Here is a 72,089-nt window from a genome sequence, read left to right as displayed (position 1 = left end):
TTGCTTTTCTGTTTTCAAAAATAATATTTTGAGTTTTCAATTTGTATTTATATTTTTAATGATTTTTAAATAAGATTAATTAATTTTTAAAATTTTAAATTTTAGATTCACTTAATCTTAATATACTTAAAAAAGTAAAAAAATTATACAAAAACCTTTTAAAAATTCATTGAATACAAAAAAAAATACAAAAAATATATTATTTTTTGTATTTGGTAAATTGTTTTATTTTTTTTTTCACAAATATTATACTTTTTAAATATATTTAGATTAGATGTATCTAAAAAATATAAAATTTGCGTAAAATATTTCAAAAAAATCACTAATAACAAAAAAAAAAAATACGAGAAAAAAAAACTGAATTTTTTGAAAAAAGTAGACTCAATTTTCTAAAACTAAACATTATTTTACTTGTTGGGTTTACAAATATGTGTTTTTAATGTTCTGGAGGATTCTGTTTGAATCCAAAATATATCTCAATACACCCTAATCAATTATTCCTATTCCTATTCAAAACTCTGTATCTTCTTCCTCAAGAGATCAAAGTTATTTCTTTTTCTTTCTCCCTCCAAAACTCCAATCCATCCTACCAAAACTCACCATCATCATCATCAACTTCATTGTTTTTTTTTTTTATATTATTTTGAAACCCTTAAACCTAGAAGAAAATTTGAACAAAATCAAATAATGGATTAGAGTAATAATCAAAATAATTTTTTGAAACAACCCATAAAAAATGAGGTAAATATTTGTGAGAGCCGAATATCGGTAGATGTAGAGAAGCCGAATACACGCTTAGAAGCTCAGGATATATATTATGTTCGGCTCCGTCCTGTACGATACCGAAGCCGAATAGGCTAATCGGCCATAGAACCAGTTGAACAAAAAGCCGAGTGTGAATTGGCATACGACAGAAGGGGCCAAATGAACAATCACGCGATGGATTAAGAATGGGCCCGACCTTGGGGCCCAAAAGCGAATATAAATAGAGGAACATCAACCAAAGAAAGGTATGTGAGAACAACCCCAAGAAACTTAAGACGCAAGTAAACAAGAGACCTATTCTAACTTGTCTGTCGGAGTGCTAATTCCGGCACCCCCGACCAGAGTGTTAATCCATTTTTTCAGGTGGCGATCAGAGGATCAGGGACGTCCTTCAGGATCCAAGAGTATTTCCAAACCTACTCCTCCACAATTGGCGCCGTCTGTGAGAATACTCAAGCTTATTCATGGCAAGCGTCACAGAAGATCCTCCGATAGTCGCTGACGAAACTACACCAAGAGACGACCTCACTCCAAGAAACATGCTGGGACCAGAGAATATCACCGCACGACGTGCCTTGAACTTTGATTCAGTAGCTCAGACCTCACCCTCAACTTCAATGCATGAGACAATGCAGACAATTATGGATCAGGCAAAGCAAAATGAACAGCGGCTTGAGAACATGATGGCTGAGAATGAGCGCCTATGCCAGGATTTGGCCTTGGAGGTAGCGAAATCCCAACAAGCCACATGTCAAGACTGGGGTCAACCTTCGGGAAAGAAGGATAGTCGCCGACGTCGACTTCAGAAACGCAATGATGGTAGTGATTCAGACTCACCATCCCTGGAGCTCAGAAAGAAAGGGCTCGTTGATGTGTCCAGCTCATCTAAAAGAAGTTCATATGTACGGCATAAACGAGGGAGAAACGATGACTCAGATGAGGAAGATAAACATGACCCATTCGTGCGACGAATTGCCAGAGCTGTGCTACCTAAAAAATTCAAGTCACTGTCGTTCACCCTCTACGACAGAAAGTCAGACCCCACTGATCACATTCGTCATTACAAGCAAGCGATGACGCTTTATGCTGACGACGAAGCCCTCATGTGTCGAATGTTTCCAAGTAGTCTGGGACCACTGGCCGTGAAGTGGTACTATAAACTGGAGCCAGCATCGATTAAGAGCTTCCACCAACTCCAAAAGTCATTCAGGGCAAGATTCATCACTAATGAGGTCTAGCCGAAGCAAGCCGATTCTCTTTGGGCCATGCAAATTAAACCGGAAGAAACTCTTCGTGAATACTCTGCCCGCTATTGGGGGTGCTTTAATTTGGTAGATGATGCTTGCAATGATTCCATGGTCATCACTACCTTTAAGATGGGATTGCATCCTGATAGCCCCCTTCGTAGTTCATTAACCATGCGTCCCCCCAAAACCGTTTGGGCATTAATTAAGAAGGTCGAAGAATACTGCAAAGTGGAAGACGATGCCCTTCGAGTCAAACCCAGACGTAAAGCCATTGAGATGGCCACATCGGGAACTATTCAGCCGATTAGCGCAGTGCCATTAAGAAGCCCGAGCGGCGGAATCGGCCTAAACGAGACAAAAGGTGTGACTCATGCCGATCAAATGACCAATGTTCACATCGAGCTAATGAACAGTACCAAGTGGATAACAGGCGCACAAGGCGTTCAGGCAAGAAATACACGGAGTGGACAGAGCCGATCAATAAGATTCTGTCAAAAGTACAACACCTTTCGTTCTTCAAGTGGCTGACCAAGATGACGGGACCTCCCGATGCGAGAAGACAGAATAAACGGTATAAGAATCATAAAGACCATGATCATGACACCGATAGTTGTTATGCATTGAAAGATCACCTTGAAGAATTGGTACAAGACGGCCGTCTCACGCAACATGTCCGAAAGAAAAATTTAACAAACACAGTAGCTCTGCGACCGAAGTCACCTCCTCTTGGTGTAATTCATATGATATACAGCATGCCGACGTCACTCGAGGTGCATACAATCCAGTTGCCATTTAGACCCTATAGCTCAATGACGCCAGCAAAACGGCCCCACAACATTGGAAGGATCAATTTCGATGACAATGATTTAATTGGAGTGACGCACCCCCACATTGATCCCCTCGTCATCAAGTTATGCGTAAACAGATTCATCATTGAGCATGTTCTCATTGACCAGGGTAGCACTTCGGAAATAATGTATTACAAAACTTTCGTTAAACTTCGTTTTACCGACTCGGATCTGTCTCCGGCTGATTACCTGTTATTCGGCATCAATGCTAACCCGGAGTATCCTTTGGGCAAAATCACACTACTAGTACGGGCCAGCACCAGATCAGTAGACGTAGAATTTCTGGTTATCAAGCTTCCTTCGCCGTATAATCTCATCATGGGTAGAACTTGGTTACATACGATGCAAGCCGTGCCAAGGACCTACCACCAACTACTTCGTTTTCCTACTGAATACGGTATCTAACAAATTTGCGGCTCTCAGAAATTGGCGCGGGCATGCTATCTTCTAGCTGCAAAGAGACCAAGAGAATTGGAAGTGCATTCGATTGAGGTACCGGATAGGGAGAGCCTCGAAGACATTAGGAGGATTCCAAGTGAAAAGCCAACCGAAGCCCTGCATCGGGTCGAAATTGACAGAAGTCCTGCCAAGTTCTTCATGATCGGCGCTTCCTTGGATAAAGTTGAAAAACAGGAGTTGGTATCCTTCTTACTCGGCAATATTGATGTTTTTGCATGGTCCCTATACGAGATGCCAGGAGTGGATCCATCCTTGGCCCAACATCGCTTAAACGTTGATCCGAAATGCAAGCCAATTATTCAAAGAAGTTGGCGGTCAGCTGCGGAGCATACTTTGGCCATTGTTGAAGAAGTAGATCGGTTACTTAACGCAGGGGCGGTTTGCAAAGTAACCTATCCTACATGGTTATCCAATACTGTGGTCGTAAAGAAGAATAATGGCTCTTGGCGTCTCTGTGTGGATTTCACGGACTTGAACAAAGCTTGTCCCAAGAACTATTTTCCCCTGCCCAGAATAAACCAACTTGTAGATGCAACGGCACATCATCAGCGCATGAGCTTCTTGGATGCCTACAGGGGCTATCATCAAATTGTCATGCATCCGGAGGATTAAGAAAAAACTGCATTCCTCACCCTAAGAGGAACCTATTGCTGCAAGGTCATGCCTTTTAGGTTGAAGAATGCAGGGGCAACTTATCAAAGATCAGTGACTGCCATGTTCAAGGAACAACTTGGCCGTACCATGGAAGTATACATTGATGATATGGTGGTCAAATCCAAGGAAAAACACTTCTATCTAGCCGATTTGTCAGAAATATTTAGCATCCTTCAAAAGTACAAGATGAAATTGAGCGTTTCTAAGTATGCATTCGGCATCGGATCCGACAAATTTATTAGCTACATCGTTAACCACCGTGGAATTGAGGCCAATCCGAGGCAAATCATGGAAATTCTAGAGCTTGGATCCCCTCGGACAGTCAAAGAGGTTCAGAAGCTAATGGGAATGGCCGTCGCCTCAACAGGTTTATTAGCCGTTCCACGGATCGCTGCCGACAATTCTTTCATACACTTCGGCAAGACAGAGCATTTGATTGGACCCCCGAGTGCTAGGCCGCTTTGGACAGCTTAAAATCTTATCTCCGATCAATACCACTCTTGGCCACACCTACGGCAGGCGATCCACTCATTTTGTATCTGGCAGTATCTGACCAGGCGGCGGCGCCGTATTGTTAAGGGAAGAACTTAGGGAGCAGTGACCAGTTTACTATGTGAGCAAAGCTATGGCCGACACCGAAACACATTACCTTCCATTAGAAAAGCTTATCCTTGCTCTCATCATGCCTGCAAGAAAACTGATGCACTACTTTTAGGGGTATACCATTGGGGTACTAACCGAGTATCCCCTCCCGTCAGCGCTCCGCAACGCGGAAGCGTTGGGGCGCATTTCGAAATGGGCTCTTGAACTCGGCTAGTATGATATCCAATTTCTACCCAGAACTTCCATCAAAGGGCAAGTGCTTGCCGACTTTGTAGCCGAATTCACAGGATCCCTCGCTAACTTTAAGTCTGATCAAGTGCAAACTAAACCCAACTGGAGAATGTATGTTGGCGACCTTTGGCAAATGTATTACGACGGGTCATCCAACCAGCGTGGTAGTGGGGCTGGCGTAGTAATCATGACCCCCAAAGGGGCAATAATCAAGTAGGCCATCAAACTGGGCTTCGACGCATCGAACAATGAGGCCGAATACGAAGCACTGTTAATCGGCTTACAAAATGCACTTCACCTCGGTACGCGGCGTCTGCTTGTTTTTTGTGACTCAAAGCTAGTAATCAACCAATTAAAGGGAAATATACAGTCAAAAATGACCGCATGGCAGCCTATATGAAAATGGCAAATTCTTTGCTCGCGAAATTTGATCACCACGAACTGAATCAAATAACCCAGGATAGAACACGCATGCGAACGCCCTAGCTTGCTTGGCCTTTGCCATCAACTCAGAAATTAAGCAGATAATCGAAGTAGGGTTTGTCCCAGAGTCGAGCATTACCTCTTCAGAATCAATTCAAGTTAACATTATCGAACCAGGTCCAAGTTGGATGGACCCTATCACCGCATTCCTATCTTCAGAGCAGTTCCCGACAGATAAGAAAGAAGCACAGAAATTGCGAAACAAAGCTCTCCGATACTATTTGGATTCGCAGGGAAAGCTCTACAAAAAACCACTCTCTGGGCTGTACTTAGAATGTGTTCACCAGAATAAAGTCGAGGAACTTCTGTCTGAAATACATGAAGGCAGTTGTGATCCCCATTCGGGCGGACGATCTTTGGCCCATCGAGCCGTAACACAGGGGTATTATTGGCCGACCATGTGAACCAATGCCGAGTGTTATGTCAAGAAATATGAGCAATGCCAGAAGTTTTCCCCCTAACTCATTTGTCTGTAAGGAGTTAAACTCAATCACTAGTCCTTGGCTGTTTGCTCAGTGGGGGCTTGGTATCGTTGGACCGTTACCACCGGAACCAGGCAATAGGCGATTCCTAATTGTTGCGACGGATAATTTCACAAAATAGGTCGAAGCGGAGGCACTAACACATATTCGAGATTCCGACGTTAAGCATTTTGTATGGAAAAACATCATAACGAGATTCGGCATACCCCGAGAACTTGTTTCAAACAACGGTACCCAATTTGACTGTGGCGTGTATCGAGAGTTGTGCAACACTTATGGTATCCGGCCCTACTTTTCCTCACCGGCTTACCCCCAAAGCAATGGTCAAGCGAAGGCCACCAACAAGATTATTATGGATGGCATCAAGAAAAGGCTGGAGAAAGCTAAAGGCAGATGGGTCGAAGAGTTACCCAGTGTACTGTGGGCTCATCGCACTACTCCAAGGCGATCCACAAGGGAAACTCCGTTTGCTCTGTGCTTCAGAACCCAGGCAATCATCCCCCTGGAGATCAGCCTTCCAATCTTGAAATCGAAGGTTTTTGACATAGGCCGAAATGACATGATGTTGGCCTTGGACTTGACTCTGATTGAAGAACGCTGAGACCGTGCCCTTGTTTCCATGGCACGGTACCAGTAACAACTTGTTAAATCGTATAATCAACGTGTTAAGCTATGCCGTTATACACCAGGAGAGTTGGTCCTCAAGAAAGTGCTTCCTGCTGCTAGGAATCCTGCTAACGGAAAATTGGGTCCTAACTGGGACGGCCCCTACCATATTGACTTAATTGCAGGGACAGGGGTATATCGGCTCAAAGACATGGATGAAAGAAGCTTGTCGCGTCCGTGGAATTCCATACACTTGCGCAAATTTTATCATTAAGTAAACTTGTACAGCGCGACAGCTTGTTTTGATTTTACGCCGTGTACATCTTATTCTTTTTTTTAATAATACAATGTTCTCTCTCTTGCCCACTGAGTTATGGTTGTATCAAAAGACTTTGAATTCAGAGCACCCTTCATTGAAATCACGATTGGCCAACACAAAAAAGCCTCCGAATTCGGAGCGCCCTTCGTAGCAATCACAATTGGCCAACACAAAAAAGCCTCCGAATTCGGAGCGCCCTTCGTGGCAATCGCGATTGGCCAACACAAAAAAGCCTCCGAATTTGGAGCGCCCTTCGTGGAAATCACGATTGGCCAACACAAAAAAGTCTCCGAATTTGGAGCACCCTTCGTGAATGACACGTTTGGGCCGAATAAGCCTCCGAATTCGAAGCGCCCTTCATGGCAATCACGATTGACCACCACAAAAAAACCTCCCAATTCGGAGCGCCCATCATGAATGACACGTTTGGGTCGGATAAGCCTTCGAATTCAAAGCGCCTTTCGTGGCAATCACGATTAGCCAACACAAAAAAGCCTCCAAATTTAGAGCACCCGTCGTGAATGACATGTTTGGGCCAAATAAGCCTCTGAATTCGAAGCGCCCTTCGTGGCAATCGCGATTGGCCAACACAAAAAAGCCTCTAAATTCGGAAACGCCCTCCGTGAATGACACGTTTGGACCGAATAAGCCTCCGAATTCGGAGTGCTCCTCGTGGCAATTGTGATTGGCTAACACAAAAAAGCCTCTGAATTCGGAGTGCTCCTCGTGGCAATTGCGATTGGCTAACACAAAAAAGCCTCTGAATTCGGAACGCCCTTCATGAATGACACGTTTGGGCTGAATAAGCCTCCGAATTCGGAGTGCCCTTCGTGGAAATCCCGATTAGCCAACACAAAAAAGCCTCTGAATTCGGAGCGCTCTTCGTGAATGACACGTTTGGGCCGGATAAGGCTCCGAATTCGGAGCGCCCTTCGTGGCAATCAAGATTGGCCAACACAAAAAAGCCTCCGAATTCGGAGCGCCCTTCGTGAATGACATGTTTGGGCCAGATAAGCCTTTGAATTCGGAGTGCCCTTCGTGGCAATCACGATTGGCCAACACAAAAAAACCTCTAAATTCGAAGCGTCCATCGTGAATGACACATTTGGGCTGAATAAGCCTCCGAATTCGGAGCGCCCTTCGTGGCAATTGCGATTGGCCAACACAAAAAAGCCTCTGAATTCGGAGCGCCTTTCGTGGAAATCACGATTGACTAACATAAAAAGCCTCTGAATTCGGAAACCCATCCGCAAATAACACGTTTGAGCCAAATAATCCTCCGAATTCGGAGCTCCTTTCGTGGATATTGTGATTGATGTAAAGTAATAGACATAACTTAATCTACAAGCATTGACCGAAATAACATATAGACATTCAGAATAATATGCTTTATTCAATAGATCATGAGTACATGCTTTGCATAAAAAATGAACAATGTACATCAAAAATTATTTGGCTTCGCCCTCATCATTAGTCTTTTTGGCATCGAAAGCCTCGAACGGAAAAGTATAACTCTGATATAAGGGTGATGTCGGATCAACGCCCGTGGCCTGAAGAGCCTTGATCCATCCATGCTTAAATATGCGATTTTCACATCGGCAGACTTCATCAGCTAGTTTTTCCTTCGTCTTCTCTATTCCAATTTTTTGGCTGTCATGGAAACCTTTTTCATAGGACCTAGCCTTCGCAGATTCTATTGTGAACATACTGGCCGTCTCTTGGTCTGCAATCGCGTGATCCAGAATTCGACGATTTACTCGCTCTGTGACAATCGGATTCACTTGACTCGCCGAATGAGTCTTAGAGGTGTTAGTTTTCTTCAGCTCATTTTCGGCCTTCTTCGCGCGGGCTTGCAAGCTCTGAATGCGACCATCCTTTTGTTCTATCTCTCTTTGCGCAGCACGAAGACACATGCCGATTTCATAGGAGGTATACAAACCCTTTACTGCTCCATGAACGCCCTCCTGAAAAACTTCATAATCAGCCCGGCCTACCATGGACTGCTGAACTTCTGGCGAAAAAATCTGTCAAGCGAACTCGACTGCTACATTTGGGTCGCGGATGAGGGAATCCACTTCCGTCATCAGTTTGTTCCCAATAAAAATCGAAAAACTCAACGGGCGCGATGTCGCACTGGTTTTGCCTCTCGAGTGAGGGGAGTTACCTCGTTGCTATTTTTCCTTTCTGGGTGACCTACTTCAGTGACGTGGGGAATGGCCCTTCTCACGCTCCCTCGACGTCCTACTCCCCTTGCACGTAGGCTCGCCACCTCGATTCATCTCTGCGTCCAGTTCTGTTAGTGTCCTACCTTCCCTTCTGCTGTTGAAGAATAGTCTTCTTGCCATCCACAGTCGTCCACGCTGCTTTTTTTTTCCTCTCCAAATTTGTTGGATTTGAACACAACAATGGCACCTCCGCGCACGCACCCTCACCCCATTTATTGATTACGGGGGATAGCACTCTTGAGGTGATCTCATCAATGCTCGCATTCAAGGCCTTGAGCCAATTAGTTCATGTGCCCCAGCCATTCCATAAACCATCGATATTCAGCGGTAAGGGCAGATTCGTTAATCTTAGCGGCTAAAGATTCATTAATCTAATCGGCCAAATTTCAAGGCCTTGCGCCGATAAGTTCATGTGCCCTAGCCATTCCATGAACCACCGATGTTCGGCGTTCCAGTTCATTCCTTAACTGGGGTAAGGGTAGATTCGTTAATCTAATCAGCCAAATTTCAAGGCCTTGCGCCGATAAGTTCATGTGCTTCAGCTAATTCATGAACCACCGATATTCGGCGTTCCAATTCATTCCTTAACTGGGGCAAGGGCAGATTCGTTAATCTTAGCAGCTAAAGATTCATTAATCTAATCGACCAAATTTCAAGGCCTTGCACCGATAAGTTCATGTGCTCCAGCCATTCCATGAACCATCGATATTTGGCATTCCAGTTCATTCCATAATTGAGGCAAGGGCAAATTCGTTAATCTAATCGGCCAAATTTCAAGGCCTTGCGCCGATAAGTTCACGTGCCTCAGTCAATTCAAGAACCATCGATGTTCGGCGTTCCAATTTATTCCTTAACTGGAGCAAGGGCAGATTTGTTAATCTTAGCGGCTAAAGATTCGTTAATCTAATCGGCCAAATTTCAAGGCCTTGCACTGATAAGTTCATATGCCCCAGCCATTCCATGAACCACCGATATTCGGCGTTCCAGTTCATTCCTTAACTGGGGTAAGGGCAGATTCATTAATCTAATCGGCCAAATTTCAAGGCCTTGCACCGATAAGTTCATGTGCCTCAGCCAATTCATGAACCACCGATATTCGGCGTTCCAGTTCATTAACTGGGGCAAGGGCATATTCGTTAATCTAATCGGCCAAATTTCAAGGCCTTGCGCCAATAATTTCATGTGCCTCAGCCAATTCATGAACCACCGATATTCGGCATTCCAGTTCATTCATTAACTGGGGCAAGGGCATATTTATTGATTTATTCGGCTGAATTGAAAAGATTCACAGCTATCTAATCGGCAGCTAGTTAATTGGATGCTTAATTTACTTAGATTGTTAACTAGCACATTCAACAGATAGAAAAGCAAAAGAAATTTTCATTAATAAATTGAGTACGGATAGTAGTCATTTTACACATGAAAATTACCCTATATTTAACCTCTAACCAAAGTAAATAAACAAAAATCTACAAAAACTATGCATAGAAGATGCCTAACAAAAATCAAAATGTCACCCTTGTCAATCTTCAGGATCAGACTCCAGCGGCTCGACGTCCACTTGTATGGAATCGGCTGCGCCAATGTCACATTAGCGGTAGTGAGGGCTTTGAGCTAGTCGTGTTTGAAGTCCCAATTCTCAAATTTGGGTATTTCCTCCACTTAGTTCTCCAAGGTGGCGTCCTTCCCAGCTTGGAACGCTTTGGAAATCTCGGAGTCAACTATTTCCTTTGCCTTCTTCGACTCTTCCAAATCGGCTTCCAGTTTGGCAATCACCTCATTGGCTAACTTGAGTGCGTCTTCGCTCGCGTTTGTTCTATCTTCGGCGGCCAACCTGAGCTGGTCAGAACTCTTCGCCTTTTCTGCCTTAGCGTCGGCTTTTGCATGCTCCTCCGCCGTTCTCGCCGCCTCGGACTCGATCCTTTGAGAGGCCTCCACGGCCTTGCTCTTTTCATTTTCAATTTTGATTTTCAGAAAGTCGATCTGTTCAATAGCATCATGTTGACGGCGGCCGATCTCGATTATCCTACCCGCCGTCTGCAAAACAAGGAATTAGAGTTTAAAAAATAATTATAATAATAAATAATAAAAATAAAAAATATATAGGTGGAAGACTGCAGATAAGGCTCAAGTCACATACCAATATGGCCGATTGAGCGGCCAATGCTATTGACAGCAAATCTGGCTCTTCTCGAAAAGTCGCTCTGTCAACCGGCAGGGAAATTGAGGAAGCCATGCTCAAGGCCATAGCCGGATCTTTCAGAGCCGACGCATTGGATGCAATCAGCACGTTCTTTATCCTTGGCTGGACGATGAACGGCATAACCGAGTCCGACTCCTCCAAGTGCGGCCGTTTATCAGCAAGTATTTCCTCAGGGTCGGCGTCGTGCTCGGCGGGACGCTTTTTTCCCCTCTACTCGGCCTCTTGATCCAATTGTTTGATTATTTACTCCGTCTCGGCCGTTTCAACCTGCTCCATCTAGGTATCCGGCGGAGAAAACTCAACCACGAGAACAGGGGGAGGTTTAGATCGGTTGGTCTCGGCCCTCCTCCGGGCAGCCATCCGTTCAGCATTTTTCCTCTTGGCCAACTGTGTGAGCGACTCCCCAGCCATGTTCTCAGGGTACACGCCGGGAAGGTCCCCTAAGTCGGTAAAAATATCTTCAAATGAGACATCCTCTCGGCCTGAAGTGGATGGAGGGTTGGATTAATTAAGGCCGGCTTCTTCAAAAGCCAAGTTCAGAGCCTCATCAACTTCTTTGGCTTCCAAAATGGACTGATTCGACTCTTCGGTGACTTATTTGGCTACTTGTTCTTCTGCCTGCTCCAAATCAGAAGCTTCCAAACCAATTTGCCTGAGGTTTTTGAAGTTGGGGAAGATAAGAGTCGTGAGCTGCTGTTCGCCCCTTGGAATCGAAATGTTGTCTTCGGCCGAAAAGGTTGTGTAAGTTGGCTCATATCTGAGAAGTATATGGGCTGCCCTCCCTTACTTCTGGAGGTTTAGACGGCCAAAGAACTGGAGCGCAGTTTTGATTTCCACAAGCACAACGTCGTCGGCCGAAACCAGAACTTTCTTCAAATCGTTGCCTACATAAATAAAACAATTAAGCGCATGGAAGGAAAGTCGAGTAAATATATAGAAAATATATGTAAGAAACTATACGGCCACCTGGTTCACCCTTTCGTCTGGGCACAGGATCTAGGCGATCTTCGCCCTCGCCAAATTCCTAGTTGCCTCGGACAACGACCATGACATCGTCAACTCGCTTGCCAGAGCTGGCAAGCATAGTCACCAAATGATGGTTGGTGTCCTTAGCCTTGAGAAAGTAGCGCCCCTGCTAGCCAGAAGATTTGGCCAAGGCATAGCAATGCCGAATGGCAATGATACCAAGATTGATCCTAAGGCGTCGGTTCAACTCTATAATTCCCACTATGATTCGATAAAAATTTACATTAGGTTGGGAAGGGATTAGACCCCAGTGGCGAAGGAGGACCCTTAAAAATGGGAGAAGCAGGAAATGGATTCCGTCCTCAGTAATTGATAAGAAATGAAAGATCATTGTACTCTCATCAGTCCTCTCCATATCAAGTGTGCTCTCTGCCACAAGTGACAGGTGGACGTCGTCAGGAATGGCAAAATGACATCGAAAACCAGAAACTCGATCCTCAGAAAGAAGGGCTTTCAAATGTTTGGCCATCCTAGCCAATTTAGGGAGTGTGCTAAATTAAAAACAAACAAGGAAATGGGATTCGAAATGGGGGAGAAAAGAACTTACAAGAAGCGGAGAAGACAATGAGAAACATGAGGAAGTTGTAGAGGTCGCGAGGTATAGGTGTTATACTGAAAGGCAAATCAAAAACTTTGAGTATTCAAAAAACATACATTCGAAGGGACAAAGTTTTAAATCGCATTAAATGAAGGAAGCGTACGAAGGGGCGGGAAATTGTAATACTTACATTGGAATGAGGTTAACAGCCGAATTTTTGTTTTGACTTTTCAAGTTCGAAACCAAACACGTCGACTAACTGGTGTTAGTAAGATGTTTGGGGGGCAATTGTGGGAGCCGAATATCGGTAGATGCAGAGAAGCCGAATATACACTTAGAAGCTTAGGATATATATTATATTCGGCTCTGTCCTGTACGATCCCGAAGCCAAATAGACTAATCAGCTATAGAAACAGTTGAACAAAAAGCCGAGTGTGAATTGGCATACGACAGAAGGGGCCGAATGAACAATCATGCGATGGATTAAGAGTGGGCCAGACCCTGGGGCTCAAAAGCGAATATAAATAGAGGAACATCAACCAAAGAAAGGTATATGAGAACAAACCCAAGAAACTTAAGACTCAAGTAAACAAGAAACCTATACTAACTTGTCCATTGGAGTGCTAATTCCTGCACCCCGACCAGAGTGTTAATCCTTTTTTCAAGTGGCGATCAGAGGATCAAGGACGTTTTTCAGGATCCTAGAGTATTTCCAAACCTACTCTCCACAGTATTCATATAAAGGGGTTTCACAATTTTTGTAGAGTACCATCAATTATTTTCTATATCATTTTTTTCACAAAAATTAAAGGGCCCAATAATTAAATTAATAATAACATATTATTAGAGTTGTTCTTATTTTGTCATTTAAATAGTGCAATATTTGAGAACTACTCTTTCTTGTTAGTGCCGGAGGCTTATATGCTTAAAAGTTTGGTTTTTTTTCTCTCCTGTATTTGAGAATTATTTTCTATATTGAAAAGATTTGAAATAATTTAATTTTTTAAATTTGTTTATTATTTATTATTTGGGTTTACCTTGAGGGTAATTTAGAAAAAATAATAGGATATAATGAGAGTAAAATAAAATTTTAAATTATTAAATAGGATGTACTTAAAAATTGAAAGTACTTAACGATTTTTTTGGGTGTAAATAGAATCTCCTAATGTTCCGAATGGATTACAGGATGAGCTTAGTGAGGTTTTGCATGTGGGCTCTGTGGTGGTATCTGGTAAGTCTTGATTAAGGCAGTTGCCCAAGCAATTCCAACTTATTTCATGTCTTGTTTTCAAATCCCGGAAATGTTGTGTGAAAAATTAGACTCCATGATCAGTCGTTATTGATAGGGACAAACAGAGGATAAAAGGAAGATACATTGGGAAAGGTGAGAGGTGCTTTGTGTTCTGAAATAGATGGGTAGTTTTGGATTTCGACAGTTATTGGCATTTAACAAAGCCATGTTAGCTAAGCAATGGTAGTGGTTGATAAGTTCCTGATTCTTTATTGGCCTGCCTCATTCGAGGTAAGTATTATCCTCATTCGAACTTCTTGTCAGCTTCGATTGGAACCAATCCGTCATTTACTTGGCGTAGTATCTTCAATGCAAAATCGCTGCTCAATGCTAGCCTTCGATGGCGCATAAGAGATGAGCGTAGTGTTTGAATTTTGGGTGATACGTGGGTGCCTCACCTATATTCTTTTGAGCGGATTACTCCTCAAATTGAAATGGAAAACACCCTCATTGATTCGGATCGTTATTGGAATTTGGCACGATACGAGGAATTGTAGTTACTGATTTATGTGGAAATAATTCGACAGGTCCCTTTATGCCCGAATCTGCCACTTGACACGATTGTTTGGCATTACACCCGAAATGGCCTCTTTTTGGTCCGTTCAGCTTATCATTTGTAGGTGGATCTCATGTGATTGAATGTTCAATCTGGGTCTTCGGATGGGGAGGCAAGAGCAACACAGTTTTAGGAAGGCTCTTTTGCACCTTCGTGTTCTGAATAAAATCAAAGTCTTTGCTTGGAAGTCTTGTTTGAATATCATTCCAACCTAAGGTGATGTTGCAATATCGCCATGTTCCGGTTGCTGAAAATTGTGGGCTTTGTGTATCTCGACTTGAAACTTTGCTCCATTGTGTGTATGATTGTGTAATTGCTAAGTAGGTGTGGGATTTGAGCCTGTTGCGTTTAGAAGTTCAATCTTATGATTGTTCAAAATTTTGACAATAGGTTTCAGTTGATGAGCAACTTTACTGGGGATTATTGTGTACCCGTAACCAAGCTGTATTCAATGGTGTTTGGCGGGTGCCAACGGATATTGTTCGATGGGTGTGTGATCTTTCGTATGATTTTAATCAAGCAAATAGTCGGGTTGCTGGTTTGCTGAATGCTAAACCATCTGTTCGCTGATCCGTTCAGCCACATAGGATTTATAAGGTGAATTTTGATGGTGCGGTGTTTGAACGACTGAAGGCAATTGGGGTTGGAGTGATCATTTGTTGTTGGAAAAAATAATTTTATGATAACTTTAATACAAAATTAAAGTAGGTCTTAACTATTGATTGAGATGGGAACAAATGAATTTGTTATAACAAGATCTTTACACCACAAAAAGAATGACCAAACTCATTGATAATTGAATGAGAAATTATCTCATAAAATTAGCTTCATGAATGAGGTATTGGGAATGGTGTATAACCACATATCCCAAGATTGTAGAGGAAAACATTGATGGGTATTTAAATCCCAAGTTTTTGATAAGGACATGAGCCCTTTGAGGCATCCAAATTTTGCGAATGAAATAAGTTATGGATACTTTAAGGATGGGTTTGGGCCAGAACTATAGTCCAAGTTGGTTATGCAAAAATTGCCACGCGCGCGCCGCCCACCTACCTGGACCAAACCGGTCCGAGTCTGTGGTCCGTGGATCTTGGGACTCGGGCTTGAGACTTAAGGCTTGGAGTAGGTTTGGACTGGGCCGGATTTGTGACCCATCAACCTAATCTTTTTTTGACTAAGTCTGTTTGGTGGCTACAAAAATACACACATGTATATATAGAGTGTGTAACTTATAAGATAAAATTCTATTAGTCCACCTTCACTTGCTTATACTAGATAGGCTATGCAAAACTCTAAACCACAATATGAAGGGGTAAGTAGGAAGTTAAACTGTAATATATCTTTCAGGAAGTGTAGATCGCGAGTTTAAATCTCATGACCTGTTTGACCCTTTAGGACCACCCTAGGGGCCTATGTTCGATGATTATCCAATATATATGACATGAGAGATTACATATATCCAAAAATTAGTTTAGGCAAAGTTCCAGATACACTTGTTTCCTCCACAAAAATAAAAAATAAAAAAAAATAATAATAATAAATTAAAACCATAATATTAATAGGCCTTATCATGATTAACGACTAACCCTCACCCTTTTACCTATATTTGTTGCTAACCTTCATCGCTGGGAGGCTCCTCTTTTCTTTCCATTTGTGTATAAAAAGAGACCATGTTCTTTGATTTTGAACACAGAATTTCTTTGTTCTCATATTATAGTCAGTTTGTCCATAATATATTCTTCATGTGTGAGAGTGTTGTCATTGTTGGTTCGCTGGAGCTAACTAGAAAGTGTTTCTAAGTTAGCGGGTTCTAACTGTCATATCCTGGAAGACAGACGCCGACATACCTCAAACACGGTGAGGCGGCGAATCTATTTCAAAGAGACTGTGGTATCACACAGGTTTCAGTTTGCTTTCTATACTATTTTATTTTAGTATATATTTTTTGTTTATCAAAATTGCAATCTCCAACGTAATTGAGTTACATGATTTCTTGTTCTATAATTCGAATTTAATTAAATATGATTTTGTTTATGTTTGTTTGAATTACGGTATACATTTTGTACAACATTCGCGACCACAATGGTGTTATGATTACAGCATTATCAGAGCAGATATAGTGCCGGGGAGGTTCGGAGTGTGTTGAAACTTTTGCCGCTTTCAGGGTTGTTGCTTTTGTTTCCAAATTGAGCCTTTGTGATGTCCATTTGAAAGGGGATTCGCTCACTACCATTAAAGCTATTCAAGATAAGGATTACTTGCTTTCACCTTCTGGGCATTTATTATATGAAGCATTTGAGAATAGTCGACTTTTTCGGCGTTTTGATATATCCGATACCCCTTCTGATGGGCAATCAAGTAGCTTATGGATTAGCTTAGATAGCTGCAAAATAGACAGAGATGTTTGTTTGGATGGAAGAGGTTTCACAAGCTTTATATTCTTTAGTTCTTTCGGAAACTTTGTAATCTGTTTTCAAGTTTTACTTGGTCTTAAAAAAATATATATATATGTGGGGACATAATTTTTGAATGACAACACGTGGCCGAGGTGGCACTGAAGTGCCAGTTGAGGTGCCACGTGTCCTGGTCATGACCCTGAGATAATCTCGACTAGGCCTAGGTTATCTGCGAAGATACCGGAATTTGGGATAAGCGGATAAGGGACAAGAGTCTTAGAATGAGAGAGGACTTCAATTTGGGTATAGATAAAACTCTTAGAGAGTTTATCCCCATCTAACTGGGAGTCAAGATTAGCATTAAACCAGAGTCCATTGAAGCTAGGCTTCTATTGGGATTAGGTCAGTGTTGGCTATAAAAGAGAGGCACCCTCATGGGTGTAAGGTACGCTTTTTGTATTCTGAATAGTGAGTTAAGCACTTTTGCTATCTTTGAGAGATAACTGACTTGATCGTCGAAGTGCCTTCGGGTGGACGAACCACCGCCGGAATCTCTTCTTTCTGTGACAGGTCGTTCGGGCTTAATCTATTCTGCCGATGTTCTCCAGCTGAGTACCTGTTTGGCAGTATGGTCAGAAATTGACCCACACAATTTGGCGTCGTCTGTGGGAAATAAAGGAGAATAGATGGCCAATGACGGACAGAAAGAGAAGGTTGGGGACGACATCCCTACTAAAAGTGGCAAACATGTTGACCTTGATGTCGAGGAAGATAATTGCAGCGAGGAAACTCGGGATCAGAATCCCAAAGAGAAAAACGTCGGCTAGGAAGGTGACATACCAAAGAAATCAGATCGAAGCGGGTACTACAATGAGGACGACCTCCAGGTATGGAAAAATAGATGCCTACAGAGGGATGACGAGATGAAGGGAATGGCAAACAAATTGGCAAACATGCAAACAGTCGTCAATTTCATGATGCAGAACAATGTCATGCAGCCACCGTTCCCATTACAAGATATGCTGATTCCAGCGGCCAAGAAAGATGCCCAAAAAGGGGGGCAGAAAACAGTTCCTGCAGTCCCTCAGCATGACAGGATTAAGGGACATTCTCATCGACCTTCGCGGGAGGTCAGGAATGAAGAATCAACGAGGAAAGAATCCCAGAAGACACGTCGAACTAAAGAATGCACCAAAGAACATCGGGATGTTCAGGCAAAGGAACTCTGTTTCGACACGACCAATGGACGGAGGTCCAAAATGACTCATAATGACACTGGAAGTAGTGCACCAAAAAAACTGAAATCCGAAGATAGCCGAGCTCTTGGACGGACCAAGGAGGATATGAGGGATTACCTCCAGAGGAAGCGACAAGATGCCGAGGTGACTTCTCCAGTCAAAGCGAGAACGCCATCTTTGGTAGAATTGGATAAATTCGAAGCCCCGAAAATGTTCAATATGCCGAGATTCTAGATATATGGCGGTAAGTCGGACCCTAACTTTCACATCAGCTTGTACCTGAACTCGATGGCAATATACACTGGGAACGAGCTGTTGCTTTGCAAGGTGTTCCCTTTGTCCTTCGGGGAAATTGCATCGGACTGGTTTTACAAGTTGCCGAAAGCAACTATGAAAACCTAGAAAGGCCTGGCTAAGATGTTCGTGGCTAGGTTTGTGACAAACAAACTATAACCATTAAGGGTGGACTCCCTAATGGCTTTGAGAATCAGTGAAGATGAAAGCCTTAGGGCCTATGCCAAGAGGTACTATGAGGTGTTCAACTGAATACCAGGGTGCAACCAAGAGGTGGCGGTCGTGTCTTTTAAGAACGGCCTAAAAGATGATTGCCTGCTTCGAAAATCACTGGTAAAGACATTGCCAAAAGGTATGGAGGAACTTATGGCAAGGATAGAAAAGTATGCCAGGGCCGAGGAGGATACACTAGGGACAAAGGCATCAAAACAAGAGAAGAGAAACGGCTCGCCGAAGCAAGGCCGAGGTAATGAAGGATATAATAAACAAGAGACAGGATTAAGGGCTGCGCAGGCAGTCACAATCGTATTCCGAATCTCGGTTTACAAAGTCTTGGAAAAAATCCGAAATCAGCCCTATTATAGAGCACTAGTAAAGGTTCCGGGCGAATTTATGGGAAGAAGCCTTGGCAAACACTGTGCTTACCACAATGAAGATGGGCATCTAACTCAGGGGTGCAGAGCCCTGAAGGCACTTCTAGAAGACCTGGTAAGACAAGGCCATTTAAGGGACCTTGTAGACCAGGCCAGGACAAGGGAAGAGCAAGCAAGACTACCTCAAGCATAAGCAGCACCGCCTCCTCCAGCACCATAACCGTAGGCAGACGGACCTCGAGTGATCGATATGATTCACTTGAAGGTCAATGAGAACGAAATACGTGGGGAAACCCAGAAGGTAAAACACTTGCAACATGTGTATCAGGTCTGACAGAAGAGACCTAGGGTAGAGGAGTGCCAGGGACCAGTGGTGTCCTTTACTGAAGACGACCTAGAGATGGTGCAGTATCCATACAACGATGCCTCGGTAGTATCCCTCCAGATTGGAGAGTGCTAGGTAAAAGCGAATTCTGATTGACCAGGGCAGCTCTTGTGACATCATGTATGTCAGATGTTATAAGGAGCTTGGCCTTCACCAAGATGATCTGGAACAATCCAATGGTCCAATGGTCGGGTTCAATGAAACGCCGATGTGGCCCCTGGAGGCAGCAAGTTTAGAGGTGCAGGCTGGCACCAAGAAGGTAAAAATTGAGTTCACAGTAATTGACACTCCCTCCCCTTGCAATACTATTCTGGGAAGGCCATGGCTACATGCAATGGGGGCTGTTCCTCAACATTGCACCAGCTATTGTGATTCCCAACAAAGCATGGAATTAAAGAGGTCAGAGGGGATCAAGTGCAGGCAAAGAATTGCTCTATGGCAGTAATAAAGTCCACCTGCAACAAACGAGAAGTAGAAGCAGCAGAGATTGAGGATGAGGACATAGAAATCCTGGAGGACGTTGGCAAAGAGCCAGCCGAAAAGAGTAAGGAAGCCCTGAAGAAAATCCTTGTCCAGTAAGGGGATGAAGAACGCTTCTTCCTTCTTGGCTCAGGCTTGGCCGAGGAAAAGAAAAAAGAACTAGAGGCGTTCTTGAGAGCAAACATTGAGGTGTTTGCTTGGACGCCGTACGAGATGCCTAGCATTGACCTCGAGGTCACTTGCCATAGACTAAATGTGGACAGTTCAGCTAAACCTGTCATCCAACGAGCAAGGAGGCCGACATTGATGCATGTTGAGGCAGTAGAAGAAGAAGTGGATAAACTTCTGGAGGCCAGAGCCATTCGAGAGGTAAACTATCTGACATGGCTATTAACCACGGTCGTCGTGGAGAAAAAGAATAGGAAGTGGAGGGTCTGTGTGGACTTCACCAGCCTAAACAAGGCTTGTCCCAAAGACAGTTTCCCACTCCCCAAAATTGACTAATTGGTGGATGCCACCTCAGGACATAGAATGATGAGCTTTCTAGATGCCTACATGGGGTACCATCAGATAGCTATGTACCCCCCAGATGAAGAGAAGACTGCATTTATCACCCCAAAAGGGTTATATTGCTATAGAGTGATGCCTTTCGGGTTAAAAAATACTGGAGCAACTTACTAGAGACTGGTGATGAAGATGTTCAGACATCTAATAGGCAAAACAGTAGAGGTATACATTGATGACATGGTTATGAAGACCAAGGAACCTAAGGATCATCTAGAAGACTTAAAGGCATTTTTTGACATCCTTAGAACATATCAACTCCGACTCAATGCATCGAAGTGCACATTTGGAGTTGGGTTTGGTAAGCTCTTAGGATACTTGGTTACCAGAAGGGGCATAGAAGCTAGCACCGATCAAATCAAGGCCATTCTGGAGTTGAAGAGCCCAACATCGGTAACGCAAGTACAGATGTTGACTGGAAGGTCTGCAACCCTGAATAGATTCATAAGCAAAAATTCTGACAAATGTAAACCTTTTTTCAGCTTAGTGAAGAAAGCAACAGACTTCTTATAGACAGAAGAATGCGAATTCGCCTTAGCCGACTTGAAGAAGTATTTGACCATAGCTCTAGTTCTCTCAAATCCAGTACCTAGAGAGGAGTTGTTCTTATACTTTGCAGTTTCAGAGCATGCACTGAGTGCAATAGTAATCAGAAAAGAAAATGGAGAGCAAAGGGCAGTTTACTATGTAAGTAAAAACCCTAGCTGATGCTAAGACCAGATACTTATCCTTGGAGAAGCTAACAATGGCTTTAGTAATAGCTTCCAATAAGCTGAATCATTACTTTCAAGCCCACAAAATTGTGGTGCTAACTGAGCATCCCTTGAAGTCCCTATTGCAGCAGGGAGATCTAACAGACAGAATAGCCAGATGGGCAGTGGTGTTAGGCCAATATGACTTGGAATTCAGACCTAGAACAACAATCAAAGATCAAGTTTTGGCTGACTTCGTGGCCGAGTTCACACCAGGTGCCATCATACATCGGGCTACATTGAGCCGAGGTATATGATGTCCAAGTGAATAAGGAGAAACCCAGTTAGGGATAGTAGAATAAAGGAAGGAAGAGAAACTCAGGCCATGCAGTATCTACATCGGCGACTCCTTTCGGTTGTTTATTGATGGGAGTTCAAACCAACAAGGAGCAGGGGCAGGAATAGTGCTAGTATCGTCAGATGGGCAGATATTGGAACAATCCATTCGTTTGGGGTTTAAAGCCTCAAACAACGAAGCAGAGTATGAAGTACTAATCGCAGGATTAAAGCTGGCAGTAGCAATAGAAGTTGACGAGGTAATAGTCTTTTGTGACTCCCAGCTTATCGTCAACTAGGCAACAGACGAATACGTAACCTGAGATAAAAGGATGTCCGCCTATGTAAAAGAGGTGGGCAGACTGGTAGCCTTATTCCAATTGCCGACTACAACAGGTTAGCTGAGATGACAACAATCATGCTGATGCCTTGGCCAACCTGGCTAGCGCAATGAAACTAGGAGAAGTAAGGACAATAATGGTTGACTACTTGTTAGGCCCAAGTGTAGAACCACTGAACACAGAGCATGAAGCAATGGGTGCAGAGATGGAACCAAGCTGGATAGATGCAATAATAATATTCCTTAAAGAGGGAAAACTGTCAGATGATCATAAAGAAGCACACAAGATCAGACTGAAGTCAGCAAGATTCAGTCTGACAGTAGAAGGGCACCTTCACAGAAGATATTTTACTAGACCCCTTTTGAGATGTGTGCATCCTTTACAAGTTGAAGACTTCTTGTATGAGATATACATAAATGAGTATGTGGAAGCCACACAGGGGGCATGTCACTTGCTCATAGGGCCATTACTCAGGGGTACTGGTGGCCCTATATGTAGAAAGATGCTGAAGCCTATGTCAGAAAGTGTGAGAAGTGCCAGAGGTTTGCACTTTTGGTACACCAACCAGTAGTAGATTTAAACCCAGTATCCAGCCCTTGGCCGTTTGCCCAATGGGGCATGGATCTTGTTGAACAGCTGCCTCAGGCAACTGGACAAGGAAGTACCTACTAGGGGCAACAGATTACTTTACCAAGTAGGTGGAAGCTGAACCACTTGCAAAGTTTCGAGATGTTGATGTGAAGAACTTCATATGGAAAAACATCATCACCAGGTTTGGGATCCTAAGAGCAATAGCAGACAATGGAACGTAGTTTGACAGTAAGTTAATTAAGAGCTTCTGTGCAAAGTACAAAATCAAGAACTATTATTCCACTCCAAGCTTCCCTCAGAGTAATAGTCAAGTAGAAGCATCCAATAAGGTTATCTTGGATAGGATCAAGAAGAGGCTGGAAGCAGCAAAAGAAAAATGGGTAGATGAGTTACCCAGTGTACTCTGGGCATATCGGACTACGCTGAGAAGATCAACTAGGGAGTCCCCATTTGCCATGGCTTATGGTACAGAAGCAGTTATTCCACTGGAGGTCGACATCGCAGGGATCAGAACCTAGGGAGTAGAAAACGGGGCCAATGAGGCATTCTTGGCCTGAGATCTGGATCTGTTAGAAGAAAGAAGGGAGAAAACATCAATTCAGTTGGAGGCATACCAATAGCAGCTTGCTAAGGCTTATAATAAGAAGGTCAACCTAAGAGAATTCCAAGTTGGGGACCTCGTCCTGAAAAAATTCGTCGGCAACAAGAACGATCCCAGAAAGGGCAAGCTTGGCCCAAATTGGGAGGGACCTTATAGAATCATCTTGGTCCTAGGCAATAGAGCATATCGGCTTGAAGGCAGTGAAGGCAAAGAGTTGCCAAGACCTTGGAATACTTGTAATTTGAAGTTTTTCTGTCCTTAGATTTTTTGTTTTTTAAGTTTCTTGTTATTAGCCGAAGTAATAATAAAGTCTTAACTGATTTATAAAACTTGTTTAGTATGACTGACCAGTCACTTGGCAATGTTTCTGATTGAAACATGACGAATAACTTGGACTTATTATATAACAGAGTTGAATTATACTTGCATATAATAGAGATGAACTAAGTTGGTGATGTTTCTTATTGAAACATGGCAAATAACTTGGACTTATTATATGGCAGAGTTAAATTATACTTGCATATAATAGAGTTGAACTAAGTTGAATTAACCTAGACTTGCCATATCGGCAGAGTCAGACATAGATTGAAACTAAGTTAGATTAACAAAGAGACCAAGGTTGGTAACCTCGGCTAGTCTTTGTTTGAATCTGACCTCGGTGACGAGGTCAAAGCCGCATGCTTAATGAGAAGCCAAGTGGAACTTAAGTTCACATTAGGGGGCCGAGGGTTGGAGAATGATGCTTGGGAGCTGGAATCTACAAGTTACAGTTAGTTTAACACTTGTTGAAATTTTAAAAATTTACAAGTTGAAGTTAAGCCAAGATTATGTTGAAAGAGGTATCTATGTACTTACTGAGATTACCATGTTGCCAAGACTTGGAAGATAATTGAAGATAGAAGTCTTGCTAAGTAAGAGTAAAGTGGCAGGTTTTATACAGCACTTGTGAAAATATTTTTTACAATGTTTTCAAGTGCTAAGCCAAGGTCGAGATAAACAAAATTGAAAGTTTTGCCCGAGGTATGTTAATCCGAGAAAACCATACAATAAAGGCATAAACTGAAGACATACAAAATATTCTAAGTATGGAAGCAGTAAAACATGCAAACATGTAAACACTTAAAAGAAGAAGTTGTCTTGCATTCAAAGATGAAAAAGGGCACTTCGGCCTACAAAGGGATTACTTGTTCGGATTACAAAAATGGCACGTCGGCCAAATTAAAGCTAACATTGTTTCAAAAGTGAGAAAAAAGTACAAGGTACAAGAAACAAAGAAAAAGATTATAACAAGACTACTCAGCAGGCTGGGTCTCGGTCACAGAAGACAACTGGGGAATCTCCTCGGCAGCCTTCTCAGCCTCGAGCTCGGAGTCGATCTCTCGTAGAGTCTAATCAATGCTCTTCTCGGCGATTGGCATCTCGGATGTTGTCTTCTTGGGGGAGGCATCTTTTGAGACTTCGTCATCCTCATCCTAAGTCAAGTCTAAGACTTGCTCGTTCAAAGTTGGGGACTTGGCCCCACCATCTTCAGCTTTCTCATACTTATTGGCCTCAGCTTCCTCTTCGGACTTAGCGTCGTCCTCGGATTGGCTTGGAGTAGGGGGCAATGACAGGACGAGTCGACTATCATCTTTAAGGAGATAGTCCTTGGGGACAGCCAATTCTTTCAAAGCATCCATCAAGCCAAGGGAGTAACCCTTGTTTCATGCCTTCTTGACCTGCTTCTTGTAGTCCTCGCAGACATTGGCTGCCCCCTCGGCGTACACCTTCTCGTCCGCCGCCTTGATCTCAGCCTCCTTTGTGGCCAAGGCAGCAATGAGCTCGGCTTGGGCTTCGGCCTCTTTTTTCTCGTCCTCAAGGACCTTAGTAATGGCCTCAGCCACACCTGCCCTTTCTTCGGCCTCATCTTGGGCTTGTTTTGCTGCCTTGGCCTGATCCATCAGTGTCTTCATCTTGGCCTCGGCTCTATTGACTGCCTTCAGCAAACTAGCAGCCTCCTTAGTCTTGTTGACCAACTCCTTCTTGATGTCAAAAGCTTGCATCGCGAAGGAGTGGGCGTGTTGGATCGCCTAGAAGAAATGGGCAAAACAAAAGTTAGTGAAATTCTTTAAGTATGGGAAAATAGAGAATGAAAAAGTACCAAGTGTTGGGGGCTTACTTGAACGGAGTGCTGTAACATTAGAGTGAAGTTTTCATATTCGCTGACCTTAACGTTGTGTTCGAGGTCTTTTGAAAAGAGCAAGACAGTGGAGAGGGCGACGCCGACTTTAAGGTCAGTCGCGCTATCGCCGACCCTGACTGGCTTGTCCTCAATAGTGATTGGAGGGGCCCAGAGGGCATCAGATTTCATAGACCCCGAGGTCATGGCTGACTGTGACCTCAACTTCTTTGACTGGGTAGATTCAGAGAGAGCAGCCTCGGCGGGCCTCTTTTCGGCGGCGGAGACACTTTTTCTGCCTCAGCTATCTTGGATATCGGTAAGGTATCCTCAGAATCAATCTGAGTTACCGTTGCCTTAGCTTGGGCTTCTTTAGTTTTTTTGGCTTTGGCTTTGGCTGAGACTGGGATGGTGAAGGTTGTACGGTGACAGTGTTGGGGATGTCGGCTAGAAGGTCGTCTGCTATAGCCTTCTTATGACCCATCTCGACGGTAGCTACAGTTCAACGTCGACGTTTGCGTGGAGAATGTGGGATTAGTTGTGGAGCCAAGGTTGATGGCTGTTCTGCTAGATCAAAGGTTGATCCCTGATCTAGCTGAGGTGATGAAGTTTTAGCAGGAGTTGTTGCTGAAGGAGAAGACTTGTTTTTTCTCGGGACGTCAGGTAGTACCAACTTATAAATTGGGATGTTGTTGAGCAGCAAAAGAGCTTTCTGCTGCTCAATTGGCAGACCTAACAGCTTTTTAAAATCTTTGTTGGGATAGAAGTTTTTGTGGAAGTCCTTTGGAGGCTAAGGAAGGACTACAAAAATAAAACATACAGACGTTAGAACGTATAAAAATATCAAAGTAAGAAAGACTTGAGAAACAAGTAAAAGTAAACACTTGACTCTTACCATCTCCCTCTCTGAACAATGTACGGCTTAGAGGGTAGAGGTGAAGGTCATCATCTGGAAAGAACTCCCAGTTGCCCAAGACGATGAAGTAATCGTCCCTGGCGCCCTTGTTGAAATTAGAGAGGTCGGCGATGAGTTTGTATTGTGTGGACCTCGGCTTAAGGTAATAGACGTAGCCTTTTTTTGACTTAAGGCCACACATGGTGTAGCAATACTGGATGTCAGCTAGAGTTACCCTGGCATTTTCTCAGCTAGCTAAGGCAATGATACCGTTGATGACTCTATAAGAGTTAATGGCTAATTGCATTGGATTAAGTTTATAATAGTGAATGACTTCTCGGAAAATGATATCGAGAGGGAGCCTAAGTCCACATTCTACGAAGGCTACGACTGGAAAAGACATAGAGTCGTCCTTGGGCATGATGAAGTCCTCCTCCCCAGCCAACCTGAGGTGGACATCGACAGGGATGGCGAACTTCTGCCTGAAGTATTCTAGCTTAATTGGGGTGTCTACCTTCCACCTCCACATACCCATGACGTCGGCTTAAAGGGAAAGTGTTGGATTGCAAAAGGAAGTGGTTTGTTAGGGTTTAAAGGACCTCGACAGAACCTAAACGAATGCTAGGGCAAGGGTTTTTTAGGATCTAAAGGGGATTTATTTCAATTTATCCTAAAGTTTGTAAGTTCTAGAACAAGGCCCAAACCTAAGGCTACGGAAACAAGGATTGAAGACAAGAATCTAGAGAACACAACAAGAAAACAGAGAAGAATAGAGATTCAGACTCAAGAAAACCAGAAGGGGTTCAAGAACATTGCATGAAATATAAATGTGCACAAATCAAGAACAATATTAAGCTATCAAGAACGCCAAGCAAGAATGTCAAGTATATAAACGGTATGTGTGTGTGTATACCAACAACAGATTGTGCAAGAGTAAAATTGTGAAACAGATGACGAATTGTGGAAATCAATACACAAGTAACAAATTAAGAGCATGAATAAAAACATCATGGTAGTATACAAGCATAACAGTTTAAAGCGAAACAAGAAATTGAAATAAGAGGAACAGTCGCTTACCGAGGAAAAAAAGGCCAGTGTGAAGTACGGCGATGTCAGACGGTGGCAGTGAGCAAAGAAGGGAGGGAGAGAGTGAAAGTGGTTGCAGAAAGCTTCGCGAAAGCAGCAATGGGGGATTTGGGAGTAGAGAGAGAGAACTTGCACGAAAACGATAGTGAAGAGGTGAAAAGATAGAAAGAGAGAGATGATTTTGATCAAACACGCAAAATGGCGGCAAAATGACAATTAGTGTGCCTAGGACGACGTGCTTGTCAGACGACGCACGCAAATACGATGCGACTTAATGGCGCGTATTAGGTACGACTCAGTAGGGGAAAGACGCGTGGCAAAAATAGTTGAAATATTGTGCGTGACAACTCATACGCGTGTTGAAACTCTTGGAGTTCTTGATTTAATGGAGCATGACCTCGACTAATGGGACGATCTCGGCTAAGAAATTTGAACAAACTTGGTTATTGGTTCTGAAGCATTGATGAAAACAGACTAAGTCTTGGTCGTATTGAGCCAACAAACAATGGCATCGATAATGAAGGACAAAGCGAGCTTAGCCGACGTGCTAAATAGAAGAAACGATATAGGTTCCATCACCTCAGGATGCTGAGGTAATAGAACCTAGGGGGCAGTTGTGGGGACATAATTTTTGAATGATAACACGTGGCCGATGTGGCACCGAAGTGCTAGCCGATGTGCCACATGTCCTGGTCATGACGCCGAGATAATCTCAGCTAGGCCGAGGTTATCTCCGAAGATACCAGAATCCGTGATAAGCGGAAAAGGGACAAGGGTCCTAGAATGAGAGAGGACTTCAGTTTGGATAAAGATAAGACTCTTAGAGAGTTTATCTCAATCTAACTGGGAGTCCAGGATTAGTATTGAGCCAGAATCCATTGAAGCTAGGCTTCTATTGGGATTAGGTCAGTGTTGGCTATAAAAGAGAGGCACCCTCATGGGTTTAAGGTATACTTTTTGTATTTTGAATAATGAGTTAAGTACTTTTGCTATCTTTGAGAGATAATTGACTTGATCGTCGGAGAGCCCATGGGTGGACGAACCACCGCCGGAATCTCTTCTTTCTGTGACAGGTTGTTCGGGCTTAATCTATTCTACCGGTGTTCTCCAATTGAGTACCTGTTTGGCATTGTGGTCATAAATTGACCCACACAATATATATATATATATATATATATATATATAATTTTGCAATTGATGTAATTTGTTTTTTTCATATTTGTAAATGATCTACTATTGAATTGATTAAAAAAAAAAGGTTTTTGTTTGATTGAGTTTTTATAACTTATTTTTTGTTCCTTTTTTGAAAAATAAAAAAATGTTTGACAGAAATAAATACGAAAATATATATTTTTGAAATTCAAAAATAATTTCCCTACTAAAAAATCATATGAAAATATCTGTTTGGTAGCGTTTACATTTTCAATTTATATTTATAAAAATTTTATAAATTGGTTTTCATTTATTTTTTGTTTATTTTTAGAAAAACATAAACTACAAACGCGTTTGGTAATTGGCAAAATGTTTAAAAATATAAAAAAAGAGTGAGAAATGGTAAGTGGCGGCAAGTGGCGGCGGAAGATAGTGGTGGAAAGTGGTGATGGTGGGTGGTGGGTAGCGGGTGGTGGTGGGTGACGGTGGCGGGTGGGTGGGTGACGGTAGTGGATGGTAGCGAGTGGGTGGTAATGGTGGTGGTAGTGGTAGGTGGGTGGCGGATGACGGGTGGTGGCGGGTGGTGGGTGGTAGCAAGTAGGTGGTGGCGGTGGTGGTGGTGGTGGCGGGTGGTGGCGGCAGGTGGGTAGCGGATGGCGGGTGGTGGTGGATGGTGGTGAGTGGGTGGTGGTGGCGGGTGGTGTTGGTGGGTGACGGTGGCGGGTGGTGGGTGGTAGCGAGCGGGTGATGGTGGTGGCGGCGGCGGTTGGTGGGTGGCGGTGGTAGGTAGGTGGCAGATGGCGGGGGGTGGTGGTGGGTGGGTGCGTGGGTGACGGTGGCGGGTGGTGGGTGGTAGCGAGTAGGTGGTGGTGGTAGTGGTGGTGGGTGACAGGTGGATGGTGGGTGATAGTGGTGGTAGTGGTGGGTGGATGGTGGTGGCAGGTGGTGGATGGTTGTGGCAGTTGGATGGTGAGTAATGGTGGTAGGTGGTGGTGGCGGGCGGTGGATGGTAGTGGCATGTGGTGGGTGGTAGTGGTGGTGGTGGCGAGGGGTAGATGGTGGTGGCGAGTGGGTGGTAGGTGGCTGGTGGCTGGTGGGTGGTGGTGGCAGGTGGGTGGTGGCAGGTGGGTGGTGAGTGGTGGTGGTGGGGGATGGGTGGTGGTGGCGGAAGACGATGGTAGAAAATGGTGGTGGGTGGTGGCTAGTGTTGGGTGGTAAAAAAAAAAAAAAAACTCAAATCTCAAAACGGAAACACATTTTTTTAGTTTACATTTTTTGGCCAAATTTATAAACTGAGACCATTGATTTATAAATCAAAAATTTACCAAACAAGTTTTTATTTGAGTTTTTAAAATTTTGTAAATATAAACAAAAAACTTAAAACGTAAGTGTTACCAAACGACACTTTAGTGTTCCCTTTTTGGTTCTAACATTATTTTTAAGTGAAAAAAATTATGATAACTTAACTCAACCAAACAAAGCATATTTTTTTTATCACAATTTGAAGGAGATCATGTGGACAATAAATACATCATTTATAATTCTACTATACAAAAATTAAAACAATGATTAATGATGTACAAAAAAAAAATGTATACGTAATAATAGGACTCATTGCACCTCTCATTTTAAAACAAAACATTATTGAAGATGAATTTATTTATAATAATGGTAATACCACATTATTCTTATAAAGTTTTTTATTTATTTATTTTTGGTATGAATTTATGTATAAATATAATTTTTTTTAATATATTTTAAATAGGAACCAAAGAACCATGCATGTTGTCAAAACAATAAACAAGCATTTTCTTTGATAAATAAATATAAAATTGTAACATATTCAAGCAATAATCTCATCCTCGGATTAGCAGTGGGGCTTTCCTAAGCTATAAAAAGTGAATTTACTATTCTTAGGGTTTTGTTTGAGAATTGAATTTTTTAATTTTTTATGATTTCTTTTAAATAAGGAGAATTAGTTAATTTTTTGTATTAATCTTTGGGCGCTCAAGTGATAATCTAAATTTAGATTTTCTTTACCCAAAGTTCACGCACGAAAATACTATGTTCATAAAGAAAAGTTTCTTCGAAATGACCAAACTACCCCATACTCCATTTGCAATAGCTAGAGTCATGCTTATTACCTATGCATAAGATTTCTCATTATTTGTACAAATTCATTTCTCTCTCTCTCTCTAACAAACCCACTTCTTTCTTTCTCTCTCTATCTGTCTATCTGTCTATCTATTTATCTTTCTCTCACTTCTCATCTTGCTCTCTCTAGGTTTAGAGTTTCACACCATTGGCAAAGGCCACACTTATTACCACCACCATTTCTCCTCATTCTCCGACCTCCTCACCACCACCTTTGTCGCTGCCAATCTGAAGATGGCCTTTACCACCGCATCTACATCTACCTCCGTCACCAACAAGGACGATGACGACATCGAGATCTTCATAGTCCGAGACCGCTATAGCCGCAAACATTGGAGAAAACTCATATCAAAGTTGACCGCTATGTCATAACGATAAACCCATCAGTGACTCTTTCGCGCGACAACGAAGAGTCCCTAGAGGAAACGCAACGTCCAAGGGGGTGGTGGTGACAACAGATATGGATCGTGAATCTGTTATTTTCTTTATTTTTTGGATCAGATCTGAATCGACGACAGATCTCGATCGGCGATGACGACAGATCTGTTCTCTACACTCTATGAAATCCAAAAATGCCACGTTATGGTCTCGAAGGATAATACCCACCTTTCTACTTTGCTCTAAAAGCTGAGCCGCTCATTTCTTTCTCATCATTTTGGCTTTTCTTTTACACACAAAACACATACATACATACATACATACACCAATCTAACAATAGAGATAATCAAACCCCAACTGAATCCAAATGTTCTTCATCGTCTTCTTTATCTTTTGAGTTGTTTAACACTGGTAAATTTACATAGATAGATTCACACAGATAAGTTAAATAGTGAATTTCAACAGATAGATTCAAAAAAATAAAGAAGAAGATAATTTCAAAAGATAGATAGATAGATTTGTGAACAGATAGATTTTTTGAACATATAATTTCAACAGATATGAATTTTGAACAACTGATTTCAACAGATAGATTTTTTTTGAACAATTCGAATAGATATATAGGTTACAAAAATTCAATATAAGAGGGTAAAATTGAAAAGAAAGTGTTCTTAAAAATAACAAAAGAGATTTCTTACCATAATATTTCACATAGCGCGTTTTTCTCATTAAAAACAATTATTCAGTGGACCTCATGCCTTACGCAATATTTTAGATTGGATTTATCAACAATTTTCTCTTAATTTTTTGACTAATTAATATGTTCCCAAATAAGACATTAGTAGAGAAAGACTCCAATTAAAAGCTCATGGTGTTTCTTAAAAAGTAATCTTAGGTTCCATAAAAGAAATATCATAAAAAATTTAATGAAAAAATTTCATTGTTTAATTAATTTGTAGTGTTTTATTATATGTCAACATTACTGTTTTTTAAAGTTTCGTTTGGGATGTAAGTTGATTTTTTGGCTTTATCTGGGTTAAAATAGCCTCGTTTGGAATGGATATTTTGATTTGTTTGACTTTTGTGACAAAAAAAAAATTATAATTCAAATATGACAATTTTTAATATAAAATTTAAAAAATCTATTTTATCTTTTTAGGTCTTGTTTGGGAACATACTATTTTAGTAGTTTTTTGGCTTTTTGACTAAAATATGAGATAAAAAAAATTAATATGTTTGAGGTGACTTTTTGACTTTTTACGAAAAGATGTGTAAAAAGTAAAGAGAAAAGAAAATCTTTGACTTTTTAATATATGTTCTAGACTTTTTGACTTTTTAAATAATTTTTTTATTTTTTGACTAAAATATTAGCTTGCCAAACGAGGCCTTAGTTTGGGAACAGACTAATTTAGTAACTTTTTGGCTAATTAGCTAAAAAGGTAGGTAAAAAAAACTTGTATGCTTAGGATGATTTTTTGACTAATTACGAAAAACTGTGCAAAAAGTAGAGAGAAGCCGTAATTGTTAATTTTTTGGTATGATTAATTGACTAACTAACTAATTTAATAACTTTTTGACTAATTAACTAAAAAAGTAACACCCCAAACGAGGCCGTAGTAGCATCCCATCTCATCCCAAATGTTAGTAGTAATAATGACCATGCATAACTAATGACATCATAAATAATAAAAAGTCAATAAAAGGAAAATTATTGGGATACTAACAGAAAAAGAATGACCTTATTATTATTATTTACGTGTGGGTGTAGGTTTTGGAAATCAAATTCCAATTCCAATTGCAATTCACGGCATCAAATCCACACGGGACACAAACACAAACACAAATCTCAGGCGGCTCAGTCACGCCAGCACAAAAGCCAAATCAACAGTGTACGAAACCAACTATTCTACAAACGCAATCGTCTTCTTCTTGTTCGATCGATCTTCATACATCCAAAAATGCTCTTCTCTAGGGTTTGAGCTCCAAACAAGAAGATAAACAAGAGGTCTCATCTCATCTCACTGTACCCCATCTCTCTCTCTCTCTCTCTGTATTTGTGTATTTATATATATATATATATATATATATATTGATGTATGTATTGTTAGGGTTATGGAGGTGGTCGAGGTGCCAGGGTCGAAGCCCGTCGGCGGAGGCGATTCAGAGAACGATCGGCTTCGCGTGAAGAGGAAGACCTTGGAGGCTGTGCTTCAGCAATGCCAGAGAGCTCTCGAATTGATTGGTGACACCGGCTTCGACGCTGATGCCGATGGTGCAGTGTCCGACGACGGGGAGGAGGCGCCCGAGGGTTCGTCGGCACCCGATAAGGAGACTGACGAGGTCGGAGAATTTTTGTTTAAAGTTTAAATTTAGGTGTTTTGTGTTGGTGAATTTTGGTTTAGGGTCGTATTTAGGGTTTGATTCTGCTGAATTGTGCTGCTCTGTTCGCCATGTGTTTGTTTGATATTGGTTGATTGAATTGGATTATATTCGAATGTTTTATCATCATACAGTAATTCTGTTTGTTTGATTCGCTTTTTAACTTTTGGGCCAAATTTTCATGCATATCCATAAACAATAAAACCTTGTGGTGCGCATGGATTCTATGACATCGTATATAGTAGATGTTTTTTTGTATGCACACCAAACACATACAGCTTATAGTACTTGTTGTGATTATCTGTTAAAGATGAACCTTGATTCGGTTTTCAATGTTTGTTTAACATGTTTTTATTAAGCAAAATAGATATTCAAATATGCACACTGACTGTTTGATTCTTATGGGTTACAAAATTGGTTGCATAACTTGTGTTTGAAAGTTTCACTGTCAGTTTGTAGTCTGACATGAGCGCAATATTAAGATAGAAAGTGAAGTTAATTTGTACAAAAGACCCATTGATCATCCTTGCGATCTTGCAGCTTTTGCTATATAATCCAATAATTTCCTTGCATACTTACTTTACAAATGTAGGTGCACTCAAATAAAAATGAATGACTGTGTTAGAAGATGGTAGTTGTTTAATTTTTGACAGCTTATCATCCAAACCTTTAGTAGTTATGTGCGTTCTTCTTTCGCTTTCTTGCAGTTGTGTGATCTTCTAAAATCTAGATTTGAATGCTCTGATTTCCTTGAAAAGCTAGAGAGTGCCCAGGCATCAGTTTCGCAAAATTTGGCTGGTAGGTATATAAAGGCTGTTGCTTTGAGAAGTTTCTAGCTTATGATACTCCTTTTTTTCGTTTTTTAATTCTTTCCCTTGCATTTCAATGTCAAATCTTTGGACAAACTTGTTCTTTGCTATAATCACTAATGTTAATTTTCTATGATTCTAATACTTTTGGCTTCAAAGTAAGTTGATATTTGTGGTCATTGCTAATACAATCTATGTGTGATTGCAGAAGAAGGAAATTCTTGGGACATGATCAGTGAAAATGATCTATGGGAAGGTGGAAGCATGGAGCTGGACCAAGATGATTATGTTTTAGTTAGGCAAGAAGATATAGTGGAGGGTATTGCATGCTTCATGGCTGCCTACCTGTTATCCCTTAAACAGACTAAGGTATGTGAAAATTCTCATTATTATTTGAAATAGAGAAAAGGGGTGAATGTTTTTACTTTGATTGATTGTTGATGGCTGCCAGTTAAACTAAATCAATAATCCGTAGGCTCAATTACTAGTTAGTGATATAATTGTTGAGTAATAGGTTGCACATAGCCAGCCATAATGATTTTCTCTTGGTGGAAATGTGGGAAAGGGGTTGCACTTAGACCTAAGAAGTACGGACACGTGACACAACACGGACACGGACATGGATACCCGGGTACGTAAATTTTCACAAAATGTAGGGCACGACACATTAGGGACGCGTTCAAAACATATATTTTTATATTTTTAAATATTTAATATGTATTTTATGTCAAATATTTAATTTTATCAAATTTATCAACCTTAGGTATGCTATTTTAGTAAAAAAATTAAAAATTATAATTTGTTTTTAAAAAAATAGTACTCAGCGTGTCCCTAGAGTGTCTCCAGCGTGTCTCCAACATGTCTAAAGTGTCCCAGCGTATCCAACTCTTTCCAGTGTGTCTAACACGTGTCCAGCACGTGTTCGTGTCGGACACACATACGCGACCTTTGGAGAGGTGCCCGTGCTTCATAGTCTCAGACCTAATAGCTTTTGTGCATATGCTTGTTTTTCTCCCTAAAACTAAGATAGTTATTTAACTATTAAGCTAAAGGTTTGGGTTAATTTAAGAACCAAACTGGTAGGGCTGGGTATAGGGTTATTCGAACCCCATAACCCGCCCAACCCTAATTGATCCTCATACAAATGGACGGTTTCGTGGACACAATGCGGGCGGATGCGGTTTTGAATATGACATTATTGAGGGTTGCGGATTTTACCCGCACCCGCAAGAACCCGCCCGCATTTAAACTTTTTTATAATTTTTTTTTTTAACCGGGACCGTTGATTTCATTCATCCTATCCTAGATATTTTTGCCCAACAAACCAAACCCTAATTGTATTATTGGTAGTGAATGATTTTGATGATTTAATTTAAGATTTTGAAAGATGTGCTTGTATTAGTTTATGTTTTTATTTATAAGTTTAGGATTTTGAATGATTTGTTTATGTTAGGAATTGATTTTGTTGTGTTTTTAATTTTATAAGTTTTAATTCATTAATTATTAATGTTGAGCATTTTAGAAAATAGGGGAAAAATGACCCAAAATAAATATTTACAAAATGGAGAAAAAAAAAAAGACCTAAAAATAATTTTCTAAAGAAAAAAGTTCAATCCGCAAACCGCCCTCACATCCGCAAACTCTATCTGCACAAACCGCAACCCACACTGCAGGCGGTTGCGGGTTCAATTTTTCCTAAACGGCACATATGCAGGTGGATCCAAACCGCAAACCGAACCGTCCAAAATTGAATCACGAAAACCCGTACAAACTAGCATAAGATGGCAACTAAAACAATTTATGAAATAAATTAAATCCTTAGAAAGGAGCTCATATCATACTTAGAAACTACTAGCAAGCTTGGATCTTCGTCAAAGCATGAATGTTTAAGTGCTCTACCTATTTTTTTTTTTTTAAAGCTTTCACATTTCTTTGCTATGACTAGAAGTAAGTAATTGTATACTCTCTTATCATAATCTTACGACTTGCGATTTGATTTGCGATTTTTGTAAAATCGATACGAATCTATGGGTGAATCTATTTTGGAAGTGAATCTCTAGTGAATCACACTATTCACGATTCGATTAATATTTTACGATTCATGCAATTTTTGAAACTATCGTGTTGGACAAGTTTTTTCTATATTTTTTTTGAGTGAAAATGGCATAATGCATCTTCTAATAGCGTTTAATACCAAAATGCCCGATATATATATACACATGATTTGTTGTTATTTTAGTGATCATGAAATTTTTAATAGGATCCAATCAGATTTAGTCGGACCCAACATGTTTTTAACATTTCTTCTCATTTTTTCTTTTAGAAAATCATAATATATCTTCTAAAAATATTCAAGATTAAAATAACTTACATCATGAACTATCTATTGCTATTTTATTAAATTAAATATAGTTGAATATTTCATGGATGAGATCAGTTATAGCTTTTAAAATGTTTTAGGCTTTAAAATAAAATATCCTAAATAATTATTTCTTATTATTTGGTCATTGTTACTTGGAAAAGTATGTATACTTATTGTCCAAATTTTAATGTGGTCAAATTATTTTTACTTTGGAAATTGAGAGTTTGTTTTTGTTTATTGTCTTTATTGAGAATGGTTGATAAAACTATCTAAAAAAGAAAAAAGGTAAACTGATGATTTTACATAGGAACCTTTGTTAACTTCTTTCTTACTTATTAAACTACGTGATAATCATTCAAAACAAATTTTCATTGATTTAAGTCTAAATATTTCATATTCATAAGATTATTTAATATCTAAGTGTGTAGATATATGTTTCTAAGTAGTTGAGAAAAAGTGACCGATTCTTTACGATTTGCGATTCGGTATGAGGCCATTTCGATTCACGATTCGAATTTCGATTTGACAACTATGATTGTATATATACATATATTTAATTAGGAGTTGCACGTTAATTTTTACCTTGTCTGATTACCTTGGATTGTTTGTAGATAGATATTGATCTCCTTCACTCAATCGGTCATGCCGTGTCTCTACACCAATTAAAGTGATACTGTACATCCTAATGCTTGCCTATCATTCTATGTCACGACCCAACCCCCTCCCCACGGGATTAGAGACGTAATCGGCCAGTAATTTGCAATTACCAAAGGCCTGCTGAATAATAAATAGTAAGGGGCTAGAGGAAGCCAATAAAATCACAAATCATCGTCCAATGAGCTGTGAACTAAAATGAATAAACACACCTTATATACATCACTGTACAATCATCCCATATCTTATCACATCATAGACATGTACCAAAAGCAAACACATTACCCATACAAGTATAAAACCAAAAACACTTTGTTACAAGTCACTTGATCACTTTACAAAAGGGTAAATTCACCCAAAAGTCTTAGAGTTAGACCTAAAAGAAACCCCGGAGGGAGGCACTACGGTTGACTTGATAAACTAGAAAGTAGGTTGACGCCCTTAACTTCTCTCTTGAGCTGGATCACCTACATGACAGACATAAACTGTGAGCCAAAGCCCAGTGAATAACAATGTATAAAAAAAAAGGTTAAAAATAATATCCATTTGAATAGTAAAATCAAGTCACATAGCGGTAACATGTTCGTTAAACATAGCAATCATGTGGAACCACGGGTTCATATACCAGTTCTTCAAATCAGGTTCATATAACTCGATATCTCATATGCATCTTACTAGTTCTTCAAATTAGGTTCATATAACTCGATATCTCATATGCATCTGGCCATGGTACTGTTACCACCAGGCGAGGGTTACGTGAACATAGGCAAAGGTATTCTTACTCCTGGGCAAGGGCCACATGAACATAGACCACGGTATTATCACCTCCGGGTGAGGGCCACGTGGAGATACGCCACGGTATTATTATCCCTGAGTACGGGTCACATGAATGTAGACCGCAGTATTATTACCCCCGGGTATGGGCCACGTGAGCATATTATATGGAGTGGGTTCATGTATTCAGTAAACATATCATTGTATAACAAACTTTAACAATATCAATAACAATCTAAAAGAATTATAATTCAAGCATAGTTTTACTACATTGTCACTCACCGTTAGTCTCGTGTAACACTTGACTATGATGCGGCGTCTAACCCACGCAGGCACATGAAAGCATAATGGTTCAATATTCAATTAGTCACTAACTTCTCCATTACTTGTTACTAATCATTTAACCTGATCCTTTTTATTCTTTCTTTTCGTTTTAAATTCATCCCATGCACATGCACATGAAAAACAGTTGAAAACCATGCAATTGGAGTCCCATAAGTCCGAGAAATCAGGAGAAAAATCAATCTGGGCTGGCTCTGTTGGCCGCACGTGCTTTGGCCCCAGCCGCATGTGCAGTGGTCTGGTGCGGTGGCCTAGGCTGCACGTGCGGGCGAACTTCAGTGTGCAAATTTGGCCAAACCAAGCTTGGCCGCTCGAGCGGTGGCCCAGGCCACTCGAGCGGTCTGGGTGAAAAATCAGTTCGAATTTCTACTGAATATGGAGTTTTTCCACCTTTCAAAACCCAATCTCATTTACACAAAAGGAGGCTCAAAAACACTTCAAAACCAGTGGAATTGAACTTCAAACAAGTAAGCAAGGCTCAAGCCTCAAAGAAGACCACAAAATCATGAACCTTAGATGTATACAATTCTCAATGTATGCAAACTTGAGTGTCAAAGTGAAAACTCTTGCAATTTACTCTTCAAATCCCAAATTTCATGTAAGATGCAAGTGATGATGCCATGTATTACAAGGATAAAAGTTGACTATTTTCATTTCTTCACTTTAGGGTTCCTATCATCACTTTACATTATCCAACTTCTCAATTCATCTAAATTTCTATGACTCCATGGGCAAACAACTTCAATTCTTGAAATTAGAGGAAAGTTTCTTACCTTAGATGAATGAATTAGTGAAGATTTGGATTAAGCTCTTCTACACCTCTTCTTTCTCTATCTTCCTTCTACTCCTATAAGGCTCTCTCTCAAGTTGTCTCTACACCAACCACTATCTCTCCTTATTTACCTCTTTTGTTGACTTGAGTTAAGTCTTGTTTGGATTTTCCTAATTCTCTTCCCAAGTCTAAGTTAATAATTCATTTCTCATTATAAATCTCTTAATTAACACTAAATTAAAACGTACTACTGTGAATCAGGCTCTAATTGCCTATTTCAAATATTTAATTTTAATCTTATGGTTCACCAATTCAGATAGGTTTATTACCCATTTCCATCTATCTTGCCCACTAATTCACTACCATGAACACAGCACAAATAACAAGTGGTACATATAACGCATAACATACAATTAGGCATAATAAACCCATAAGTATGGCAAATTACGTAATTTAACCATTAATTAAGGGAGCGGCTGTTACATTCCTCGTTTGGCAAGTGCCCCTTTTAGCCAAAAAGCCAAAAAGTCACTAAAAAAATCAAAAAGCCAACAACTCATACCAAAAAGTCAAAGATTCATTTTTCTCTCTACTTTTTGCACATCTTTTCGTAAAAGCCCAAAAAGTCATCCCAAACATACTAGTTTTTTTTACATCTCATTTTAACCAAAAAGTCAAAAAATTATTTAAAAAGTTTGTTCCCAAACGAGGCCACAGACTTTCAATAGTGTCAAATAATACTTGCCAAGTTGCCAGTGTATCTAAATATCCTCTAATGCATTAAAAGATATATCATTGTTTGTGCTATTTGGTGTCATTGCATAGATACTAGGATTATACAATTAGATAGAGCTTGTATAATGCATTAGTATGGTTCTTGCGCTGGTTTACATGTGGTTCCAGATCAGTGTCAGTGTTCCTTCTTTTCAAGATCCACCTGGCATTCTAAAGGCAGTTTCTGTGAATTTTTTTCTCCAACATTTTAAGTATCTGATCTTTGGGATGGATTTGTTGCCTTTCGTTTTGCAGGATTTGACCCCTAATCAACTCCAAGATGGTGAGTTCGATTACAAATGAAAAATAAATAAAAAATTAAGTGGCAAGAAGTCTGACATCCTTTGAGTTTTCTTCCAGCCCTGAGCAAGACATTTTCTGTGAAGAAGAAAAAGGGAAAGCTTCGAAAGGCATGGGATGGAAGCAAAGTCATCTATAATGTAGCATCTTGGGGAGCAACTGCCATTGGGTAAGTTATTTAAATTTTCTGGCTTACAATGTTTTATACTTATTTCTACTTATTATTTTACTGTACTTCTATTTAATTTGGTAATTCATCTGTTCAAATCCACATACATCCAAACGAACCCTTCAATTTATTTGGGCGGTGTCTTCATCTAACAACATAGAACACTTTTTTATTTTGTGTTAGTATGTGGTTCTGATTTTACTCACCCGTGTTTGTCTAAACAGGATTTACCAAAACCCCGCGCTTCTTAGGGCCGCCTCTGCAGCATTTTGGACTTCTTGCAATGTCATATCAAAGCTTTTCTAACTATTTCATGTTGGAGGAATTTCTGATGATTGGGACCCGTTTTAAGTGTTGTAATTTGTGCATGTGCTACCGAAAGCTGTGTGGTGTTCCATATATTAATTATGTAACATAATCTGTCATTCTTTTGTGGTACAGCTCCCATTGATTGCTCTTTGGCATTATTTGAAGCTTGTAAATATTCTTCTTCAGTTAAAGCATTTCCGTGTGCTGTTACAGATTTAGGAAAGTCTGATCTTATTGCAATAATTTTCAGAATTATGGAGATTTGATCAGCTTCTTTAATCGGCAAATGGGCACATATTCATCTCTTAGGTATTTTATCAGCACCGTCTAATTGAAGCCATTTTGGGGTTTTCATGTCGGAGTCGGTCTTTACATGGTGGTCTTAGAAACTTGTGAAGTGTTGTCTTCTGTGTTCTGTTTTGGTTGGCAGAAATGTGCTTTAGGAAATGTTCTTTTTTGGTAATCCTTTCAATTTTCGGAAATCATAGAATTTTTTTTGTTGCATTGTTTCCGAGTTATATGAAACAGTTCAATTTTGTAAGTTTCAAAAACTGTTTTTCACACATTATTATGTTTTGAACTTTTTGTTGTTATTGTTTTCCAAAACATAAAAAACAAAGAACACCCCCCCCCCCCCCCCCCCCCCCCAAAAAAAAAAAAAAGGGGGAAGTTATCCACAAAAGCTTTCAAATGGCAACATAAGCAAAATCAACAATCAAAAACGTTTTCTGTAGGACTTACTTTTCTTGTTGATAGCAACTTGCTCATTTGTTGTTGAATAAAAGCAAAACAAGAACAAGCTTTGCCCTATTCTTGTAAAAGTTGAAATAACATCTCAATTATTGCGGTTGTGTAGCAACTACAATCTTGTTGCACGAGCACGAGTTAGTTGAATTTAAGAAAGGGTAAATTACACTTTGCCCTTTTAAAATTTCATTCATTTTTTATTTTGGTCTTTTAAGTTTAATTTTTTTCATTTTGGCCCTTCATGTTTGCAATCCTTCCTACTTTGGCCTTTTAAGTTTAATTTTTTTCACTTTGGATCTCCATGTTTGCAATCCATCCCACTTTGACTTTTCATATTTGTAATCCTTCCCACTTTATTCTTAGACTAACTTCCATCTAAAAAACTAACAGAATCTGTCACATCTAACACATCAGCTCCATGTGATGTAAAAAATTCACTAAAAATGTAATAAATAAAAAATAAAAAACAAAAAAATGGATTTTTTTTTAATCTTTAGTGAACTTTTTTTTCAAATTTGTTCATAAACATTATTACATTATAGATGCATCTAGATTAGATGCAGTTAAAAAAATAAAAACAAATTTAACTAAAAAAAGAAAAAAGTTTATTAAAAACGAAAAAAAATGAAAATATACTGTCATGCCCCAAAATTTGGACAATTAAATATTAAATTAGGACTAAACCCTAATTAATATTCCATCATCCAAATCCTAGGGGTGAAACAAAAAAACTAAACGCCAACCAAACCATCCAATATAATTTCATAACTAACTAATACCTCCAACATTAAAGTAACAATACGTAGTTAAAATAACTTAAATAATGTAACGTAACAAACCATGCCAAATTATCAAAATACTAAGGTCATAAAAAAAAATAAAAAATACATAAACTAATATCAACCCTAAGCTCAAGAAAACCAAAAGAAGTCCAAAAGACATGTCCAACAACTATAGTTATTTCACGTCACCACCGTAGCCCCAATTAATCCTGCAAATGAAGCTCGGCTACACTCAAACAGAATGCACCCAAGTTGCCAAGAGACAAAACGAGTTAGTATACAGGTATACTGGTATGAGTACAAGATTTAACACCCACGTGTCCACCAGACACAAATAAAAATACATTTAATTCTTGTTATGGGACAAGACAAGTAGTTCCATCCGCACTGAGACGAATGGGTAGTTTCCCGACATACGGTGGCATTTAGTCTCTTGTCCATACACAACGAAATATAAATTGAGTATAAAATAAACAAAATAAAAATAAAAATATAGTGGGTTAGCCCTGCATAAAAAAAGTTAGTAAGACCCACCATCTTGCAAAAAATATAGTTAGTATTATTTAATCATAAGTAACTTGCTAAAGAAGTATAAAAATATACCGTTTCATGCTTAAATAATTCAAATTGACCAAAACTCAGAACCAAAGTTGTACAGAATCAAATTTCCTAAAAGACATCGCGAACGAATTTAATAGAAACTGCAGGTTGAGAGAAAAACTTGATAGAAGAACATAGACGGAATTCAACCAAAAAATCTGAAACTGAAAACGAAAAGAAACTGCCCTAACATGATTTTTTTCGGAAAAGTTCGAAACACGAAAAGTGTTCAGAATAATGTTTTACTTCAATTTACGCTAAACCAATAAAAATGAGCTCGTTCCGTGGGTTAAAATAGCCTCTAAAATCTGCATTGCTAAAATGAATCAAAACTACAATAACCAAGATAATCCAATTATAAGTTTTAATCGATCTTTTTAATAAAAAGTTAAAACACAAAAGTTGTCTAGAATCACGTACACATGCCTCTACTCAAATTTCATAATTTATCGAGGTCGTTTACTATTTTTCAAGAGGTACAAATCAATACAATTCACACTATAACAATAAACTCATAATTAAATTTATTGTACCTTAACTCTACTACTTCGGCCTCTACTTCCGACCTACACATATATCCCATGTGCCTCCCGTATACCTAACACCGCTCCGAAGCCAAACTTGCACGAGGATATCGTCTCGAGTTTGACTCACACTCTCCGGATGGTTAGCATATACGTACGCGCTTAAATCAAAGCACTCATCTATTCATGAGAACGATGCAACAATATATATATATATATATATACAAAGCATCTCACTTATGAGAACAAGCATAACAATGCCAAATTTAAGGCATTCAAATAAATCTCATAATCATCACTTTTTTTTTATACACTCTTTCTCACCAACACTCAAATAAAACAACAATCCATGGAGTCATGGTGAAGTATAAGGAATTTATCTATGGGTTCTAAGTTTATTTTAATGCCATATATCCATGAGTGTGATTACAACCATAAAATAAATCCATATAAAAACCATACACCTTGCATACACAACTAATCAAAATAATTAAAATCAATCAATCATCTAATAACCCTAAACCTTACATATACAACTAATCAAAATAATTAAAATCAATCAATCATCTAAAAACCTTAAATCTTACATACACAACTAATCAAAATAATTAAAATCAATTAATCATCTACATGCAAATATGAAATCAATTAAACATCAAATAAATAAAAATAAATAAATAAAAACAACAAATTAAATATAAATAAAGGGAAGTGGATTTTATACTAACAATATTTTTTTAAAAGTCAAAGAATTATTTGAAGAACTAATAGAGCCACCCTAACAAAACCCTAATCTTTTTTCTTCTTTTTTTCTTTTTCTTCTCTCCTCTCTCCCGGTGTTCCTCTTTCTATCGGCTTTCTTGGTTTTCTTTTCTTGATCACTCTGCTGTTGATGAAAATACTTCCACAAAAAGTAATTATGGTATAGTATAGTTTATATAATTGCCTATTATATTTATATCTTACACATATAACATAAATACAATATACATAAATATAATATAAACACATTTTTTTTTAAAACAATATAAATATATCAATATTCAGATTAATTATCTATAATTAAATAACACGTTTAAATTAATTAAATAACACATTAAATTAATTAAATACCACATTAAATTCTCATGTAACTACACAATTAATAAAGTCAAAAATATAATGAAGTAATAATAACAATAATAAATAATGACTTAAGAAAATTAGGGTTGCTACATATATTGACTCAAATACTTGTATTGTCAATTCTGAAATGAAAAATTTACAATTGATTTTTTTATCTTTAGTGAACATTTTTCTTTTTTTTTTTTAGTAAAATTTGTTTTTATTTTTTTTAGATGCATCTATAATGCAATAATATTTATGAATAAATTTGAAAAAAAAGTTCACTAAAGACTAAAAAAAATTTAATTTTTTTGTTTTTTATTTTTTGCATCTTTAGTGAATTTTTTACATCATATGGAGCTGATGTGTTAGTGATATGTTACTTTTTTGGATGGAAGTTTGTCTAGAAGGAGTAAAATGAGAATGATTGCAAACATGAAGGGCCAAAGTGGCAAGGATTACAAACACGAAGGGCTAGGCTAGAAAAAATCAAACTTAAAGGACCAAAGTGGGAAGAATTGCAAACATGAAGGGCCAAAGTAAGCAGCAGGATTGTAAATATAAAAGGCCAAAGTAGAAAAAATTAAACTTAAAGGGACAAAAGTAAAAAATAAGTGAAACTTTAGGGAGACAAAGTGTAACTTACCCTTTAAGAAATAGATACTAACTGATCACTATATTTATTTATTACCTTAATAGGCATTTTTTTTATGTCATTGAAAATAATGTAGGTAGCATATATAAAGGGCCAAATATTTTACAAAATATCTTATATGGATGTGGACCTCACACTTATGTGGGACCCTTCCCACGTGAGACATTTGGTAAAAATTTTAATATCCCTAACATTACTCTTATTTTTGCCAAGCCAATTTCAAAAAAGCTTCATTACTAAAAGACTTCTTTTTATTTATTTTTATTTAATGTTTGCATAAATACCACACATATCACACGGTGAAACCTATAATATATATATATAATAATTTCACTTCATTCATGTTTTATTTGGTTGGTTTTGTATTTGTATATCGGTCACAAATACCTAGCTGTATTATAATAAGAGTCATTTACTCCATGTCACAGCGGCAAGAGTAATTTGTAAAATTTTATATTATTGTACAAATATTTTCTTTCTAATAATGTTATGGTTATTTAGCTCGAGCCTCTAGCAAATTTGACCACATCTACTTCCATCTATGCACATTCCATTGGGCTGCTGTAATCTTGTATTCTCAACCATTCCATATTTCAATAACCTGATTATATTATTCAAAGAATGGTCCATAAATTTTGAAAATGGAGAAAATATATATATATATATATAGAATGTGATATCAACTTACAACTTCTCTATATTTTTCAAAACAATTACATGTGAAGAAACCATCCGAAGGTGGATAGGCAATCAGCAATGGCCAAGAAGCTTAAATCTCTCTACAAAAATTGGCAACACCCAGTGCTCTCAGCTTTTGCCAACATCAATCTCAGATCACCTCAATATTTTAAATTGTCCTATGCGCCCGCCCCCCCCCCCCCCCCCCCCCCCCCACTCTCATGTACCTATGTCATCTTCTGGCGCTCATATCTACAAAACAAATTAGGGTTAATAGTAGTATGTGTTGCCCTTGTGACTTGGAGCATCTTTGCAAAGCATTGACTGAACTTCTATGATAGTTTTGGGGGGCTCCAAGTCCTTCTCCTGAAGGGCATTCCCCAGCAGCTCCTGCAACTGTGATGCAAAGGTATCATCCAGAATCTGCAACCGAAAAAGGCAAAAAAATCACAAGGGTGGACATGAAATGTATTCCTAACTACAATGACAATAACACAAGGAAATTATGTTTGGTTGTCTTTCATTTTCTGTTTTCATTTTTCAGAAAACAGAGGAAACTTATTTGGCGAATTGTTTCCAATAGCTGTCACTTTTTAGGAAACCAAAAAGTAGTTTTCAAAAATTGATAGATGTTTTCAAACTATTCATTCTTTTGTTTTTCAAAACATGAAAAAATAAAATGGAACCAAAAAAGAAATAAACATGGCCCGGTCATTCAACTTATCCAGTATTTTCTGGGTAATGAACATGGCTTTGTGATGAACAACATTGATTGCAGAGGTCCAAGCATTAGACCTTCATAAGCCTAATTTTAATCGATTGCAGAGGTCACAATCAATTTTAATCTATGTTACATGGACTCGGATACGAGTATCAAGTTCAGGCATAGGTCCAAGCATTAGACCTTCATAAGCCTAAATCTTAGGATACTGAGAGTTTGGGCTTCGATAAGTTGCTATACTTACAGAGACAGCAATTCGTGAACCTTTGTACCACGACCTATTCTCTTTCCTGTTCTCCAAGAAACTCAGAACATCCTGTGACAAAACAAGAACAACTCAAGATTGGTGAAATTGTTGAGAGCTGGATTGTTCTAACAATGTCCAGAGGCAATTAACTAACCTGTCCCATCCTGTCCCAGTAGCCCCGACATATTGAAATGAAAACATGACTCTCGAAGATGGTATGGAGGTGATTTATTGTACTCGTCAGCTGGTCCTTCAGTGGCTGCATTCGAGTTCTTATATCCGATTCTACCATACATTCCTTTGAATCTTGGAGAATCTTCTTCAGTTTTGTAGCATTCTGTAACCTTGTCTGAAACAGAGAAAGAAAACCAGTTAAAATTATATCAAACAAATCAAAATTGGTTTTCAAACTTAGTACATAAATCAAGTGGAAGAACAATAAACTTGGTGTGTAGCATATCACACAAATGTTAGGCGCACCAGCACACCGAGAAAATAGGCATATTCCAGCCAACAAAGGAGCTTTTTTTGCAGTCCAATCAGTCAAAAACATTCTTCTTCTTTTATTTAAAAAAAAAAAAATCTAGCTATGCTAATGGTCTGAAACAATTTTGGGAACATTGGCTTGAGCCCAAGTAGCACACCCCTGTTTACCACGTTAAACACGGGATTCAAACCTTGCCAAGTCAAATTCTTAGGATATATGTACATATATGCATGTATAAAAAATAATGCCATTGTGTGGTTCTTATCAGAAAAAAAGGAAAAAAAATGTATATTATAATTTGTCATGATCCACAAATGAGAAAAATCATATTAGGCATGAATTCTTCAAGGTTTTGGAATGATACTCACATTTTCAGCTAGCTTTTCCACAACTGCTTGAAGGAAATTTCTGAACTTGGTTCTAAGCATCACGGTTATTTCACTGAGACGCTCTCCAGGGGCTGTGTTGGCCCCGGCCCCATCCGGGATGCATGACCCCCATGACTTCAATTGATGCTCTATCTTAGGGCGCAATACATCCAGCATCCTCTTCATGGAATTCAAAAGAATTCCAAGCTGAAAGTAAAACCATATTATTTCAGACCAAAGATTATCAATATTAAAAGGGGGGGAAGAGATCTTGACAGCTAAAGCACACCTCGTCAGGGACTAGATAGGGGCACACGGATCGTTTTGCAAGCTTGTGGACATATTTCAGACCAAATTTCTTTGGTGTCAAGTTTTCCTTCAATGGTGACAAGACATCTGCATACTGCTTATCTAGGGCCTCCACAACTGCCCTTTCTATGTCAGCAACGGCCTTTACAAAAATAAATTTCAATTTATAACCCACATTGTAACATTAAAAACAAAATAAAACAAAATACAAAAATAACATAAGAGCCTTTTGCCCTCTTTTTGCAGTCATTTGCAAAAGGCCACAAAACATCAGATGAAGAAATAGTCAGTCACACGTACATTCTCCAAAACATAAGTGTATTCTGGCCAGCGACAGATGATGACTTCATAGTCATTCAATGTCTCTTTCAAGCGTTCATACATCTCATCAACAAAAGGCGTTGTTGAGTGTTGTGTCCTGACTCCTGACCATTTAACCTGCAAGTAAACACTTTCCATTAAGCATCATAGCAGTAAATCACAAACAAGTAATCGCAAATAAAACAAAAAAAAATTCCCCACATTAGGTCATGCCCTTCTTTTCTTTGATTTTCAAGGATATGAATGTAAGAGAAATTGGATATGAATGTTCAGGTAGCTGGGCAGTTACAAAGGTTGCTACAATCAAAATTAGAAGTTTTTGAAATTGCTTTACTAAAGATACACCACATAATTATTTGCAATTGCATAGTATTTGTACCTTATCTAATTTGCATGACTCGAGCAAAGAAAGGCGCTTGTCTTGAATCCAGAGCATAATATACAAATGGAACAATTCTTTTGCATCAACTCCACCTTTGACAGGACTAAGAGATAATGCAAAGTCAGCAAGAACTATGAAAGCAATAAGGAATGTAATACCATTTGCAAAAAGGAATAGAATCATGACAAATTTCTTACTTGATACCCCAACTGGCAAGATCCCTTTGGAAATCTGCAGTTGCAATGACAAGTTCTGCTACAGGAGGTGAAGGGCCCATTGGAGGGCACGCAATGAGGAATGCACGCAATCTATTGCAAAGTTCTGCGCTGTATATTGCTGAGGAAAGATTGGGAAGATCTATGAAACTGCACACACATAAGTTTGAATTTCTGTTATAAGATAACCAGGAAGCAGCCAGAAAAGAAAGTGTAAGCGGGCGACATCTCAACAATAAAGATTTTGCATGCAGCCAAGAACATCTATATTTTTTGGGTATCATGCTGATCAAGGAACCATTCATAGTGGCTCTTTTTGTTTTGGTGAGAAGGCATATCAAGAAAAAAACCAAATTGAAGTTGTTAGATGGACTGTATTACTAAAGAGCATAGCAATTGTAATTTGTAATGTTGCTATTGTATGTCGATAAGTGATTAACATAAAGTTTTACACACTTCAAAAGCAGCCTAATTTTGCCGTAAAAAGCTACATAGCAGCCAAAGATGGTGGCCTTGTTTGGTTTGTTTTTCAGAAAAATTTTTGAGAAAAATTCTCTACAAACAAATTTTCAAGAGTAATCAAACTAAACAAATTTTTCCAAAAAAAATCTCAAAATTTTGTTTGGTTACCTACTTTCCAAAATCACTCTCTCTCATACACATCAAGTCAATCACTTTTTTAAAAACTTTCTCCCCAAAACAATTTTCCAAAACCATTTCTGAAAAAAAACAAACCAAACAAGTTTTCGTACTTTTTATCTCAAAAACTACTCTACAAACACAAACCAAACACACCCGGTGAATTTTGGAGCACATGCCACAACATGAAGTTCGGCTGACGTTCATGCTCTGGGTTTAACTAATACAAAACTAACAGCCTTCTTTCATAAGACACTAAAATTGTCGCGCATCATGGATTAATACGTCCAGATTCCATAATAAATATAATCAGTTCTATGCATACCTCAATTTAGTTGTCAGATATGATTATATTATATAGTTTTGATTTTGTAGAGAATAAATATAGATGCTTCCTGATTTTGTATAATGGTGTACACATAAATTTGTGAGCCCCATATCTGGTATTCTCTAATAAAATTATACTTGTTAGAAAAGCATAGTGTACAACGGTTAAATTTAGTTTTTCATTCAAAAGTGCATGCTTCTTGTTTCTAGACCAACTTTAGAAGAACATGATACACTTCAGTACACGAAAAATGATATTACAACTTTCAACATTGAAATAAGTCAACCCCTCAAACAGAAAAAAATAACAAATCATGGATTCAACAAATAAATTTTCCAATAAAAGGCCAAGCTCCAATAATGTGAATGCACAAATGAACATTTACTTGAGCTTCATATAATGTTGACACAACAAGAAGATGAAGACAATTTACCTAGGAAGTATATGTTTATTGTGGATCTCTATATCAGTGAAAATTTCATTTCCGATGTTCAAACACAAAGATTTCATCTTTTGATAAGCAGTAGACATGGTAACAGCATCAATCAAAATGCCTTCATTGTTTCCGGTAACAAACTCATCCGTCTCAGTCAAGTGCCTTTTTGACCTCTTTTTTGCAGCAGCCTGAGAATATACAATCACTAATTACAAAAATGAAAAGGTAGAAATTTTGAACTAGCATTATTATACACACAATCAGTTTCAAAAACCTGAAAAAAGCTGTACAGCTTATTCTGCGCCTCGGGAGACAGTATATCATGCAGAAGGGTAAATAGTTTCACAGCAGGCTCCAATACAGGTGCTGCAAGCCCAGTTGCAGGCCTAAAAACATCAATCATTCCAGATGGTGTTGATTCATCCACGGATTTATAATTCTCGAAAACCAGAGCAAGAATCTGGTCGATTTGATCCTCAATTTCTCCTAAGATTCGGTTCTGGTGAAGCAGATAAGAACATGCACATTGTTAGCATAGAGATGCACACGAACAATAATAGTGAGAGCATCTCCAATCCTTCACCAATTCTTCCATCATTTTCAAATTTGATGAATAAAAAGTTAAAGTGAGGTCCAATCATTTTATCAAACTATTATATCAAAGGAGAGGCAAAATTTTCACCAAATCAAGGATGAACCAAATCCTTCACTAAATTTCAAATATTCATATATTTACTCACATTTGATGAAATTTTAAGAAGAGTACGATGATTTTCTTTCATAAACAGTTATTAAAATAGGTTTTAGGATAAGTTTGGAATTTTTAAAAAAGAGTTGATGAAAAAAGCACAAGGATTTGAGTGTTCCATACCAGATCAAGCTTTTAACCAAATTTTCAATCAAATTTGATGGGGGGGGAAAAAACAGAGAGTAAGGATTGGAGATGCTCTTAGTACAAGCAAAATTCCACCCAAATTTTCATTCAAATTTCTTAGTATAAGCAGGAAGTAGTAGTAAATCTAGTATAAGTAGTATTAAATTAAGAATGAAATTATAATTTCAAACTGAAAGAACAATTGTACCTCTTGATGACTCAATGTGTTCTTACTGTGGCCCTTCATAACTACAGGGTATAAAAGATCATACACCAGTGTGAGACAATCTGCTGTCGGTGTTGCCACATCCATGACATAAGAAAGATATCTAGGAACAAGCATCAGAGAAATATCATTACAGAACGGTCAAGGAATATAAATGTGGTCATAAGATATTATATTACATAGCTACATCATTTTGGCAGAAAGAAGCTTCAATACCTTAGCCTAGTGTATGCATCTGAAACTCCATAATAGGATGCAAATTCAGTTAGCAACCATTTCCATGGGCCATGCAGCAATAAATTTCTTTGTTGAAAATGCTGTACTTTCATTGCAACTTCTAGTGCCAAGTCGTATGCCACAGTTTCTGCAACAGAACCACACTACAGACCAAAAAGAGAACCGGCCAAATCATAAATTACTTTGGAAGACAATGTTTTTAAATTCAAACAATTGAAATTCTAAAAACAACTATTCCATTCAAAGAAACAAAAGATACACACTAACCCAAAATCTGTTACTGGTATAAAAATAAGATCAGCAACAAAACAATATGCAATGTGATGTCCATCTACAAGAGGGTATATCTCTAATTCTTCAGAGTCAACAGTGAAGTCAAGCCTACTCTCACCAGAACTCAAAAGTATTTAAAGCATTGCATGATTGCATCATAGTCAATACATCTAAATCTTTGTACTAAATCCTCCATTTGAGAATTTTAATGGACAGGTCTACAAAGATACAACATGAATGTATACATTACACCTTCAAAAGTTTGTTACAATGGCCTTGTTTGGGAAGTTGGCTATTTTAATAGACTATTTTAGTTTTTGGCTATTTTAGTAGGCTAAAAATTTTGTGTTTGGAAAGATGGTTGGATTTTTTTGTAGTTGGATGTGATGTTTGAGAGAGAAAACGTAAAATGATTATGGGTTTAATGTGACATTTTGTCTTATTGGCTATTTTAGCCTATTTTGTGTTTTTGTGGATTTTAGCCTAAAAAGCTAATTAATAGCACGGCCAATAAGTCATCGCCAAATCACCTATTCATTCATTAAAAAGTGAATCCTAATTCCTGAACTATATGATATAACACATAGCAATCTTGTGCCACACACACGCACAAAAAAATATAAATAAAAATGTGGATGCTTCACACATTAACTCAAGCTATAAGCCACAAGCTTTAAATATTCATTAGGATAGCTCACCTTAAGATGACTATTTTCATCTAAACTTGTTGAGTAATTGATGTAGAGCTGTATTCTGCCAACAAGCTCATGCTCTGGTTCATGATAAATTGACCACCATCGCAGCTTGTCACCCTGCAAAGATCTTAAAATATAATCCCCGTACCAAAACAATCTTCACTACCAGCTAGTTTTAGAACTAAAGTGATCATTTGGAGAACTTTACTGGATCTTCAGCGATAGCAGCCACTTGAGCAAGGACACGGCCATATTGCTTCCCCTTGGAATCTTGAACCTCAACAATTAGATCATCTCCTAGGCTATCTGGTAAGCTGTAAAGTTGTCAATACCTTCTCCAAACAGATCAATAGATAAAATATGTACAGAAGAGCAAGAGTATACATACAACACGTGGGTTTCACCAGATCCAGGTTGCATTCTGATAGCATCCTCTTCACTTGAACTTTTCAGTCGTAATAAACAAGAATATGTTTCTGATGACATTTTAGTAGAATCACTTTTGGTTAGAAAGGCATAGCAATAAACAGTTATAAGCATTCAAATGGTTCAATATGCCAAGAATCAAAACAAAAACCAATTAACTGCAGCGCACAAACTGCTAAGTGATTTATCAATACCAACATCATATGCCTAGATCACTGCCTAGGTCACTGCCTAGGAATGTCATATTAAGATGAGTGAGCGCCTATGGTAGGGTCAAGCACCGACTACAAAATAGACAGGACAATCAATTTGTAATTCATGGAATTTGATATAATCAAGAAAGGTCCATCAAAGCAGAAATTCTAAGCAAACATGGATTGGATGACTAACAGCTGTGTTATAAAAGATGGTAGAACTTCTATTAACTTCCAATGAAGCATAGGGCCCACATACCTTGTACAACTTCATAAGAAGATGAACTGCTGCGCAGAGTTGTTACGCCAATTTTCAAGAGTCCAGAGACCTGTTTCACATACTGAGCACTAGCCTGCACATATGCCAAGCTCTGGCGTGAAAAAGAACCATTTGGAGGTATGCGAGCAACAAAACGAACTTTTCTCAGTGCTTGCCACCCAGAAGAGAGTGTTGATTGCAAACTGGAAAGGCGATATCGGACGTCTGTCATTTTTATCTTTGGTGCCTTAAGGGATGAAAAACTGCAGCCAGTAGGTGGGTCCAGAGCCATTTTCACTTTACGAACTGCATAACAAGTAAAACGCCTGAATGGATCATTACCACTTTTTAACCAATGAGAATGTCCATGTCTGGAAATGAAATACTACCTTGCACCTTCATCTTCCCAACCATTTTCTTAGGTTTTGGGGCAGTTCCCTCGCTAGCAAGCTCAGAAGAGCGCTTTGCCATTAGTTCCTCCTCTGATTGTAAAAGCACTTGCTGCAAACTGTAGCATAAACGAAGGATATTGAAGCATGGGAGAGATTTCTACAATCTAAGATTCAACTCCAATGGGGACTAAATTGAGTGTAATTAAAATAAAATAAAAAAGGAAGAAGAAGAAAGATTCAAGATAATTTCCACCCCATTTTATATTGTTTAGGATTAAACATCGAACAAACATGACAGAAAAATATTTTCAGGACTCACCACACACTCTCTCACAAAACATAGTCAAGCATTTTAATTTTAGTGCAACATTGTTGTAATATCTTAACATGAATTGGAATTTTACTGAGCATTCATAAACTTGGTCAAATTTACTTCTGTGATTTAAGAACAACTTGCAACTTTTTGATAAAAATTATATATCCTGTGTAATATTTTCCAAGAGTATTTTCACTCCCAATGCATTTTTAAGTTTAGAACATTCGCAATAAACAATATATGGCAGTGCAAAAGTGCCAGATAAATGAATAGCTTGGACAGGACGCACTTAAATGATTGGTACTTTAGTAGTACTCATGAATAATTTCTCATAAAAAATTAAAAAGAAATTAAATACACAAGGAACTAAAAGAACTTCAAAGTAAACCTGTGTATTGAGATAGGCCTTTGAAGTGAAACTTGCAAAGTGAAAAACTAAAGAAATGAAGGGGGAAAAAAAAAAAGGAAAAGGAAGAAGAAGATGCATACAAACAACAAATAAGAGAATTATTATTATTCCCCAACAAAAAAGGGAGCTTTTATGATGACTAATGAAGTGCCAGGACGATATACTACAGGTTAGTGCAAAGTCATGCAAGGTGTAATGACCACAGTTGAAGAACTATACAACTAACAAATCTAGAATCTGAACTGAACATAGTCTCAGAAAAAAAGCTAAAATCCCAAACCAGGATTCCAGCTACTGAACAGCCATAGCTGACATAAAACAGAATATGCTTTTTCTTTTTCACTAGGGATATTCATCATGTATATTTTCTTTTCTCCAAAATAGTTTCAATCTTGTGAAGATTTAGATTATATTCCACCAAATCCTATGCAATTTGCTTCCCTTTCATCAGCTTAATGAAATTATTATCTGTTGGTTCCATTCAATTACTTCAAATAGTAGTTCTGCTCAGTAAGAGCTACTGTTAGTATTTATGTTATTGTCCTTGTAACTGTTTCCAGATATCAGTAGAAAATGCAAAATAAAACCCAATTGAAATGATAGCATTGTGGAAAAGCAAAAATAATATAATAAAAAAAAACTTAAACTCACCCAAACGCGTTGCGCAATAGAGCACATTCATTTTCCAAAAACATGGGAGCTTCCATGCATTGCTTTGCCCAAGCATTAAGGCATAGCCGAACACATGCATCATATGCAATCACAGCATGCCACGGCCCTTGTGCACTGAATTTGATCAAGAAAACATATAAGTCAGCAATCAAAAGCAAAATATAAAATGTCATATGCACCCAAAAAAAAAAATTACAAGTGAAATTCATTAACAGTTAGCAAGAAATACCTGGCATGAAATGTTGGGAGGCGAGCAGGGACTGAACCTGAGGGTGCACCACTTTCTATACCAGTAGTACTCCTATAATACATACATAATACATTTGTCTCAAATCACAACAATGAATAAATTTGGTCGTAAAAGCATAAAAAATATGGCACCAATTGCAAGAAAAACCAGCAAAACATTTTACAAACCTCACGGACTGGTCAGCAAGCTTCTGTCCAGTACTATCTCGTGGTTTAACCTGAGAAGAAATGTTTTCATGAATATTTGGGCCATTTTTAACTGAATCATGTGAATCGGCTGCACGGGGTGTGTAATGTGGTCTAGCAGTTGGAAGCTGTTCAGCATCTTGCTTGATTTCTCCAGCAGAACCACATATTGGAGGTGCACTGGGAATATCATCATCAGAAAGCGTTCCAGTCTGCAAGTTTCTAGTACATGAATCCTGCAAATTTGTGATTGGCTTAACAAAACATTATACATATTTGAAATGAATACTACTGGGCAGCAGGGAATGAATAGCATAAAAAAATTCTTAACAATACTTCTATGATAGAATAAACAACTATATTATCATGGATTATGGTTAAACATTGAAACCTTAGGAGTACACAAGACCATGAGATTCAAATTGATGCTCCATTAGCAAATTACTATGTTCCATGGACACTTTAAAACGAGTGAAACCTATAGGATACTACAAAATTAGGGTAGAATTTCGAAATTAGGTTCACACCAAATGGTGTAGCGACTTAATATATTAGTATATAGATAGCATAAACAGATATAGATAGATACCAAAAGCAACATAATCAATACAAGAAATTATGAAGCCTGCACAACAACAGTAATATAGGCATACAAGAACAATTTAAATCTTTATTTTAATCACCAAATTCTCTAAATGAAAAATAAGTCATGATGCAATTGCTAAATTCCATATACACACAACATCATCACAATCACTTTGAAGGTGACTTAAAGCAGAACAAACCTTTACTGCAGCTTTTTTCGCATTCACCTGAGAAGCAACATTACCCGTTCTTGCACGAGGCGGCCCAGCACCATTGTTGCTCCCCAGTTGAGTGCTCGAAAATTCAGAGCTTGCAGCCGAATCAGAGGAATCATCCTCCATGTAACTATTCCTTCCAACTGGGTACCTATTGGCTCCCCCAATCAGTCTCTCTGCCACATTCCCATTTCCTCTCCTAATTGTTTCCCTCGAAGAACTAACATCATCGGAGTACACGGAATCACTGGCGTAACGGGGTTGCCTCTGAGCCGAATTGTAGTATGTTTGAGCAGCTGCATTGTTAGGAACTCTATCATCTTGCGGCGATGAATCAAGCGAATATCTACCCCCATAAACCTCCTCCTCCGAATCAGTGGTTGCGTCATTGTCAGAGCCAGACCCACCACTATCATCCCCATCAACAGGTATGGTTCTTGTAACTGGAATTACACCAGATAGACCGCTTCGGAATTTCGATGGGGGAGGCAGTCCAAACCCTCGACCACCACCAACGGTTCGGATTTTTGAATAAGAATCCATTTGAGGCCGTAAGTTCGAAATCGAGTAAGGAAGTTCCTTCTTCTGATTAAGATTACCCTAAATTTCAATTGCAGTTTCAACACAATGAACAATTCAATTTCTTAGAATCACAGCAATTTAAACATGAACACATTCAATAATTCATGAAAATAAACTAATACCCACTTCACAGATTCACAGTTACATATATACATATATTTGAATGTGAAAGAAGCTAACCTCTCTGACCCATCGAAGGGCATTGTTGTCAAGTCCTTCAGTGAACATTGTGGTTAGGGTTTTGGATCACCTACACACAGAAAAAAGTGAAATTTCACACTGTTTCGATCTGATCTAGAGAGAGAAAGAGAACGGTATAGATCAGATCACATTTGCAAGAATGAGAAGAAAATGGGTAGAGCGTACCCAGAAACCTCTTTTCTTTGGTTCAGCTTTGATGAGAGAGAGAGAGAGAGAGAGAGAGAGAGAACTGGGAAGAGTGTACTCGCAGCTCTGCTGCAAAGGTTTCCGTCCCTTTCTCTCTCGGGGCCTGTTTGGCAGCTTTTTTTTTTTCTCAAAATATTAGTTACTTATTTTATTTTTTATTATTTCAAAATATTAAGGCCTCGTTTGGGAAGGCTCTGTTTTAGCTAAAAAGTCAAAAAGTTACTAAATTAGCCAATTAGCCAATTAGTCATACTAAAAAGTCAATAATTACGGCTTCTCTCTACTTTTTGCACAGCTTTTCGTAATTAGTCAAAAAGTCATCCCAAACATACAAGTTTTTTTTACTTACCTTTTTAGCCAATTAGCCAAAAAGTTACTAAATTAGCCTGTTTCCAAACGAGGCCTAACCTCTCATTAAGTATAAAAATAATATAAATTTTTTATTTTATTTTTTTTAAAATTAATAAATAATATAAAAAGTACAATTATAACATTAATATTCTCAAAAAATATACTATCAAAAAGATAATTTTAAAAAATCAATTTTTTTAAAGTGTAATAATTATACTATCAAAAAAAAATTAAATTTTTCATAAAAGACTATTATTTTGAGACATGGGAATAATAAAAATTAAATTAAATTAAACTAATTAATAGTTTATAATTATTTTTTTAGGTAAATTACCGACACGCTTGATGTTTGAGTAGAATAGGGATTCCTTTGAGATTTGAAAAATCATATTTTAGTACAAATCTCAAAAGAAATTTGTATTTTAGTCAAATTTTAAGAATATGTTAATAATTTGTCCTTTTTTTTCTTTCACAATTATCAAAAATTATTTTAAAATTTTGGTTAAAAATTAATTTTTTAATTTTTTTTTATAAAAAAATATGTAAACAAATAAAGAGATAATGTGACTTTTAAAAAATTAAAAATTCAAAAAAAATAAATTTTAATTAACTTACCAAAATTGACCCAAAGCAACTATTAAAAAAAACTTAATTATCCTTTTAAACATAATTATTTTAATTAAATTAAAATAATTAAATAATCAACTAAAAAAACAAACTTCTTAAACAAGCCACTAAAACCCTAATTTTCTACTATTTATATTTTTAGAGGTTTGTTTTGTTGTGTTCGAAATTTACAATTTAAATAAAAAACAATGATCGGGTCGGTGGAATAAGTACGACAACGATGTCGCGGCATACGAGGTGTGGATAATACGGCGTCGTGTTATGTTAAATAAAGTGCGAGAAAAGAGAGATTTTCCCTAAAATGAAGCGCACGAACGAGGGATAGAGGCCGACGTGGCACGAGTCGAACGTTGTAGTGGGAACATAATTTTTGCTATGCTTTCCATTTTCCCGCTACTCACATGGTCCCCACTCCACCCCCCATGCTTTCTATCTCTTAGCTGTCTTTGACGTGTTGGGCGTCTCTTTTTTTTTTTTCTTTTTTTTTTTTTTTTTGATCAGGTTGGTCGTCTCTTCTTCAATCTTGGCTTTCTTGCCCCCTAAAATTCCCATTTCCTCAATTGCCCATAACATGGGGGGCACATGGTTTAAAATGAAGGGTCATTTTAGGTATAGAAAATATTAAAATAATTACTACAATTCTAATTTCTTTTCTTTTTTTACATTTACGCCTTGTTTGGGAATATATTATTTTAATAACTTTTTAACCAAAATATGAAATAAAAAAAATTAGTACATTTGAAATGATTTTTTAGTTTTTTATAAAAAAAATATGTAAAAAATATAGAGAAAAAAAAAATCTTTGGCTCTGTTTGGTAGAGTTTTTAAAATTTAATTTTATCCCTTAGTTTAAGTGTGTTGTTTAGTTAAATTTTTAAAAAATTAATTTCACACTCACTTTTCAAAACGCCCACTTTTCAATATTATATGTCACATCACTCAATTCAAACTTTTTTTAAAACTCATAACCAAACAAAATTTTCACACTCAAATCGTAATTCTAAAACTCACAAACTCAAAATACAACTCTATTCTCAAATTATAATTCTAAAGCTCTACCAAACGCAACATTTGACTTTTTGGTATATGTTATTGATTTTTTAATTTTTTTAATAATTTTTTAACTTTTAAACTAAAAAATGATGTTGCCTAGGCTTTATATTTCATATATTATAACTCATTCCTTTTTTTGGAAGGTATATATCATACTACTCATGTATCAAAATATTAGTTTATTGTGAGAGCCGAATAATGGCAGAATCAGAAGGTGCGTACCTTAGAAGACTGATATTAACCGGCTGTATCCTACGGGAACGGGAAGCCGAATATAATATATGTGCCGAATAAGTGTAGATCCTTAGAGCTGGATAAGAGAAAGGACAATGATTAAAAAGTAGGCCCTGGCCTCGAGGATCAAAAGGAACAGGTATAAATATAAGAACAATGGATTGAGAAAGGTATGTAAGAATCACTTCACTTAACTTAGTAAAGAAGCTATCCTGAGCGTCTAAACTGACTTGTTCGTCGGAGTGCTAATTCCGGCACCCCCGACCGAAGTGTTTATATCTTTTCAGGTGACTCGCTGAGGATCACTAGCGTCTTCCAAGATCGGAAAAGTATTTCCAAACCACTTCTCCACAGCTGGCGCCGCCTGTGGGAATACTCAAATACATCTATGCAGGCGTGACTGAAGATCCTCCAATAGCCACTAACGAGACCGCACAGGGAGATGACCTCACTCCAGCAAATATGCTCGGAAAGGAAACCATCGCTGCAAGACGCGCCTTGAACTTCGACTCACCAACGACTTCAGCGCAAAAAACAATGCAAGCGATCATGGAACAAGCAAAGCAGAATGAACAAAAGGCGGGAGAACATGATCGCTGAAAATGAACGTCTTCGTCAAGATTTGGCCTTGGAAATAGCAAAATCCAGAAAAGCCGTGCGCCAAGATCCTGAACGACCTCCGAGGGCAGGTGGACAACGACCTCGAGCCCAACCAAAGGATACCGATAGCGACTCCAACTCATTTCCCACGGAGCTCAACAAGAAGGGATGATCTGAAACTTCCAACTCTTCCAAAAATAGTCTACATACAAGGAACAAGCGCAGAAGAAGCTGTTCAGACGAAGAGGACCAGCACGATCCTTTTGTCCGACGGATTGCAAGGGTGACCCTGCCCAAGAAGTTCAAAGCTCCGTCATTCACTCTTTACGACGAAAAATCAAACCCCACTGATCATATCCGTCGCTATAAACAGGCCATGACATTGCATGCAGACAACGAAGCCCTCATGTGCTGAATATTTCCCAGCAGCCTGGAGCCATTAGCTGTCAGGTGGTATTACAAGCTGGAGCCGGCTTTGATCAAAAGCTTCCATCAATTACAGAAATCCTTCAGGGCCAAGTTCATCACCAACAAGGTACAATCGAAACAAGCCGACTCTCTATGAGCTATGCAGATCCAGTCAAGAGAAACGCTCAGAGCGTATTCAGCGCGCTATTGGGAGTGCTTCAACCTCGTCGACGATGCTTGTAACGACTCTATGGCCATCACCGCCTTCAAAATGGGACTACATCCCGACAGTGCTCTTCGCAGTTCCCTGACCAGAAGACCCCCCAAAACAGTCTGGGCATTAATAAAGAAAGTTGAAGAGTATTGCAAAGTGGAAGATGATGCCTTGAGAATAAAAGCCGGACAAATGTCCAACAAAACGGCCCCTATTGAAATTGCTCAACCAATAAGTTCCATGCCACCTCCAAGCCCTAAGCCACGGCAACGCGCTAAACGAGACAAAAGACGGGACTCTCGCCGATCAACCGATTAATGCTCCCACTGGACGAATGAACAACTACAAGTCGACAGCAGGCGCTCGAGGCGTGCCGACAAGAAGTACATAAAGTTGTCATAACCAATCACTGCAATAATGACCAAAGTCCAACACATTCCATTCTTCAAATGGCCGTCAAAGATGGTGGGGCCACCCGACACGCGAAGAAGGGATAAGAGGTACGAGTATCACAAAGATCACGGCCACGAAACCGAGAGCTGTTACGCATTAAAGGATCACCTGGAAGAACTGGTGCAGGACGGTCGACTGCAACAGTACGTGAGAAAGGGAAAGCCAATCAAGGCATTAGCCTTGAGGCAGGACTCGCCTCCACTTGGCGTGATCCATATAATCTACAACCTGCCTACATCCCCAACCGTGCACACAATTCAATCGCATCCAATCCCCCAAAAGCAACGTATTCTGACCGAATGGCCCAGAAAAGCTCCGACAATTACTTTCAATGACTCCGATCTTAACGGCACAACAACCTCCCACATCGATCCGTTGGTCATCAAATTACATGTAAATCGGTTCACCATTGAACGCATTCTCATAGACCCAGGGAGTACTTCAGAGGTTATGTATTACAAAACTTTCATTAAACTCGGCTTCAACGAGTCAGATCTGTCTCCAGCGCCTCACCCATTGTTCGGCTTTAATACGAATCCTGAGTACCCGTTAGGGAAGATCATACTACCTGTTCGGGCGGGCTCCAGAATAGTCGAGTAGTAGAATTCCTGGTCGTAAAACTCCCTTCGCCGTATAATGTCATCATGGGGCGAACCTGGTTACATATTATGAAGGTCGTTCCAAGCACTTATCATCAGCTTGTGCGCTTCCCGACAGCCCATGGCATTGAAGAAATCCGTGGCTCCCCGCAATTGGCACAAATAGAGATTTTATGAAAACCCTATCACTGACCCGACCTGTGGGCTTTGATACTTGTATATATATCACTTCTGTAATGCAAACCATTTTTCTTCGTCGCTCAATTCATTTCTCAAAGCCCCCATTTGGTGCATGACACCTTAGGGCCGATTAAGCCTCTGAATTTGGAGCGCCCTTCATGGATATCACGATTGGCCACATTAAGTCTCCGGATTCGAAGCCCCCTTTGGTGCATGACACCTTAGGGCCGATTAAGCCTCCAGATTCAGAGCGCCCTTCGTGGATATCACAATTGGCCATATTAAGTCTCAAGATTCGGAGCCTCCTTTGGTGCATGACATCTTAGGGCCGATTAAGCCTTCGGATTCGGAGTGCCCTTCGTAGATATCACGATTGGCCAAACTAAGTCTCTGGATTCATAACCCCCTTTGGTGCATGACATCTTAGGGCCGATTAAAGTCTCCAGATTCGGAGCCCCCTTTGGTGCATGACACCTTAGGGCCGATTAAAGTCTCCGGATTCAGAGGCCCCCCTTTTGGTGCATGACACCTTAGGGCCGACTAAGACTCCAGATTCGGAGCGCCCTTCGTAGATATCATGATTGGCCAAACTAAGTCTCCGGATTCGGAGCCCCTTTTGGTGCATGACACCTTAGGCCCGATTAAAGTCTTCGGATTCAGAGTCCCCCATTTTGGTACATGACACCTTAGGGCTGACTAAGACTCCGGATTCGGAGCGCCCTTCGTAGATATCACAATTGGCCAAACTAAGTCTCCGGATTCGAAGCCCCCTCTTTTGGTGCATGACACCTTAGGGCCGACCAAGACTCCGAATTCGGAGCACCCTTCGTAGATATCACAATTAGCCAAACTAAGTCTCCGGATTCGAAGCCCCTTTTGGTGCATGATACCTTAGGGCCGATTAAAGTCTCCGGATTCGGAGCCCCTTTTGGTGCATGGCCGATTAAAGTCTCCGCATCGAAACGCCGGTTACGGAGCCCCATTGGCGCAAGATGTCTTTGGGCCGATTTAGACTCCGAATTCACAGCACCTCTGACGCGTAACACCCTAGGGCAGATCATACCTCCGAATTCAGAGCACCCTTCGGCACGAACAAAACAAAACAAAACATGCCAACATTCGAAATAAAGGTGCTTAGCTAAGCATATAAAAAATCCAAAGTAAGACGCAAAACGTTTGAAATAAAACCTTTTATTTGATCAAACAGATATTACATAGATGCAATCCGCGTTCGAACATTACAATATCTATCTTTAACTTCTAAGGCGAAAAGGGAAATTAATCACGTTGATACAGCGGAGGCCTCGAATCAATGCACGTCATTTGGAAGGCCTCCGCGGCTCAAAATGCCTTGATCCAACCGTGCCCGAATTAGCGTATCTCTGGACCTCCCTGTGACATTATCGACAATGTCAAGGCCAAGATCCAAGACAATGAAAGTTAAGGGCAACGGTCGTTGTGTCTCATTTCGGGGCAATCTACTTCGATGACTTGGAGACTGATGCGCCTCCCGTTTCTTTTTAACGACCTACCTCCCACACCGGAGAATTCTCCACTACAATCCATTGCGGCATCAAGCTCAGCCAAAGTTCGAGTTTGGCTGATTAAAGAAACTCGCAACAAATGGCGTTATATTAATGAGGTCACTGGCACGAAGAGTCCATTCTATTTATTTTTAAATGCTGGTAGTGACCTTGAGGCAATTTCATTAACGCCAAAACCTCAAGAGACGAACGTTGGTTGACATTCACCACGGCCTAGGTACCCGAACGGCTTTTTGGAACACATGCACCGACTGGGACAGGGACAACACTATCAATCTGACCGGCCAAGCATTTAGACCCCGTGCCGACTGGAGTTTGCCACAGTGTAGACATCCCCGAACGCCCTGGGAGGGAAATCCCGTTCTGTTCATTTGGGGTCACTACAGCTCAGGACTCTCAAATTGTCACGGTTCTAAGTCTGAACCAAAGAGTCCAAATCCGGCAAATCGTTTTGAGAAAAACAGATTTTTTTGAAAGAAGTGCCAAACATGGACTGCTTTGCCAGATACAGAGTCGCCGCCTAAATATTTTATTTTGGGGGGAATTTAGGAAACCCTGACTCGTTTGCCTAAGGCCACGTGTCCGTCATCACCAAAGTTGCCTCGGCTCGGGAACTTGGGTACGATTGGGGAAGGTCACTTCGTGAGCATCCCCGCTCGCTCGATCAAAGATCGGCCTCTACTAACCATGATATCTAGTTTTGAAAACATTGTGTGTTCTTATTCCAGTTATTAGCCTAGATTTACTATGTGATGCGCACAACATACAAGTATAGACTGGATCGCCTGAATTGGAACAAAACATTTCATGTTTGTTTATTTGAAAGATGGTTTGCTACTTGCAAGTAGGCTTGAAATGTAGATTTTGCCACCCTCAGGTGGGCTTAAGAAAAGATGGTTTTGCCACTATTTAGTGGGCTTAAAACTCACAGTTAATGATTTGTTCCAGTCCAGATAACCCAACCTTCACCCACAGGCATTCAGGCAGTTATATCACATAAGCAAATAGCCTCATGGTAAGCATGCTATTCATGGCAGTCACTCACACACATGCAAGGATGCTAAAGCATAAAACTCACCGAGTACTCCAAGTCAAAAAAGAAGCTAATTAGAAATCTATGCATAATCCTAATTATACAGAAGTGCCTAATGCAACACATGCAAAAATGCAACTATAGCAGGCTCGGCTATTCTAAACATGGCATATGAAATGCTACAGCTAACATGTATTCAATTTGGAATTGAAAATACAATGCAGTTAGTATGATGCGCCGAGCCCGGTGCATGCAAAACAGATGAATGAATGCAAACATGCTATCATACTGTATGCTAATTGAAACATGTCCTAATCTAACCATTATAAGCTGGTAAATAAAAGGGAGAAAGACGTGGGGTTGGAAGATATACAACACACACACACACACTTATTACAGTTGTGCCCTCGCGCAGAGGGTCCGAATAAATAGTACAGTCCAAATATATACAAATTCCTAATTAATTTACAAATTAACTAAGAAAAATAATAAACTGGCATGCAAGCCAGGGACTGCCTTGACTTTTCTTTAGAGGATGGATGATGCATGTCTGGACTGCCTTGCGCAGAAATCCACTGGGATGCCCCAATTAGCCTCTGTTTTGCAATTATCCTTGGAAAGCGCGCCAAGCTCCGAAAGGTTGCTAATTCTTGATTTACTGCAATAGAGAGCAGGAAAAGGGCATAGCAATGTATTTTCACAAATGTATGCATGCCTCGATCCTCGTGCCACCAATCACGCATATCGATGCATGATGGCCGAGGAGTCGATTTGCACGACTCAATATGGAATGAATGCACACATAAACACAACAAAACCTAAACTCCATCATGGATAATCCGGAGTGTTGGCGACCAGGAATTGAGATACGTTCCGTCACTCGGAGTACGAAACGTACCTCGTTTCCCGTGCTCGGGCTAACTCCTATCCCAAGCACAATGCAATATGCATGACATGCATGAAATGCAACTAAGATACAACCTAGCATACACAATGCTATGAAATGGCATGCACGATGCACGAGGTAACATGGCATACACAATGCGCTAACATACAACCTAGCATACGCAATGCTATGAAATGAGATGGCATACACAATGCATGAATGGACTTACACCAACATGAGTGGACCTCAGCCACACTCACATAAGAGGCCATTTGATGAAAATGAGACAACTCGAGATGCGCGCACGCATGCACGCAAACCGAGGACCGACCCTAAGGCACAAAATGCCACTCTAACAAGACATGGCAAGGCATGAAATATGATATGCAAACATGCAAATTTCAGCGCTAAAATATGACCCGAAACAGCCCCGAATCATGGCGATATAGTACCCGATGCATGAAATGAAATTGAATATGCAAAACTAGGCCTATGCATTGGCCTGTAGGTATACAAAACATGCATCATTCGGACATGGAATGTAAAGACAGAGTCAAGAAAGCCCAAAAATAAGCACATTTGCAGTTCTAAGCAAGGCCAAACAGTAAACACAAATAGGGAAAAACTAGTATGCAAAAATGGCCCTAAATGTGAGGTAAAGAAGCAACTCACAGCTGCTGATCCCAAACAGATTAAGGCCCTTCAACAAAGTTGAATAGGGGCCCAAAACATGATCTTTTACAGTACACAACAAACCACAAAAACCAACACAGGTATGGCTAAGCTCACATGCAAGAGATGGGCCAAAAGAGGGTCAAAGAAGCAAGTGGTGGTTTCTGGCCTCAAACACAAAGGGGCCCTTCAACAATGTTGAAGAGGGGCAAAAAATAATGCACTTTACAGTTGATGGTCGGACCCAAAACAGTATGCAAGGATGCTCAAAATGCTATGCAAAATAAGGCCAAAAATAGGGATATAACACAAAGTATATAAAGGATGATCCAAACAGTGAAATACCCTTAAAGAAACATGAATATGGGGTCAAAATAAAGCCAATTTTAGTTCGGACCACAGCTCAAAAACAGAAGCAAAAGAGGCTAACAAATCATGCAAAAATATGGCTAAAAGAGAGATATAAAGGCAAGTAGCAAATGGAGGCCACAAACAGTGATGAGCCCTTCAACAATGTTGAAGAAGAGCTCAAAACAAGCAACTTTTCAGTTTATGACATGCCTCAAAACAGTCTACACGTAGGCCAAAAATACTACGCAAGGAATATGCAAACAAGAGGGATAATGAAGCAAGTGCAACCAAGAGGCCTCAAACAGTGAGAGACCCTCAAACAAAAGTGAAAAGGAGCTCAAAATAAGCCTAACTCCAGTTAGGGTCGGAGTCCAAAACAGCAAGCAAGTATGACTTAGATAGGATGCAAAAATAAGCTTAAAAAGAGGGAAAGTGTTGCTCACCCTTGTAGACCAAACTTCAACACTTCTTGGCTTGAGAAAAGATGCCTTCTTAGCTCTGGAAATCAGCTTCAAGTGGCTGCAATGGAGGTTGGAGGTATGGTGCTAGGTGGCGGTGTAGAGAAGGGTGTTGTACTTGAAGGTTTTGAGCTTGGGAGTCTAGAGGAAGAGAGATACAAGGCAAGGGCTTAAGGGGGATTTTTGTAACCCTAAACCAGTAGCTGGAGCTGCTGATATATAGGCCAAAGAGGGGGAAAAAGGGGGGGGAAAATGGAGGGAAAATGAGTCAAGTTTCCCTCCAAAAGTGCCAAACCCTCGGACATGGGTGAAGTGTAAAAAGAAATACATGGCTGGAATGCACTCACAGGGGCAAAAATGGCCGGCCAGTTTAAAAGGGGAAAAAAAGTCATCCACCAGGTAAGTGGACGGCCGGCCAGAAAAAGTGGCCGGCTGGCCAGGTCAAAGGGGAAAAGTGGCCGGTCACCCTTTAGGATGAAGCCCCAGAAGTTAGCTTTCCAATGGCGCAAACCTTGCATTAAAATTCCTCCTGTAGAAAAAGTTATGCCCTTTTTCGTGAAGCCGCGCAGATTCGGTCCAACCGGACTTCAACCAACCACATCTCCCCCCCCGGACTTGGACTTAGGAGATTCTTGAGTGAAAAATGAAGCCCCGGAAGTAAGCTTTCCAATGGTGGTGGCCTCATATCTTAATTCCTCTTGTGCAAAGAGTTACGCCCATTTCGGTGAAGTCGCGCAGATTTTTCTCCTTCCCGGATTCATGCAGAACCACTTTTGACCAAAAAGAAGTTGGCTTTTCAGCAAAATTGCTGGCCTCCCACCCTCCTACAAGCTTTCTAACAGTGAAAATAAGGTCTCCACCAAAAATGAGCCCAAACCGATGCAAAATGAAGGTTCGGGGGCCGAAACGCGCAGCCCGAGGCCTCGAAAACTGACTGTTAGGCACCGGAAGTGGTGTTCGACCACGAAGTTGGTCTCTCGGACCACAGTGTCCCTCAAAAGGGAGTAAATAAGATGTATGCCAAAACCCGGAGTAAACGGAGATGGTTAAGCGGTCCCGAATCGAGGCACATGGCCAACGATTCCGAAAAATCGGGAACCGAACTCCAAACGGGCAAAAATGGCCTACGACCACGAAACGTAGCCTACGGCCACTGAGAGATGATCTACGAGACCTCTCCCTCCCTTTGGGAAGAGAAACAGAGAAAATCGAGCCTGGTTCGCAAACCGAGACAAAGCACAAAAGAGTCCGGAAGTCCGTAGGCAAGGCTCGCAGCCGAGACTCTGAAACTTCTGAATGAGCACAATATGCAACATCATCGAGCGCTCAATCGGTGACGTCTGAGTCTCAAGGTCGGTAAAAAATGGGGTGTCTACACACAGCCATTCCACATACTGGCTTTTGGCCTCTTGAAATTACAGTGGCCGCATTCAAGAATAAACGGCCATCACGATTTGGCCGACCCCGCCTATAAGTCGGCGTATCACTATACGATCAATGTTTGTACATTCATTCAAACATCCATGTAATAAAACGAAACACGTATATACCGAATACGAACTATGACGGAATATTTATAATAGAATGTTTCTATTCAATCCAACAATAAATTACATAGTTTTTATTGTGATTCAACCTTACAATGCGTATTCTTATACGGTGTCACCCTCATCCTCACTTTTCTCGACTTCAAAAGCAGAAAACGGAAAATGCTTATTGTGGTAGAGTGGTGATACCGAATCAATGCCCGACGCTCGAACAGCTTCCGCGGTTTGAGATGCCTTGATCCAACCGTGCCTAAATCCATGATTCTCACATCGGCAAACCTCTTCGGCAAGCTTCTCCTTGGTCTTTTCGATTCCAACTTTTCGGCCTTCATGAAAACCTTTTTCATAGGCCCTCTCCTTCGAAGACTCCATTGCAAACATACTCGCCGTCTCACAACCGACGAGCATGGTACTGATGAGCCGACTGGTAACCGTTTCTTCCACAATTGGGTTTCCCTGCCTGGCGGGTTGTGCCTGAGCCATCCTAGTCTTCCTTAACTCACACTCAGTCGCCTCCGCGCGAGCCTCCAAACTTCGAATACGTTCCTCATTCTTCTCCAATTCTCGACGGGCAGCGCGCAGCCGCATGCCCATTTCATAGGCAGTGTAAAGTCCCTTCACCGTCCCGTGAATGCCTTCGCGAAATACGTCATAGTCCTAGCGACCTACCATTGACTGCTAAACCTCAGGAGGAAAAATTTGTCGAGCAAACTCGACCGCTACGTTTGGGTCTCGAACGATCGAGTCCGCCTCTGTCATGGGTCTATTCCTCACAAATACCGCAAAGCTTAATAGGCACGGATTCGCGTCAGATCCCCTCTCGACTCGGAGTTGTGGAGATCTGCCCTGTGACTGCTTGTCCTGCCTGGGTGACCTGCTTCGACGTCGAGGAGACTGACGCCTCTCTCGATCCCTAGAACTCCTACTTCCTGTGCATGAAGGTTCACCACCTCGATTCATGTCTCCGCCCAGCTCAGCTAGCGTCCTCGCTTCCCCTCTGCTATTAAAGAAGAGTCTATTCGACATTCACACAATAAATCTTCCTCCAAGAGTTGGAGTCAGCTGTTTACTAAGCTCATAAAGGTTGTACCTTTGTTCATTTATCCTCTACAGAGGTAGCGCCCTTGAGGCAATCTCATTAATTGAGAAAACCTCAATCGTCCGGCGCCTAAATGATCATGCACCGCCTGAGGCAAAGAGAGATTCATCAATCTATTCGGCTCAAGTGCCCCAGACAGCTCATGAATTGACTCTTCAAAATTCTTAAGGTCGTCTCATCCGGCTCCCGAATGATCATGCATCGCCTGGGGCAAGGGCAAATTCATCAATCTATTCGGCTCAAGTACTCCAGCCGGCTCATGAATCGACTTCAAAATTCTTAAGGTCGTCTCATTCGGCTCCCGAATGATCATGCACCGCCTTGGGCAAGGGCAAATTCATCAATCCATTCGGCTCAAGTACCCCAGCCGGCTCATGAATCGACTCTTCAAAATTCTTAAGGTCGTCTCATCCGGCTTCCGAATGATCATGCATCGCCTGGGGCAAGGGCAGATTCATCAATCCATTCAGCTCAAGTACCCCAGCCGACTCATGAATCGACTTCAAAATTCTTAAGGTTGTCTCATCCGGCTCTCGAATGATCATGCACTGCCTGGGGCAAGGGCAAATTCATCAATCTATTCGGCTCAAGTACCTCAGCTGGCTCATGAATCGACTTCAAAATTCTTAAGGTCGTCTCATCCGGCTCCCGAATGATCATGCACCGCCTGGGGCAAGGGCAGATTCATTAATCCATTCGGCTCAAGTACCCCAGCCGGCTCATGAATCAATTATTCAAAATACTTAAGATTTATCAATCTATTCGACTCAAGTGCCCCAGACGGCTCACGAATCGATTCTTCAAAATTCTTAAGGTCATTTCATCCGGCATCCGAACGATCATGAACCACCTGGGGCCAAGGCAACTTCCCCAACCTATTTGGCTTGAATGCCCACAATACTCGGCATATGAGTGATAAATCAATATTGTCATAAGATATTCAATCTCTGAAAGCTCAAACACAGTAATGATTTTATCCAAAGTAGTTAAAGGCAAAACATTTTTCATTAACATAACTTCACAAACTGTGTACAAGTGGTGGTGAAATAACAAGGAAATTTTCATTAATAAATTGAGCGTAAATAGTAACTAATTTATACATGAAAACTACCCTGAACCAACAAAGTCTACCGAACAAAAACTTACATCGGAATTAAAAATACTTAATAAAATTGAAATGTCTCCCAGATCAATCCTCGGGGTTAGATTCAAGTGGCTCAACGTCTACTTGCTCGTAGGGAATTGGCAAGGCCAATGTAACGCCAGCGGCAGCAAGGGCTTTGAGTCACCCATGTTTGAACCCCCGATTCTTGAATTTAGAGACTTCATCTACATATTCCGTGTAGACGGCGCTTTTTCCTGCCTCAAATGCCGCACAAGCCTCAGAATCGGCTTTTTCCTTGGCCGCCTGAGCTCCTCTAATTGAACCTCCGCCTCGGCAAGCGTCTCCTTGGCTAACTTGAGCGACTCTTCGCTTGCATTTGCCCTACTCTCAGCGTCAGAGTGGAGCTGTTCAGCTAAGCAAGCCCTCTCCTCCTCTGCTTCAGCTCGCGCACTTTTCATTGCGACTCTCATCACTTCAAACTCGACCCTACTCTTTTGACCGTCCGCCTCTGTTTGCAAACGATCAATCCTGCCAAGGGCATCATGCAGGCGGCGGCCTAGGTCCGCGATCCTGCCAACCGTCTATAAAATAAGTTGGGATCGTCAAATACCTTAATGAAAACAAATTCAAGATAATTTGAGATGGTCACTTACCAGGAGCGCCGATTGCGCAGATAGGGCTACGGCTATAACATCCGGCACGTGCGCGAAAGGCTGCTGTCACGACCCAAACCCGGCCCTATGGGTTTAGCACCGTAACCGGCCAGTAATCCGAGATTACCGAAGGCCCGCATAACAGTAGTATAGTAAAACAGAGTACAGGGCCTGGCGGAAGCCAAAACAGTAAATAAATAATGTCCATTGAGCTGTGTCAGTCTGTATGCCAAAAAGATTTTTCATGCATTTACATATGCAAACAGTACAGTCTATACAAAATTTACAGTCACACAGTACAGGGACCTAATCCCTTGATAACAGTACGGTTAGCAGTTAACAGTCTATACAGTGATCCAAACAGTATGGAGACAGACGGGGGAAAAACAAGACACCCCAAAGCCATAGCATGGAAACTCGGAACCTCGCAGTGAGGCACAAAGGCTGGCTTGACAAAACTGGAGTCTAACCCACGCTCCTAGCTCCGATCTGGTGGCTGAGCACCTACATATATATATATAAACAGTGAGCTAAAGCCCAGTGAATAACATAATGCGTAAAGGGGTTAAGAATGAAATGTCCTTACAGTATTGAAATCAGTTCATTAAACAATACTTCAGTCTTTCAGTCAGAACAGTTATTCAGTTATATGTGGTACATCCATTAGCATAGCAGTAAACAATAGGTCTCAAAGACCGAACAGTAATGATGGCCATCAATCAGTAAACAGTAGTGGTCCCACGAGGGAACCGATAGAGATCTCTGTAACAGTAACAGTAAACAGTAGG

General features: G+C 39.8%; 2 protein-coding genes across 2 annotated transcripts; one reads left to right on the top strand and one right to left on the bottom strand.

Annotated features, from left to right (window-relative positions):
• Window positions 1–32,580: 32,580 nt before the first annotated feature.
• Window positions 32,581–40,737, top strand: LOC114280215 (uncharacterized). Its single transcript, XM_028222556.2, has 7 exons — window positions 32,581–32,875; window positions 32,979–33,210; window positions 33,957–34,047; window positions 34,267–34,427; window positions 39,992–40,019; window positions 40,097–40,205; window positions 40,430–40,737. The coding sequence occupies exons 2-7, from the start codon at window positions 32,983–32,985 to the stop codon at window positions 40,509–40,511; spliced, it is 699 nt and encodes a 232-aa protein (XP_028078357.1). The 5' UTR covers window positions 32,581–32,875; window positions 32,979–32,982; the 3' UTR covers window positions 40,512–40,737.
• A 4,822-nt stretch (window positions 40,738–45,559) lies between these two features.
• LOC114280216 (uncharacterized) lies at window positions 45,560–57,379 on the bottom strand. Its single transcript, XM_028222557.2, has 23 exons — window positions 57,214–57,379; window positions 57,028–57,097; window positions 56,251–56,865; window positions 55,448–55,701; window positions 55,260–55,331; window positions 55,010–55,144; window positions 53,631–53,749; window positions 53,242–53,547; window positions 52,751–52,838; window positions 52,571–52,676; window positions 52,366–52,479; window positions 51,374–51,537; window positions 51,140–51,260; window positions 50,332–50,556; window positions 50,055–50,245; window positions 48,637–48,804; window positions 48,437–48,542; window positions 48,037–48,174; window positions 47,717–47,878; window positions 47,428–47,634; window positions 46,727–46,921; window positions 46,570–46,641; window positions 45,560–46,027 (listed from the first exon to the last, which is right to left on the bottom strand). The coding sequence occupies exons 2-23, from the start codon at window positions 57,073–57,075 to the stop codon at window positions 45,875–45,877; spliced, it is 3,759 nt and encodes a 1,252-aa protein (XP_028078358.1). The 5' UTR covers window positions 57,076–57,097; window positions 57,214–57,379; the 3' UTR covers window positions 45,560–45,874.
• Between the last annotated feature and the right edge of the window lie 14,710 nt (window positions 57,380–72,089).

Source organism: Camellia sinensis, chromosome 3, assembly GCF_055761805.1.
Source record: "Camellia sinensis isolate YWXY chromosome 3, ASM5576180v1, whole genome shotgun sequence".
In the NCBI taxonomy this organism is placed as follows: domain Eukaryota; kingdom Viridiplantae; phylum Streptophyta; class Magnoliopsida; order Ericales; family Theaceae; genus Camellia; species Camellia sinensis.
This window is presented reverse-complemented; position numbering and strand designations above follow the sequence as displayed.

Coding starts and splice junctions, on each gene's coding strand:
- LOC114280215 (XM_028222556.2), top strand. CDS start 32,983: ATGGAGGTGGTCGAGGTGCCAGGGTCGAAGCCCGTCGGCGGAGGCGAT. Junction 33,211..33,956: donor CCGATAAGGAGACTGACGAG/GTCGGAGAATTT, acceptor GCTTTCTTGCAG/TTGTGTGATCTTCTAAAATC. Junction 40,020..40,096: donor CCCTAATCAACTCCAAGATG/GTGAGTTCGATT, acceptor GTTTTCTTCCAG/CCCTGAGCAAGACATTTTCT.
- LOC114280216 (XM_028222557.2), bottom strand. CDS start 57,075: ATGTTCACTGAAGGACTTGACAACAATGCCCTTCGATGGGTCAGAGAG. Junction 51,538..52,365: donor ATGAAAATAGTCATCTTAAG/GTGAGCTATCCT, acceptor TTTGGTCTGTAG/TGTGGTTCTGTTGCAGAAAC. Junction 50,557..51,139: donor ACACATTGAGTCATCAAGAG/GTACAATTGTTC, acceptor CTGCTTCACCAG/AACCGAATCTTAGGAGAAAT.